At 42.2% G+C, this 72,089-nt stretch overlaps 2 protein-coding genes and 2 pseudogenes across 2 annotated transcripts; all 4 read left to right on the top strand.

Moving 5' to 3' along the window:
* The first annotated feature begins 12,985 nt into the window (after window positions 1–12,985).
* LOC123398167 (noroxomaritidine synthase 2-like) lies at window positions 12,986–14,638 on the top strand. Its single transcript, XM_045092665.1, has one exon. The coding sequence runs from the start codon at window positions 13,018–13,020 to the stop codon at window positions 14,581–14,583; it is 1,566 nt and encodes a 521-aa protein (XP_044948600.1). The 5' UTR covers window positions 12,986–13,017; the 3' UTR covers window positions 14,584–14,638.
* An 8,930-nt stretch (window positions 14,639–23,568) lies between these two features.
* On the top strand, window positions 23,569–25,221 carry LOC123398168 (noroxomaritidine synthase 2-like). The gene has a single exon (XM_045092666.1). It carries the CDS (start codon window positions 23,601–23,603, stop codon window positions 25,164–25,166), a length of 1,566 nt encoding a protein of 521 aa, XP_044948601.1. The 5' UTR covers window positions 23,569–23,600; the 3' UTR covers window positions 25,167–25,221.
* Window positions 25,222–34,225: 9,004 nt separating this feature from the next.
* LOC123397101 lies at window positions 34,226–46,784 on the top strand (annotated as a pseudogene).
* An 18,036-nt stretch (window positions 46,785–64,820) lies between these two features.
* On the top strand, window positions 64,821–66,386 carry LOC123397100 (annotated as a pseudogene).
* The last annotated feature ends 5,703 nt before the right edge of the window (window positions 66,387–72,089 follow it).

Here is a 72,089-nt window from a genome sequence, read left to right as displayed (position 1 = left end):
CTGTTTACCCAAGCTCAGTTGAGTTCGAGCTCACAGAAACCACGTCCTCCCACTACACTCATGATAATAATGTCAACCTGTTTCTCCCATGAGCTGCTCATCTGCACTCTCCTGTTACTTGTCCCTTTGTACTTCTAATGATCAAAGAATCCAGCAGCGCTTCCCACAAAGTGGCCAATAATGCACATGTTACTTTCCTTCCTGGGTAACGCCCACAACTTGCATGACTATATCACCATGGTCCTTGCCGAATAAGGCCACAACATCAGGGCACATGGCCTGTCTGGAACTGGGATGCGGTTATTCATCATGTGCGACCCTACGAACGTCCGGCACATCTTCATGATAAATTACACCAACTTCCCCAAGGGAGAAGAGTTTGCCGTCATCTTTGACATCATGGCTGGCAGCCTCTTCATCATCGATGGTGCACCGTCTGTTCGTTCGTGTGCAAAAATCCAGAGCGCGCTCAGCAGCCCACGGTTGGTTGCTAGTAAGGAGACTTGCTGTCATGACAAGGTGGAGAATGGCCTTCTCCCATTGTTTGCCCACCTAGCAAGCACCGACACTCCGTTTGACACGCAAGAAGTGATTTCAAGGTTTATGTTTGACCTGGCTGCCACACCTCTCTTTGGCGTGGACCCGGGCCTCCCGTCCTTCTCCTCGGACATGTTGATGCCACCCATGGATGCCATGGTCGCCATGGACACGGTCATGGAGGTGGGATTTATCCGACACTTAATTCCAGGTTCTTGCTAGAAGGCAATGAGGGGCCTAAACATCGGCCCCGAGAGAAAGCTTCATGGGGCCCACAAGGTTGCACCCATCGGCACCTATCGAGCGCAGGACAGTGGCTGTTGATGAAATCATGCCGAGTGGCCACGTGGTGCAGGCCGGGGACGCAATCCTTATTTCTCTCCACTCTATCGAGCGCAAGACAGTGGCTGCTAATGGTCTATGATTACGATGGATATAAATAAATATCACTATACTGATAATAATATCGACCACGATGGAAATAAATAAGGAGTACAGTGAATAGGCCCTAATAACTTCAACAAAATCAGCTTCCATCACTGGTAATGTGACCGATCCCGGTAGCTTGGGGGAAGCAAACTCACTTTGTTTATATCCATCGTGATGGAAGATCATTGCCTAAATTCAACTTTTTAAGTTCCATGAAAAAGATACCGGTATTAGTACCATTAAGGTTTATTAGCTGTCACGTTTTGAATTTCATAGTGAGACAAAGGATATACTGTATACAGCTAACCATCAGGATAGATGCCCACCACCAGATAATCAAAAGGAGTGTTTCCTAGTCGGTAAGTGATCGGCTACTGACCAACTGCTAATTAAGTACAGTTTGGAGACTTTTCTCGAGCGCACAACTCTTTTCCTAGAGCTAAAAATATATCATATAATAGCTAGCTAATTGTTAGTTAGTCTACTTTACGAGGCAAAAGCGTGTGCACATCAATGGACTTAGATCGAGGGAATCTGTCTATAAGTGAAGACATCGCCATGTTGATTGCAGGATGCATAAATGTAAGTAACACTTTAGTAGCGTCTTGAAATGAATTATGTATTTTTTCTGTCAATTGCTAAAATTGTCTTGATATCTGATTAACTAGACTAACATATGATGATTTCAGTTGTTAGCAGTTAAGTAAAACCCCAAAGTAACATGCCCACATTTAGGTATTATTCCCGGCTTAGGTAGATATTCCTTGCATGATGCAGGAGCTGCGTGACTGCTAGTTCTATGAGAAAATATTTCTATTATATTAGAGCATCTACACCCGGACTTGGAAACTCCGAACCCTCAAACGTCCGCGGGCGTGTCCATTTTAAGGCCGTATTTTTTCGCGCGTGCAGCCATATTTCTCATATTTTTTTCTCATATGTCCAGTCACCTGCAAATGATTGATGGAAAAGAAAAAAGAGAAAGAAAAGAATGACTAAAGAAAGAGAAAAGGTTGTCCGATGTGGGGTCGCGTCCTACGTGGCGGACTGATGGGGCATGCCCGGACAGGTCCGCCAGCCCTTGTATCGTATTTATATTTAAGATGGATTTGAAGCATACCGGTGAGTCCGAACGTTTAAGACGGGTATGAGGGGTCCGGTTGGATCGTGTTTTTATGACCGATGACTGACCGGACGGTCTATCCGACATTTAAGACGGATATAAAGGATTTAGTTATAGATGCTCTTACCAAATTATTTCCGTTTGGTGTATGCCCACCCGAATCAACTGGTTTCCATATAGGAACCCTAGCTAGCGAAAAAACGTTGCAGAGGCCGGTCTGCAGGCGGCGCGGAATCCACCCGCCCAACCAGCATCGAGATATGCGTGGTCAGCCGTATTGCAGTTTCCAGCAATCCGTATATCATTGTATTCCACTGTTCGCCATCAGTTGAAGGGACATGTTCGAACCTAGGCGAGCCAGCATCCATAATGAAAATCTAAGCAATCGTCGGTGGAAAGACAAGTTATTAAATGGCCATCACATCACTATTTTCTGCAGGTCGCCACTGTTGAGAAAGTTGATGATGGTTTGATTTTTAGAGTGGGAGGGCGCTGCATGATCCAGCAGATTAGCACAATAATAATAGCCCACATTGAATATAGTTTTGTTCAGTATGAGGGATTAGCAATGTGAAGATGGAGGAACAGTAAGACGCGAATTTTTGTTTGCTTGTTAGTATAGTAAATATATGATTTTGGTAAGTACTAAAAAGTTGTAGGGCTGAAACAACGAAAAAACAATTTAGGGTGCTTAACCATAACTTGACACTAATCATGGGACTTTAATCATAACGAAAGAGGCAAGCGGACTGCACAGGTTAAAACGAGCAGGAGGAGTAAGCCCGTCGTTGTAACAGATAGCGGACGTGGGTGACGTAAGGTAGATTAGAATATTGATACTTTCTTTATGCAGTAGCCAATTGCGCACTAGTTTGAAGGTTAGTTTGTAGAAACAGAGAAATCCACCATGAGTGTGTGTTATTAGCACCCGAATGCACAACATTTCTTTTAAGAAAAGAGGCACATTTAGCTAAATATTTGTTCAAAAAATAGTAGATAATTGCACAATAATTGGAGATTTAGTTTTACGGAAACAGAGAAATTGGCGATGAATATGTGTCATTAGCAGCCGGACGGTGGCATAACATTTTTTAGAGAAATTTCAAGGTGGTCCAAAGCAATATAGACCGTTAAATTTTAATTATCTAATGGCTGGTATAACTATTACACCCTCTGATTTTATTTACTCCATATATTAAATTTGTCTAACGTCAAACCTTATAAACTTTCAACAAGTTTGTAGAAAAATATAATAATATGTACACCACCGAATTAACACCATTGTATTCATAATTGAATATATTTTCACATCATGTAGATTTGTTACTGTAAATGTTCTTATTTTTTAGACAACAGTCAAAGCTAATATGCAGAGTACATAAAAATGGGGGAAGTACCTCTTAGTAGGTAATATGAGGTAATATACCATAAATGAAGGCGTGGGGTTTAGTATGGACATTGTTGTGGTATAGTTAAGAAAAGAAATCATTATAATTTATTCCTATCCTTTTAAACTGTGAGTATATAAGAAAATAAAATAAATAGAGCTAATTAATTCCATATTTTGTTTCCAACTTTGTTTTTCTTAACGTACCTTATCACTATGTCTAACAAATGAAATAAGAAGTTTGTCATGTTCTGTCATATATATCTATGCTTGTTTTATATTGTAAGTTGGGAGATAATTAAACAAAAGAAAATGCACTGCATATGTTTTTAGAAATCACCATAAATGAATATTGCTTGACCAAATCATAGCAAAAAAAGTCAAAATACCATCCGATTTTTTCTGGAACAAAGCAACCATGTGTACCAGTGTTATCGCACATCTTTTTTGAGGGGTAACCCATTTTTTGTCAGAGCAGATAATATATAACGAAGAGCATTTTGTATATTTCTCACACAAGAAAGAGTCACACGGTCCTATCATGTGTGTACATTTATTTTGTTTACTCACTCTCTTAGAATGATGGAATACATGTACTGATGATTATTACGTTGCAATCTAGATGAATTATAATAATGTCTTTTATAGTGTGTATATAATTCATTAGGATCACATGGATATTTATCATATTATACAACATGAGAATTATTCATCTTCATATGGTAGATACAACACATATGTACAGGGGTCAAATATGAACTATTATTATCTTAAAAGGAGATGTGGGAAATATTTTAATCATTAATTTTTGACAAGTAATTGCCATATTACAATTTGTGTGGTCAAATATATCCTTGATGAATGGACAAATCAAATATTTCTCTTGCCCCTTAAAAGGTAAGAGGGACCATCTTAAGAGAGCTCTTTTTAAAGAAGAAGAAGAAGAAGAGAAAATTTAGTTAATTTTATGCTAAAAAATAACTAATTCCACACTAATTTGAAGATTAGTTTATATAAAAAAAAGAGAAATGCTCTGACGGTACATATACAGAAAAACGGCTGAATAGAAAATTGATACCTTCTGAAGTTGCTTTTTTGTTGGGCCAGTGTAACAATAATTGCTGCTGCAACTTTGCTGACGGGGCATGGCCTATCCTGTGCTATTTCAAAAACCCGGACATGCCCTGTTCGTCTCACCCGGTACGAGCAGGCCTGACAATGTGCCACTTTCATACGGCTGTACTATTCATGCATATGTATATTAGCCCGTATACCTCGAAAACGCCTAATAAAAACGCTCGGCCTCTGCAACGCCGCTCTCCCCTAGCTAGCAGTTAATTATTCCTAGCTTAGCATTCATCGCAGGTTGGATCGACATTGCATAGAGGATCGCAATGGATATAAAATACTTGTCATTTCATTCTTCGCTTCCTGCCGGCTTATGATTATGATGGATATAAATAAATATTACTATACTGATAATAATATCGACCACGATGCAAATAAATATGGACCACAATGGATAGGCCCTTATAACTTCAACAAAATCAGCTTCCATCACTGTTAATGTGACCGATCCCAGTAGCTTGGTGGAAGCAAACTCACTATGTTTATAACCATCGTGATCAAAGATCGTTGCCTAAATTGAACTTTTAAGTTCCATGAAAAAGATACCAGTATTAGTAGCATTAAGGTCTATTAGCTGTCACGTTTTAATTTGATAGTGACACAAAGGATATACTGTATACAGCTAACCATCAGGATAGATGTCCACCACCAAATAACCAAAAAGAGTGTTTCCTAGTCGGTGAGTGATCGGCTACTGAACAACTGCTAATTAAGTATAGTTTGAAGACTTTTCTCGACCGCACAACTCTTTACTGGAGCTAGAAATATATCTTATCATAGCTAGCTAATTGTTAGTTAGTCTACTTTACGTGCCAAAAGCGTGTGCACGTCAATGGACTTAGATCGAGGGAACCTGTCTAGAAATGAAGAGATCGCCATGTTGATTGCAGAATGCATAAATGTAAGTAACACTGTGGTAGCATACACTGATGATAATATAATGTCAACCTGTTTCTCCCAAGAGCTGCTCATCTCCACTCTCCTGCTACTTGTCCCTCTGTACTTCTACTGATCAAAGAATCCAACAGCGCTTCCCCCAAACTCGTCAATAATGCACATGTTACTTTCCTTCTTGGGTAACGCCCACCACTTGCATGACTATATCACCAGGGCACATGGCCTGTCTGGGACTGGGATGCGGTAATTCATTATATGCGACCCCGCGGACGTCTGGCACATCTTCACGACAAACTACACCAACTTCCCCAAGGGAGCAGAGTTTGCCGTTATCTGTGTCATCATGGCTTGCAGCCTCTTCATCATAGATGGTGCACCGTCTCTTCGTCCGTGTGCAAAAATCCAGAGCGCGCTCAGCAGCCCATGGTTGGTTGCTAGTAAGGCGACTTGCTGTCGTGACAAGGTGGAGAATGGCCTTCTTCCATTGTTTTCCCACCTAGGAAGCATCGACACTCCGTTTGACATGCAAGAAGTGATTTCAAGTTTTATGTTTGACCTGGCTGCCACACCTCTCTTTGGCGTGGACCCTGGCCTCCCGTCCTTCTCCTCGGACATGTTGATGCCATCCATGGATGCCGCGGTCTCCATGGACACGGTCATGGATGTGGGATTTATCCGACACTTAATTCCAGGTTCTTGCTAGAAGGCAATGATGTGCCTAAACATCGACCCCGAGAGAAAGCTTCCTGCGGCCCACAAGGTTGCACCCATCGGCACCTATCGAGCGCAGGACAGTGGCTGCTGATGAAATCATGCCGAGTGGCCACGAGTTGCGTGCCGGGGATGCAATCCTTATTTCTCTCCACTCTATGGAGCGCAAGACAGTGGCGGCTAACGGTCTATGATTATGATGGATATAAATAAATATCACTATACTGATAATAATATCGACCATGATGGAAATAAGTACATACCACAATGAATAGGCCCTAATAACTTCAACAAAATCAGCTTCCATCACTGCTAATGTGACCGATCCCGGTAGCTTGGGGGAAGCAAACTCACTTTGTTTATATCCATCGTGATCAAAGATCGTTGCCTAAATTCAACTTTTAAGTTCCATGAAAAAGATACCAATATTAGTAGCATTAAGGTTTATTAGTTGTCACGTTTTGAATTAGATAGTGACACAAAGGATATACTGTATACAGCTAACCATCAGGATAGATGCCCACCACCAAATAACCAAAAAGAGTGTTTCCTAGTCGGTAAGTGATCGGCTACTGACCAACTGCTAATTAAGTATAGTTTGGAGACTTTTCTCGAGCGCACAACTCTTTTGCTAGAGCTAAAAATATATCCTATAATAGCTAGCTAATTGTTAGTTAGTCTACTTTACGAGGCAAAAGCGTGTGCACAGCAATGGACTTAGATCGAGGGAGCCTGTCTATAAATGAAGACATGGCCAAGTTGATTCCAGGATGCATAAATGTAAGTAACATTGTAGTAGCATATCCCTTGGAATGTCATGTTCTTCGCCCGAGCTCATTTAAGCTCGTGATGAACAGTGAAATCGATCACAAATGAAAAACTTCTGAATTTTTTTGGGTGTGAACATTGACAAATATATTCAGTTCTTGCAAAATTTCATCAGAAAATGACATTTATAGAAGTCATGAAATAAAATATAAATACTCCAAAGTGTTGTCGAAAATAACATTTTTGGATCCTTCAGTTTTTTTTTGCGAGAGTGGATTTTCAGCACCCACGTGCCAAGGCCCCATGTATGTACAGTAAGACCGAAATAAAAAGAAAAAAAATCGAAAAAATCTGAAACTTTGCAAGATCAAAGATGACCAAACATTCTAGGTGCTTGCAAGTTTTCATGCCAAAACGACATTTGAGGAGCTCTACACAGGAAAAACATTTTAGTACTTCAAATTTTGAGCACTTTTAACACTGAAATCTGAAACTTGTTTGTACATCTTTCTCTACATGATATTTTGGCATGCAAACTTGTAAGAACCTACAAAATTTGATCATCTTATATGTTGCAAAGTTTTAGATTTGTTTCAAACTTGTTTCTATTTATTTATTCTACTGTTTATAGTGGGTGCCTAGGCACCCGGGTGCTGCTACACCTTTCTCTTTTTTTCTACGACTTTCACAAATGTTATTTTGTGATGAAATTTTATGAGCAACGAGAACTTTTGCCAATGCGTACACCAAAAAAGTAATATTTGTTTTAAAATTTTTAACTTTTTAATGTACTGTTCACCCAAGCTCATCTCCACTCTCCTGCTACCTGTCCCTCCGTAGTTCTACTGATCAAAGAATCCAGCAGCGCTTCCCACAAACTGGCCAATAATGCACATGTTACTATCCTTCCTGGGTAACGCCCACAACTTGCATGACTATATCACTATGGTCCTTGCCGAATAAGGCCACAACTTCAGGGCACATGACCTGTGTAAGACTGGGATGCGGTTATTCATCATGTGCGACCCTGCGAACGTCCGGCACATCTTCACGACAAATTACACCAACTTCTCCAAGGGAGCAGAGTTTGCTGTCATCTTTGACATCATGGCTGGCAGCCTCTTCATCATCGATGGTGCACCGTCTCTTCATCTGTGTGCAAAAATCCATATTTTCAAAAACCATTTGAAATTCCAAATCTTGTTCATGTTTTCAAATTTATTCACGTTTAAAAATGCCATAATTTGAAAATTGAATACAAGTTCAAAATTCCAATTGTGTACATTTTCCAAAAAGATCATGTAAAAAAATGTTTACCGTATTAAATATTTTTTTCACTATATACAAATACTTGTTCATCGTGTATAAAAGTTGTGTTAAGCGTACAGTTGAAAAGAGTTCATCGTATATTTTGAAAAGTGTTCAATGTGTATTTGAATAAAGTTCACCGTATACTTAGAAAATGTTAAGTGTTTATTTTAAATTACATTTTAAAATTTTGTGCAGATTTTGAAAAAAATCACAATTTTAAAAATTATTCATATTTAAGAATTGTATATTCATTTTTTTATTATGATTTCAAAACATTATCCACATTTTCAAGAAATTTTGTTCATATTTGTTTCCAAGAAGTATTGTAAAAGTAAAAAAAGAAAATAGCCGCTTTTAGTACTTTAAGAACAGCCACCTCGCAGGTTAGCATAGCTAACATGCGTGTGCGAGGTTGGGAGTTCTACACCCGTTGCAACGTGATGGAAATAAATATGGACCATAATGAATAGGCCCTAATAACTTCAACAAAATCAGCTTCCATCACTGCTAAAGTGACCGGTCACGGTTTCTTGGGGCAAGCAAACTTTCTATGTTTATATCCATCATGATCAAGGATTGTTGCCTAAATTCAACTTTAAGTTTCATGAATAAGATACCATATTTGTAATAGTAGCATTAGAGTTTACTAGCTAGCACGTTTTGAATTTGATAGTGACACAATGGATATATACAGCTAACCATCAGGATAGATATCCACCACCATATAATCCAAAAATTATTTCCTAATCGGTGAGTGCTTGGCGACTGACCAACTGCTAATTAAGTGCAATTTGGAGACTTTTCTCGAGCATACAACTCCTTTGCTGGAGCTACAAATATATCTTACATTTTTTACAAATGCGGTGAATCAGGCCGGCCCATACTGATAATAATATCATTCATGATGGAAATAAATATGGATCATAATGAATAGGACCTAATAACTTCAACAAAATCAGCTTCCATCACTGTTAATGTGACCGATCCCGGTAGCTTGGGGTAAGCAAACTCTCTATGTTTATATTCGTCGTTCAACTTTTAAGTTTCATGAAAAAGACACCATGTTTGTAATAGTAGCATTACAGTTTATTAGCTGGCACGTTTCAAATTTAGTATTGACACAAAGGATATATACAGCTAACCATCACGATAGATATCGACCACCAAATAACCAAAAAGACTATTTCCTAATCAGTGTATGCTTGGCTACTGACCAACTGCTAATTAAGTGTAATTTGGAGACTTTTCCGGAGCAACAAATATATCTTATAGCGGCTGTTAGAATAAATCCGAGGTGCACCGTCGATCATCCAAGGACCAAGCAATCACACGAGTACGAGATCGGGATTTGTTAACGAGGTTCATCGATATGGCCGCAGCTCCAGGGCGTGACTACGGACAGTCCTTCCCATGACACTATGCGTCTGTACTATTATGTTGGCATATCTTACATTGTGTGACTAGCCCCGTTATATATGATATGACTAGGATACAAGTGTTCTATTAGGACACAACGCCATTCCTACTAAACACAATAGAAGTACAAGTCCAGCTGTAATCTATCTTGTACACAATATTCAACAGAACTCTAACAAACTCCATCTGTCGAATATTCTCCACCAGCTTAAATTCGTTTGTATGTCAAACTTCCATGTCCATTGGACTTGTGCTTATCCATGAGCATTGCTGCTACTCCAAACACTCCATATGACTCCACCTGCAACTTGTAGTCCCTTTTTTTCTTGACCACAATCAACGCTCGAGTGAAATTAAGTTTCACATTACTCTAGTTTGCGCTCCAAACTTCCAAAGTATCTGTTTAATGGCATCACACGTCGATCACTGGCATGCATGAAAGGGAACAAATCACATATTGCGTGTCACAAATAAGAGTTACCTGAACTCAACATCACCGCTTTTTCTTGACCGCCTGTGTGAAACTTGAAGAAATTTCACCATTGCTTGTCGTCATCTCGAGTCAAATTTGCAGTTGTCTGATCACATGTATGACCACCAGAGCCTTGGCCCGTCTCCATGTCCTGTGTGTACCGCTCGCCTCGCTGCTATTACCGCGTCGAGCCTGCGCTGTGTCGATCGAGTCTCAAGGGTCGCGAAATCCTCACCACTCAAGCTCCACTGCAGAGTATCACCGATCATCGTCGATCAATGATGAGTATCATGTTTATATCGGGCTCGGTCCCGAACCACGTGTCACTTACTTTTCCCGCTGAATAGGCTTCGACTCTGCGACGTCTTACGCCGTAGCCCCTCAATCCAGCTCCACCTTCACCATGACTCCTTGCTAGATGTGCACCGTCTTGAATCAACCCTGCGCCATAGTCTTGTCGAAGCCACACAAGCCGTCAGGCCTGCGTGACATATTTTCACGTCCAGAAGTCAGTCACCATTAGCATCACGCTCCTATATCGTCATCGCCGATCCCACCACCGTCTTTTGTACCAATCGATTTGCACCGGTCCATCAGACTGTCTAGTCCGACCCAACCAGACTTGTTCGATTAGATGACACACTCGAGCCTCGCAAATCATATTCCGTAAATTTCCATTCATCACATTATAATTTCATCATGGCTGACATGACTTCCCGTAATGTCTTCAAGCATACATGTTGTGCCAATAACTTTTTCACCCTTGTCAGTCATAACCTAAGGTTTTCACTTCCGTCAAACTTCTTCGTCTTAAACCTGATATCCATTGACGTCATGTTTCTTCGTATGGCTGATCCGAGAAAAAATATCCGAGCTAACAACGTCATGCCCAAGTACACGAACAGTCTCGACGTACTAACAGCAATTCCAACCAAAACAACCTTCTGGTCTTCACGTCTGTAGCTCCATGACACAATCAACCCTAATACTAGCAATTGCCTTATTAATGCCTTTTGCTAATTCCGATGGATGCCAACATAATGGATTTTTGCTTCACCAACTTGATCTGCCTTCTGCCTCGCTCTGTCACATGAGGACTCGGTCTTTTTTTTTCCAAACATATCTCAGGTCCGGATTGCTCTTGTCGTACGCGACTAGGGCTGGAAGAGAAGCTCGAGGCTTGTGAGCCATTCGTGGTCGATTCGTCTTTTAGCTCGACTCGAGATCGACTGGAAAATAAACGAATTGAGCTTCAACACTTTATACAGCTCGAACGAAAAACGAATCGATCTTGAGCCAAGACTAGCTCACTCGATTTTAGCTCGATAGCTTGAAAAATATCTTTATACTAAGTGATAATATCATGTATTCAATGGAATTAAAATAATTTATTACCATATATGTTGTCCATGGTTTTCTCCACTTTTTATTTACTAACAAACGTAGAGGCTTAATTAAATGCAATGAAGATTTAGGCCTTGTTATGGTATTTGGCCCATAATTCTTCTTCCAAATTATATGTCTGAATCATTATCTTATTTTGAGACTACTTTTGGTTGTGAGAAAATAAGTCAAACTACTTTGATTTTTGAAAAATTATCATCGTCTTGATATAGAATGTTATTTTTAGTGTTTTCTATAATGCGTTGAGCCTTATCTAATTAGAATAATCATCATAGATTTATAAGTTTTGCATACTCAGCTCAAAACTAGCTCGAGATCGAATCGAGATCGTTACAAGCTGAGCACGAGTCATGTTCTACAATTCGACCTTGAGTTTCACTTAGTCTGAGCTCGCTCGACTTTTAATATGAGTTGAGTTTAGTCAACTCTAACTCGCTCGAACTTGACTCGTTTGCAGCGTTATACGGGACTTGATCCGACACACGTCTTGGTCTTCCGCAGCCAGCGCCCATAGATCAATCCGACCGGCACAAGTCTTGGTCTTCCGCAGCCAGCGCCCATCGATCAATCCGACCAACCTGATGTCATGTCTGCCCCGTGTAATGCGCCGCTACCGCTGCTTCACACACTCACTTCGTCACGCCTCACGCTGCCATGCGCGCATGCGCCTTCCTATACGCTCGCCCAATCGATTGGCCCGATCGATCAGCAGATCGGTCGCCGCACGTCTCACCAGGTGGTGTATCACGCACACGCGCCTCCTGATCGCTCTCTTGGATCTGACGAAGTCTCCTAATCTCTTTCGTTCGCTGCTCGCTGACGATGATCATGACATCAAATCTTTCTCCTTTAGATCAATCCTCAGCAACCTGAAACAACCTAGCTCTGATATCACATATTAGAATAAATCTGAATTAACCGTCGATCATGTGAGGATCAAATAATCACACGAGGACGACACCGAGATTTGTTAACGAGGTTCATCGATATGGCTACATACCGAGGGCCTGACTACGGATGCTCCTTCCCATGACATCGTCATAATACCGCACCCTGGCCGCATTGGGCGCCGACACACGCTGCCGACTGCCCCTACGCGCATGTGCTACTATGTTGACATAGGATACATCCGTGTGTCTAGCCCCATTATACATGAAAGGCCTAGGATAGAAGTGTCCTATTAGGACACAACTTCATATCCTACAAAACACAATACAACTACAAGTTCAAATGTAACCTCCCTTATACATAATATTCGACACAACTCTAACAGTGGCTAGCGAATTGTTAGTTAGTCTACTTTACAATGCAAAAGCGTGTGCACACCAATGGAGTTAGGTCGAGGCAACTTGTCTATAAATGAAGACATCCCCATGTTGATTGCAGGATCCATAATCTAAGTAGTACTATAGTAGCATATCCCCCACTACCCTCATGATAATATTGTCAAGTTGTTTCTCGCAAGAGCTGCTCATCTCCACTCTCGTGCTACTTGTCCCTATGTACTTGTACTTCAAGTATAGTAGTAGATCGAAGAACCCATCAGTGCTTCCCACAAACTGGCCAATAATGCATATGTTACCTTCCTTCCTAGCCAACGCCCGCAACTTGCATGACTATCTCACCAAGGTCCTTGCCCAATCAGGCCACAACTTCAGGGCACATGGCCCGGTTGGGACCGGGATGCGGTTACTAATCACCTGCGATCCTGCGAATGTCCGGCACATCTTCACGACAAACTACACCAACTTCCCCAAGGGAGCAGAGTTTGCCGCCATTTTTGACATCATGGCTGGCAGTCTCTTCACCATCGATGGTGCACCGTCTCTCCGTCCACGTGCAAAAATCCAGAGCGTGCTTAGCAGCCCACTGTTGGTTTCCAGTATGGCGACTTGCTGTCGTGACAAGGTGGAGAATGGCCTTCTCCCATTGTTTGCCCACCTAGCAAGCACCGGCACTCCGTTGGACATACAAGAAGTGATTTCAAGGTTTATGTTTGACCTGGCTGCCACACCTCTCTTTGGCGTCGACCCTCGCCTCCTGTCCTTCTCCTCGGACATGTTGATGCCACCCATGGATGCCGCGGTCGCCATGGACACGGTCATGGAGGTGGGATTTTTCCGACACTTAATTCCAGCCTCTTGCTGGAAGGTAATGAGGTGCCTAAACATCGGCCCCGAGAGAAAGCTTCGTGCAGCGCACAAGGTGCTAAGAAGATTTGCTGGGGAGATGATCAAGGAGAGGAATAAGATCACTCTCAATGGAGGAAGACGTGCATTGAGTAATGATGAGGAACACGAGGATATTCTATCTTCCTACATCAATGACCCAGACTACATCAACACTGACTTGCTGCATGCGGTGCTCCTCAGCTTCATGCTTGCTGGTAGGGACACGGTTGGTACCACTCTACCATGGGTCTTCTACAACCTCATCCTAAACCCTGACATTGTGTCAATTATTCGTAGTCAACTCTCACCCATTGCATCACGCAAAGCACCCATGGGCCCGGGTGCTATGATGATCTTTGAGCCGGAGGATACAAAACCTCTGGTCTATCTCAGAGCTGCCTTGTACGAGACTCTTAGGTTGTATCCATCGGCACCTATCGAGCGCAAGACAGTGGCTGCTGATGATATCATGCCGAGTGGCCACGAGGTGCAGGCCGGGGACACCATCCTTATTTCTCTCTACTCCATGGGGAGAATGGAAGACCTGTGGGGTAGCGATTGCCTTGAGTATAACCCAAATAGGTGGTTGTCGGAGGATGGCAACACCCTGAGGTACGTCCCATCTCACAAGTTCTTGGCCTTCAACTCGGGCTCGAGGATCTGCCCAGGCAAGGAAATTGCGGTTATGCATATGAAGACTATAGTCGCAACCGTGTTGTGGAACTTTGATGTGGAGGTGGTGGCAGGGCAGATCATCCAGCCTAAGCCGTCTTGTATTCTACAGATGAAAAATGGATTTATAGTAAAATTGAAGAAGCGAGAATTGTAACTTTATGCTCTCCTTATATTTAAATTACTTTAGGGTCATTCGTGGTTCTTTCAAGGCCTGGAATCTCAGTATTGTATTTATATACATGGCTTGCTATTTATATGATAAAATAACTGGGATATATATTTATATTTATATCTATTATTTGCACACATTTTCCATTGAGTCGGGAAGATGGATGGCTTGTCTCTCAAGCATTTTCTGTTTGTCTTGGACGAGAAGTGGGCATAGTTGGCCAGGATGTGGCTGTGACTTGTGTTTTGTGTTGTTGACTCACTCATGGTTTTTTACTTAAAATCAATCGAGAGGCCATACCTAGATCATTAACATTTTTGGTTGATTGAGCGGTATGTAATCGGATGAGTTTACGTCGTTATTGAAGTTGAGTGAATGACTGTGCACCACCTCCATGACCATTCGCCATCATTGAGTCCACCTGTCTACTCTAGTGGTACCACTTTATAGACATCATTGACAAGAAAGAGGTAGAGACGAAGCCATCAAATGTATGGTAAGCGTAAATGTTATATAGTTGGCTTTGATATATGGTATTCGTTAGATAATTTTTTTTACTAACGCTTTTCGATTATCAATTATTTTTTACGGAAATGTTTATCACATGTGGGCTCAACATCCATGTGCAAGGAGAGTCATAAAGGATGTACATTTCTTTCTTCTGTTGCTACCAGCGTACGACCGCGAATGTCCTAAATATACACCACGGTCAAAGTTTTAAAAAACGGGTTATTGCAAATAACATCATAAGTGTTAACGGGTATATTTGACGCGCTAAAGCGCATTAAATGATCCTAAATGGCTTAGCGTGATCCCCTCCGAACAGTGTAGCACCACGGAGCGTGATATTTAAAACTCAGAGCACTATACATAATAGTATGGATTATTTTGGATATAGATATGAATTAGAACATATAAGAACTAATAATAACTTCAACAAAAATAGCTTCCTTTGTTGCTTCTGTGGCAGGTTTACAAGCGAGAACCAATCACTCCATATATTTAACCATCACGATCATAGATCCTTGTGTCAAAACGTGAATGTTGATGTAAGTTATCTTCAAATACATACGTTTGTAATAATAGTATGGATTATCTTGGATATAAATATGAATTAGAACATAAAAGAACTAATAATAATTTGAACAAAAATAGCATCCTTTCTTGCTTCTGTGGCAGGTTTACAAGCGAGAACCAATCACTCCATATTTTTAACCATCACGATCATAGATCCTTGTGTCAAAACGTGAATGTTGATGTAAGTTATCTTCAAATACACACGTTTGTAATAGTAGTATTAGTGTCCATTACTAACTAGACACTAGATTAACAAAGAATTGGTTCTTTTCGTTTGAACACCAATGTCCTTTTTCACGGTTTCTATGCCCACCCTTTTATGTAGGGATGGGAATAAAAAACAAACACTGATATCGTACCACATGAATTCTGTATTTTTTCAGTCAATACCTAAAATAATTGTTTTGATATCTGATTAACTAGACTAACATGTGATGATCTCAGTTGTTAGCAGTTAAGTAAAACCCCAAAGTAACATGCCCACATTTATCTATTATTCCCGACTCAGATAGATATTCCTTGCATGATGGAGGAGCTGCGTGACTGCTACTTCTATAAGAAAATATTTCTATTATATATTAGAGCATCTAGAGTCGGACTTAAAAAAATCCGACCCCTCAAACACCCGCGGGTGCGTCCATTCTGTGTCCGGCGTGTCGGTTTTGAGGCCTTACTTTTTCTCCCATGCAGCCGCACTTCTCATATTGTTTCTCATATGTTAGGTCACCTGCACATGATTGATGCACAAGAAGAGATAGAAAGAAAAGAATGAATGAAGAAAGAGAAAAGGTTGTCCGATGTGGGGCCGCGTCTTACGTGACGGACTGATGGGGCATGCCCGAACGCGTCCGTCAGCCAGCCCTCAAATCGTCTTTATATTTAAGATGGATTTGAGGTATGTTGGTGAGTCTGAGCGCTTAAGACGGGTATGAGGGATCCGGTTGGATCGTGCTTTTATGATCGGCCACTGACCGGACGGTCTACCCGGACGTTTGAAACGGATATAAGGGGTTTAGTTGTAGATGTTGTTTGGTGTATGCCCACTCGAATCAACTAGTTTCCATATAGGGACCCTAGCTATCAGTTAATTATTCCTAGCTTAGCATTCACCGCAGGTTCGATCGACATTGGATAGAGGATCGCCATGGATATAAGATACTTGTCATTTCATTCTTCGCTTGCTGTCGGCCTATGATTATGATGGATATAAATAAATATCACTATACTGATAATAATATCTACCACGATGGAAATAAATATGGACCACAATGGATAGGCCCTAATAACTTCAACAAAATCAGCTTCCATCACTGCTAATGTGACCGATCCCGGTAGCTTGGGGGAAGCAAACTCACTTTGTTTATATCCATCATGATCAAAGATCGTTGCCTAAATTCAACTTTTAAGTTCCATGAAAAAGATACCGGTATTAGTAGCATTAAGGTTTATTAGTTGTCACGTTTTGAATTTGATAGTGACACAAAGGATATACTGTATACAGGTAACCATGAGGATAGATGCCCACCACCAAATAACCAAAAAGAGTGTTTCCTAGTCGGTGAGTGATCGGCTACTGACCAACTGCTAATTAAGTACAGTTTGTAGACTTTTCTCGAGCGCACAACTCTTTTGCTGGAGCTGAAAATATATCTTACTTTACGAGGCAAAAGCGTGTGCACAGCAATGGACTTAGATCGAGGGAGCCTGTCTATAAATGAAGACATGGCCAAGTTGATTGCAGGATGCATAAATGTAAGTAACATTGTAGTAGCATATCCCTTGGAATGTCATGTTCTTCGCCCGAGCTCATTTAAGCTCGTGATGAACAGTGAAATCGATCACAAATGAAAAACTCCTGAATTTTTTTGGGTGTGAACATTGACAAACATATTCAGTTCTTGCAAAATTTCATTAGAAAATGACATTATAGAAGTCATGAAATAAAATATAAATACTCCAAAGTGTTGTCCAAAATAACATTTTTGGATCCTTAAGTTTTTTTTTGCGAGTGTGGACTTTCAGCACCCACATGCCAAGGCCCCATGTATGAACAGTAAGACCAAAATAAAAAGAAAAAAATCGAAAAAATCTGAAACTTTGCAAGATCAAAGATGACCAAACATTCTAGGTGCTTGCAAGTTTTCATGCCAAAACAACATTTGAGGAGCTCTACACAGGAAAAACATTTTAGTACTTCAAATTTTGAGCACTTTTAACACTGAAATCTGAAACTTGTTTGTACACCTTTCTCTACATGATATTTTGGCATGCAAACTTGTAAGAACCTACAAAGTTTGATCATCTTATATGTTGCAAAGTTTTAGATTTGTTTCAAACTTGTTTCTATTTATTTATTCTACTGTTTATAGTGGGTGCCTAGGCACCCGGGTGCTGCTACACCTTTCTCTTTTTTTCTACGACTTTCACAAATGTTATTTTGTGATGAAATTTTATGAGCAACGAGAACTTTTGCCAATGCGTACACCAAAAAAATAATATTTGTTTTAATTTTTTTAACTTTTTAATGTACTGTTCATCCAAGCTCATCTCCACTCTCCTGCTACATGTCCCTCCGTAGTTCTACTGATCAAAGAATCCAGCAGCGCTTCCCACAAACTGGCCAATAATGCACATGTTACTATCCTTCCTGGGTAACGCCCACAACTTGCATGGCTATATCACTATGGTCCTTGCCGAATAAGGCCACAACTTCAGGGCATATGACCTGTGTAGGACTGGGATGCGGTTATTCATCATGTGCGACCCTGCGAACGTCCGGCACATCTTCACGACAAATTACACCAACTTCTCCAAGGGAGCAGAGTTTGCTGTCATCTTTGACATCATGGCTGACAGCCTCTTCATCATCGATGGTGCACCGTCTCTTCATCTGTGTGCAAAAATCCATATTTTCAAAAACCATTTGAAATTCCAAATCTTGTTCATGTTTTCAAATTTATTCACGATTAAAAATGTCAGAATTTGAAAATTGAATACAAGTTCAAAATTCCAATTGTGTACATTTTCCAAAAAGATCATGTAAAAAAATGTTTACCGTATTAAATAATTTTTTCACTATATACAAATACATGTTCATCGTGTATAAAAGTTTTGTTCAGCGTACAGTTGAAAAGAGTTCATAGTATATTTTGAAAAGTGTTCAATGTGTATTTGAATAAAGTTCACCGTATACTTAGAAAATGTTAAGTGTTTATTTTAAATTACATTTTAAAATTTTGTGCAGATTTTGAAAAAAATCACAATTTTAAAAATTATTCATATTTAAGAATTGTATATTCATTTTTTTATTATGATTTCAAAACATTATCCGCATTTTCAAGAAATTTTGTTCATATTTGTTTCCAAGAAGTATTGTAAAAGTAAAAAAAAATAGCCGCTTTTAGTACTTTAAGAACAGCCGCTTGGCAGGTTAGCATAGCTAACATGCGTGTGGGAGGTTGGGAGTTCTACACCCGTTGCATTTTTTTTTCACCAATGCCGCGTATTGGGCCAGCCCATACTGATAATAATATCGATCGTGATGGAAATAAATATGAATCATGATGAATAGGCCCTAATAACTTCAACAAAATCAGCTTCCATCACTGCTAAAGTGACTGGTCACGGTTTCTTGGGGCAAGCAAACTTTCTATGTTTATATCCATCATGATCAAGGATTGTTGCCTAAATTCAACTTTAAGTTTCATGAATAAGATACCATATTTGTAATAGTAGCATTAGAGTTTACTAGCAAGCACGTTTTGAATTTGATAGTGACACAAGGGATATATACAGCTAACCATCAGGATAGATATCCACCACCATATAATCCAAAAATTATTTCCTAATCGGTGAGTGCTTGGCGACTGACCAACTGCTAATTAAGTGCAATTTGGAGACTTTTCTCGAGCGTACAACTCCTTTGCTGGAGCTACAAATATATCTTATATTTTTTACAAATGCGGTGAATCAGGCCGGCCCATACTGATAATAATATCATTCATGATGGAAATAAATACGGACCATAATGAATAGGACCTAATAACTTCAACAAAATCAGCTTCCATCACTGTTAATGTGACCGATCCCGGTAGCTTGGGGTAAGCAAACTCTCTATGTTTATATCCGTCGTTCAACTTTTAAGTTTCATGAAAAAGATACCATGTTTGTAATAGTAGCATTACAATTTATTAGCTGGCACATTTTGAATTTAGTATTGACACAAAGGATACATACAGCTAACCATCAGGATAGATATCGACCACCAAATAACCAAAAAGACTATTTCCTAATCAGTGTATGCTTGGCTACTGACCAACTGCTAATTAAGTGTAATTTGGAGACTTTTCCGGAGCAACAAATATATCTTATAGCGGCTGTTAGAATAAATCGGAGGTGCACCGTCGATCATCCGAGGACCAAACAATCACACGAGTACAAGATCGGGATTTGTTAACGAGGTTCATCGATATGGCCCCAGCTCTAGGGCGTGACTACGGACAGTCCTTCCAATGACACTATGGCAATACCCCACCCTGGCCGTCCTGGGCGACGGCACACGCCGCCGGCTGCCCCTATGCGTTTGTACTATTATGTTGGCATATCTTACATTGTGTGACTAGCCCCGTTATATATGACAGGACTAGGATACAAGTGTTCTATTAGGACACAACGCCATTCCTACTAAACACAATAGAAGTACAAGTCCAGCTGTAACCTATCTTGTACACAATATTCAACAGAACTCTAACAAACTCTACCCTGTCGAATATTCTCCACCAGCTTAAATTCGTTTGTATGTCAAACTTCCATGTCCATTGGACTTGTGCTTATCCATGAGCATTGCTGCTACTCCAAACACTCCATATGACTCCACCTGCAACTGGTAGTCCCTTTTTTTCTTGACCACAGTCAACGCTCGAGTGAAATTAAGTTTCACATTACTCTAGTTTGCGCTCCAAACTTCCAAAGTACCCGTTTAATGGCATCACACGTCGATCACTGGCATGCATGAAAGTGAAAAACTCACATATTACTTGTCACAAATAAGAGTTACCTGAACTCAACATCACCGCTTTTTCTTGACCGCCTGTGTGAAACTAGAAGAAATTTCACCATTGCTTGTCGTCATTTCGAGTCAAATTCGCAGTTGTCTGATCACATGTATGACCACCAGAGCCTTGGCCCGTCTCCATGTCCTGTGTGTACCGCACGCCTCGCTGCTATTACCGCGTCGAGCCTGCGCTGTGTCGATCGAGTCTCAAGGGTCGCGAAATCCCCACCACTCAAGCCCCACTGCAGAGTATCACCGATCATCGTCGATCAATGATGAGTATCATGTTTATATCGGGCTCGGTCCCGAACCATGTGTCACTTTCTTTTCCCACTGAATAGGCTTCGACTCTGCGACGTCTTACCCCGTAGCCCCTCAATCCAGCTCCACCTTCACCATGACTCCTTGCTAGATGACCAGTCCATCCTCGCGCCCCGTCGATTTCAAGCTCTCATGTGCACCGTCTTGAATCAACCCTGCGCCATAGTCTTGTCGAAGCCACACAAGCCGTCAGGCCTGCGTGACATATTTTCACGTCCAGAAGTCGGTCACCATTAGCATCACGCTCCTATATCGTCATCGCCGATCCCACCACCGTCTTTTGTACCAATCGATTTGCACCGATCCATCAGACTGTCTAGTCCGACCCAACCAGGCTTGTTCGACTAGATGACACACTCGAGCCTCGCAAATCATATTCCGTAAATTTCCATTCATCAAATAATAATTTCATCATGGCTGACATGACTTCCCGTAATGTCTTCAAGCATACATGTTGTGCCAATAACTTTTTCACCCTTGTCAGTCATAACCTAAGGTTTTCACTTCCGTCGAACTTCTTCGTCTTAAACCTGATATCCATTGACGTCATGTTTCTTCGTATGGCTGATCCGTGAAAAAATATCCGAGCTAACAACGTCATGCCCAAGTACACGAACAGTCTCGACGTACTAATAGCAATTCCAACCAAAACAACCTTCTGGTCTTCACGTCTGTAGCTCCATGACACAATCAACCCTAATACTAGCAATTGCCTTATTAATGCCTTTTGCTAATTCCGATGGATGCCAACATAATGGATTTTTGCTTCACCAACTTGATCTGCCTACTGCCTCGCTCTGTCACATGAGGACTCGGTCTTTTTTTTCCAAACATATCTCAGGTCCGAATTGCTCTTGTCGTACGCGACTAGGGCTGGAAGAGAAGCTCGAGGCTTGTGAGCCATTCATGGTCGATTCGTCTTTTAGCTCGACTCGAGATCGACTCGAAAATAAACGAATTGAGCTTCAACACTTTATACAGCTCGAACGAAAAACGAATCGATCTTGAGCCAAGACTAGCTCGCTCGATTTTAGCTCGATAGCTTGAAAAATATCTTTATGCTAAGTGATAATATCATGTATTAAATGGAATTAAAATAATTTATTACCATATATGTTGTCCATGGTTTTCTCCACTTTTTATTTACTAACAAAAGTAGAGGCTTAATTAAATGCAATGAAGATTTAGGCCTTGTTATGGTATTTGGCCCATAATTCTTCTTCCAAATTATATGTCTGAATCATTATCTTATTTTGAGACTACTTTTGGTTGTGAGAAAATAAGTCAAACTACTTTGATTTTTGAAAAATTATCATCGTCTTGATATAGAATGTTATTTTTAGTGTTTTCTATAATGCGTTGAGCCTTATCTAATTAGAATAATCATCATAGATTTATAAGTTTTGCATACTCAGCTCAAAACTAGCTCGAGATCGAATCGAGATCGTTACAAGCTGAGCACAAGTCATGTTTTACAATTCGACCTTGAGTTTCACTTAGTCTGAGCTCGCTCGACTTTTAATATGAGTTGAGTTTAGTCAACTCTAACTCGCTCGAACTTGACTCGTTTGCAGCGTTATACGGGACTTGATCCGACACACGTCTTGGTCTTCCGCAGCCAGCGCCCATAGATCAATCCGACCGGCACAAGTCTTGGTCTTCCGCAGCCAGCGCCCATCGATCAATCCGACCAACCTGATGTCATGTCTGCCCCGTGTAATGCGCCGCTACCGCTGCTTCACACACTCACTTCGTCACGCCTCACGCTGCCATGCGCGCATGCGCCTTCCTATACGCTCGCCCAATCGATTGGCCCGATCGATCAGCAGATTGGTCGCCGCACGTCTCACCAGGTGGTGTATCACGCACACGCGCCTCCTGATCCCTCTCTTGGATCTAACGACGTCTCCTAATCTCTTTCGTTCGCTGCTCGCTGACGATGATCATGACATCAAATCTTTCTCCTTTAGATCAATCCTCAGCAACCTGAAATAACCTAGCTCTGATATCACATATTAGAATAAATCTGAATTAACCGTCGATCATGTGAGGATCAAATAATCACACGAGGACGACACCGAGATTTGTTAACGAGGTTCATCGATATGGCTACATAACGAGGGCCTGACTACGGATGCTCCTTCCCATGACATCGTCATAATACCGCACCATGGCCGCCTTGGGCGCCGGCACACGCTGCCGGCTCCGCCTGCGCGCATGTGCTACTATGTTGCTATAGGATACATCCGTGTGTCTAGCCCCATTATACATGAAAGGCCTAGGATAGAAGTGTCCTATTAGGACACAACTTCATATCCTACAAAACACAATACAACTACAAGTTCAAATGTAACCTCCCTTATACATAATATTCGACACAACTCTAACAGTGGCTAGCGAATTGTTAGTTAGTCTACTTTACAATGCAAAAGCGTGTGCACACCAATGGAGTTAGGTCGAGGCAACTTGTCTATAAATGAAGACATCCCCATGTTGATTGCAGGATCCATAATCTAAGTAGTACTATAGTAGCATATCCCCCACTACCCTCATGATAATATTGTCAAGTTGTTTCTCGCAAGAGCTGCTCATCTCCACTCTCGTGCTACTTGTCCCTATGTACTTGTACTTCAAGTATAGTAGTAGATCGAAGAACCCATCAGTGCTTCCCACAAACTGGCCAATAATGCATATGTTACCTTCCTTCCTAGCCAACGCCCGCAACTTGCATGACTATCTCACCAAGGTCCTTGCCCAATCAGGCCACAACTTCAGGGCACATGGCCCGGTTGGGACCGGGATGCGGTTACTAATCACCTGCGATCCTGCGAATGTCCGGCACATCTTCACGACAAACTACACCAACTTCCCCAAGGGAGCAGAGTTTGCCGCCATTTTTGACATCATGGCTGGCAGTCTCTTCACCATCGATGGTGCACCGTCTCTCCGTCCACGTGCAAAAATCCAGAGCATGCTTAGCAGCCCACTGTTGGTTTCCAGTATGGCGACTTGCTGTCGTGACAAGGTGGAGAATGGCCTTCTCCCATTGTTTGCCCACCTAGCAAGCACCGACACTCCGTTTGACATGCAAGAAGTGATTTCAAGGTTTATGTTTGACCTGGCTGCCACACCTCTCTTTGGCGTCGACCCTCGCCTCCTGTCCTTCTCCTCGGACATGTTGATGCCTCCCATGGATGCCGCGGTCGCCATGGACACGGTCATGGAGGTGGGATTTATCCGACACTTAATTCCAGCCTCTTGCTGGAAGGTAATGAGGTGCCTAAACATCGGCCCCGAGAGAAAGCTTCGTGCAGCGCACAAGGTGCTAAGAAGATTTGCTGCAGAGATGATCAAGGAGAGGAATAAGATCACTCTCAATGGAGGAAGACGTGCATTGAGTAATGATGAGGAACACGAGGATATTCTATCTTCCTACATCAATGACCCAGACTACATCAACACTGACTTGCTGCATGCGGTGCTCCTCAGCTTCATGCTTGCTGGTCGGGACACGGTTGGTACCACTCTACCATGGGTCTTCTACAACCTCATCCTAAACCCTGACATTGTGTCAATTATTCGTAGTCAACTCTCACCCATTGCATCACGCAAAGCACCCATGGGCCCGGGTGCTATGATGATCTTTGAGACGGAGGATACAAAACCTCTGGTCTATCTCAGAGCTGCCTTGTACGAGACTCTTAGGTTGTATCCATCGGCACCTATCGAGCGCAAGACAGTGGCTGCTGATGATATCATGCCGAGTGGCCGCGAGGTGCAGGCCAGGGACACCATCCTTATTTCTCTCTACTCCATGGGGAGAATGGAAGACCTGTGGGGTAGCGATTGCCTTGAGTATAACCCAAATAGGTGGTTGTCGGAGGATGGCAACACCCTGAGGTACGTCCCATCTCACAAGTTCTTGGCCTTCAACTCGGGCTCGAGGATCTGCCCAGGCAAGGAAATTGCGGTTATGCATATGAAGACTATAGTCGCAACCGTGTTGTGGAACTTTGATGTGGAGGTGGTGGCAGGGCAGATCATCCAGCCTAAGCCGTCTTGTATTCTACAGATGAAAAATGGATTTATAGTAAAATTGAAGAAGCGAGAATTGTAACTTTATGCTCTCCTTATATTTAAATTACTTTAGGGTCATTCGTGGTTCTTTCAAGGCCTGGAATCTCAGTATTGTGTTTATATACATGGCTTGCTATTTATATGATAAAATAACTGAGATATATATTTATATTTATATCTATCATTTGCACACATTTTCCATTGAGTCGGGAAGATGGATGGCTTGTCTCTCAAGCATTTTCTGTTTGTCTTGGACGAGAAGTGGGCATAGTTGCCAAGGATGTGGCTGTGACTTGTGTTTTGTGTTGTTGACTCACTCATGGTTTTTTACTTAAAATCAATCAAGAGGCCATACCTAGATCGTTAACATTTTTGGTTGATTGAGCGGTATGTAATCGGATGATTTTACGTCGTTATTGAAGTTGAGTGAATGACTATGCACCACCTCCATGACCATTCGCCATCATTGAGTCCACCTGTCTACTCTAGTGGTACCACTTTATAGACATCATTGACAAGAAAGAGGTAGAGACGAAGCCATCAAATGTATGGTAAGCGTAAATTTATATAGTTGGCTTTGATATATGGTATTCTTTAGATAATTTTTTTTACTAACGCTTTTCGATTATCAATTATTTTTTACGGAAATGTTTATCACATGTGGGCTCAACATCCATGTGCAAGGAGAGTCATAAAGGATGTACATTTCTTTCTTCTGTTGCTACCAGCGTACGACCGCGATTGTCCTAAATATACACCACAGTCAAAGTTTTAAAAAACGGGTTATTGCAAATAACATCATAAGTGTTAACGGGTATATTTGACGCGCTAAAGCGCATTAAATGATCCTAAATGGCTTAGCGTGATCCCCTCCGAACAGTGCAGCACCACGGAGCGTGATATTTAAAACTCAGAGCACTATACATAATAGTATGGATTATTTTGGATATAGATATGAATTAGAACATATAAGAACTAATAATAACTTCAACAAAAATAGCTTCCTTTGTTGCTTCTGTGGCAGGTTTACAAGCGAGAACCAATCACTCCATATTTTTAACCATCACGATCATAGATCCTTGTGTCAAAACGTGAATGTTGATGTAAGTTATCTTCAAATACACACGTTTTAATAATAGTATGGATTATTTTGGATATAAATATGAATTAGAACATATAAGAACTAATAATAACTTAAACAAAAATAGCTTCCTTTCTTGCTTCTGTGGCAGGTTTACAAGCGAGAACCAATCACTCCATATTTTTAACCATCACGATCATAGATCCTTGTGTCAAAACGTGAATGTTGATGTAAGTTATCTTCAAATACACACGTTTGTAATAGTAGTATTAGTGTCCATTACTAACTAGACACTAGATTAACAAAGAATTTGGTTCTTTTCGTTTGAAGACCAATGTCCTTTTTCACGGTTTCTATGCCCACCCTTTTATGTAGGGATGGGAATAAAAAACAAACACTGATATCGTACCACATGAATTCTGTATTTTTCAGTCAATACCTAAAATAATTGTTTTGATATCTGATTAACTAGACTAACATATGATGATCTCAGTTGTTAGCAGTTAAGTAAAACCCCAAAGTAACATGCCCATATTTATCTATTATTCCCGACTCAGATAGATATTCCTTGCATGATGGAGGAGCTGCGTGACTGCTAGTTCTATAAGAAAATATTTCTATTATATACTAGAGCATCTACGGCCGGACTTAAAAAAATACGACCCCTCAAACGCCCGTGGGTGCGTCCATTCTGTGTCCGGGCGTGTCGGTTTTGAGGCCTTACTTTTTCTCCCATGCAGCCGCACTTCTCATATTGTTTCTCATATGTTAGGTCACCTGCACATGATTGATGCACAAGAAGAGATAGAAAGAAAAGAATGAATGAAGAAAGAGAAAAGGTTGTCTGATGTGGGGCTGCGTCCTACGTGGCGGACTGATGGGGCATGCCCGAACGCGTCCGTCAGCCAGCCCTCAAATCGTCTTTATATTTAAGATGGATTTGAGGGATGCTGGTGAGTCTGAGCGCTTAAGACGGGTATGAGGGATCCGGTTGGATCGTGCTTTTATGATCAGCCACTGACCGGACGGTCTACCCGGACGTTTGAAACGGATATAAGGAGTTTAGTTGTAGATGTTGTTTGGTGTATGCCCACTCGAATCAACTAGTTTCCATATAGGGACCCTAGCTATCAGTTAATTATTCCTAGCTTAGCATTCATCGCAGGTTCGATCGACATTGGATAGAGGATCGCAATGGATATAAGATACTTGTCATTTCATTCTTCGCTTGTTGTCGGCCTATGATTGTGATGGATATAAATAAATATCACTATACTGATAATAATATCTACCACGATGGAAATAAATATGGACCACAATGGATAGGCCCTAATAACTTCAACAAAATCAGTTTCCATCACTGCTAATGTGACCGATCCCGGTAGCTTGGGGGAAGCAAACTCACTATGTTTATATCCATCGTGATCAAAGATCGTTGCCTAAATTCAACTTTAAGTTTCATGAAAAAGATACCGGTATTAGTAGCATTAAGGTTTATTAGCTGGCACATTTTGAATTTGATAGTGACACAAAGGATATACTGTATACAGCTAACCATCAGGATAGATGCCCACCACCAAATAACCAAAAATAGTGTTTCCTAGTCGGCGAGTGATCGGCTACTGAACAACTGCTAATTAAGTACAGTTTGAAGACTTTTCTCGAGCGCACAACTCTTTTGCTGGAGCTAAAAAGATATCTTATAATAGCTAGCTAATTGTTAATTAGCCTACTTTACGAGACAAAAGCGTGTGCACATCAATGGACTTAGATCGAGGGAATCTGTTTATAAATGAAGACATTGCCATGTTGATTAGAGGATGCATAAATGTAAGTAACACTTTAGTAGCATATCCTTTGGAAAGTCATGTTCTGCTCCCGAGCTCATCTGAGCTCGTGATGAACAGTGAAATCGATCACAAATGAAAAACTTTTGAAAAAATTCTGATTTATTTTTGGGTGCGAACATTGACAAATGTACTCAGTTCTTGCAAAATTTCATCAGAAAATGACATTTGTAGAAGTCATGATAAAAATATAAATACTCCAAAGTGTTGTTGCAATTAACATTTTTGGAGCCTTAATATTTTTTTTGCGAGAGTGGATTTTCAGCACCTGGATGCCAAGGCACCCTCTATGTACAGTAACGTCAATAGAAATAGAAAAAAATCAAAAATATCTGAAACTTTGCAAGATCAAAGATGACCAAACATTCTAGGTGCTTGCATGTTTTCATACCAAAACAAAATTTGAGGAGCTCTAGACAGGAAAAACATTTTAGTACTTCAAATTTTGAGCATTTTTAACACTGAAATCTGAAACTTGTTTGTACACCTTTCTCTATATGATATTTTGGCATGAAAACTTGTATGAACCTACAAAGTTTGATCATCTTATATGTCGCAAAGTTTCAGATTTTCTAAACTTGTTTCTATTTTTTAATATACTGTTCATATAGGGCGCCTAGGCACCCGGGTGTTGTTACACTTTCTCTTTTTTTGCTACGACTTTCACGAATGTTATTTAGTAATGAAATTTTGTGAGCACTGAGAACTTTTGCCAATGTGTACACCAAAAAAATAAGATTTGTTTTATTTTTTTAACTTTTTAATGCACTATTTACCCAAGCTCATTTGAGCTCTGAGCTCACAAAAACCACGTCCCCCCACTACATTCATGATAATAATGTCAACCTGTTTCTCCCATGAGCTGGTCATCTCCACTCTCCTGTTACTTGTCCCTCTGTACTTCTAATGATCAAAGAATGCAGCAGCGCTTCCCACTGGCCAATAATGCAGATGTTACTTTCCTTCCTGGGTAACGCCCACAACTTGCATGACTATATCACCATGGTCCTTGCCGAATAAGGCCACAACATCAGGGCACATGGCCTGTCTGGGACTCGGATGCGGTTATTCATCATGTGCGACCCTGCGAACGTCCGACACATCTTCACGATAAACTACACCAACTTCCCGAAGGGAGCAGAGTTTGCCGTCATCTTAGACATCATGGCTGGCAGCCTCTTCATCATCGATGGTGCACCGTCTGTTCGTTCGTGTGCAAAAATCCAGAGCGCGCTCAGCAGCCCATGGTTGGTTGCTAGTAAGGAGACATGCTGTCATGACAAGGTGGAGAATGGCCTTCTCCCATTGTTTGCCCACCTAGCAAGCACCGACACTCCATTTGACATGCAAGAAGTGATTTCAAGGTTTATGTTTGACCTGGCTCCCACACCTCTCTTTGGCGTGGACCCTGGCCTCCCGTCCTTCTCCTCGGACATGTTGATGCCACCCATGGATGCCACGGTCGCCATGGACACGGTCATGGAGGTGGGATTTATCCGACACTTAATTCCAGGTTCTTGCTAGAAGGCAATGAGGTGCCTAAACATCGGCCCCGAGAGAAAGCTTCGTGGGGCCCACAAGGTTGCACCCATCGGCACCTATCGAGCGCAGGACAGTGGCTGCTGATGAAATCATGCCGAGTGGCCACGTGGTGCAGGCCGGGGACGCAATCCTTATTTCTCTCCACTCTATCGAGCGCAAGAGAGTGGCTGCTAATGATATATGATTATGATGGATATAAATAAATATCACTATACTGATAATAATATCGACCACGATGGAAATAAATAAGGACTACAATGAATAGGCCCTAATAACTTCAACAAAATCAGCTTCCATCACTGCTAATGTGACCGATCCCGGTAGCTTGGGGGAAGCAAACTCACTTTGTTTATATCCATCGTGATCAAAGATCGTTGCCTAAATTCAACTTTTAAGTTCCATGAAAAAGATACCGTTATTAGTAGCATTAAGGTTTTGAATTTCATAGTGAGACAAAGGATATACTGTATACAGCTAACCATCAGGATAGATGCCCACCACCAAATAACCAAAAAGAGTGTTTCCTAGTCTGTAAGTGATCGGCTACTGACCAACTGCTAATTAAGTACAGTTTGGAGACTTTTCTGGAGCGCACAACTCTTTTCCTGGGGCTTAAAATATATCTTATATTTTTTAGAAATGCGGTGAATCGGGCCGGCCCATACTGATGATAATATCATTCATGATGGAAATAAATATGGACCATAATGAATAGGACCTAATAACTTCAACAAAATCAGCTTCTATCACTGTTAATGTGACCGATCCTGGTAGCTTGGGGTAAGAAAACTCTCTATATTTATATCCATAGTTCAACTTTTAAGTTTCATAAAAAAGATACCATGTTTGCAATAGTAGCATAGATATCGACCACCAAATAACCAAAAAGACTATTTCCTAATCAGTGAATGCTTGGCTACTGACCAACTGCTAATTAAGTGTAATTTGGAGTCTTTTCCGGAGCAACAAATATATCTTATAGTGGATGTTAGAATAAATCCGAGGTGCACCGTCGATCATCCGAGGACCAAGCAATCACACGAGTACGAGATCGGGATTTGCTAACGAGGTTCATCGATATGGCCGCATCTCCAGGGCCTGACTACGGACAGTCCTTCCCATGACACTATGACAATACAGCACCCTGGTCGTCCTGGGCGGTGGCATACGCCGCCGGCTGCCCCTATGCGTCTGTACTATTATGTTGGCATATCTGACATTGTGTGACTAGCCCCGTTATATATGAGAGGCCTAGGATACAAGTGTTCTATTAGGACACAACGCCATTCCTACTAAACACAATACAACTACAAGTCCAACTGTAACCTATCTTGTACACAATATTCATCAGAACTCTAACAAACTCCACCTTGTCGAATATTCTCCACCAGCTTAAATTCATTTGTATGTCAAACTTCCATATCCATTGGACTTGTGCTTATTCATGAGAATTGCTGCTACTCCAAAGACTCCATGTGACTTCACCTCCAACTTGTAGTCCCTTTTTTTTCTTGACTACAGTCAACGCTCGAGTGAAATTAAGTTTCACATTACTCTAGTTTGCGCTCCGAACTTCCAAAGAATCCGTTTGATGCCATCACACATCGATCACTGGCCTGCATGAAAGTGAACAACTCACATATTGCGTGTCACAAATAAGAATTACCTAAACTCAACATCACCGCTCTTCCTTGACCGCCTATTTGAAACTTGAAGAAATTTCACCATTGCTGGTCGTCATCTCGAGTCAAATTCGCAGTTGTCTGATCACATGTATGACCACGAGAGCCTTGGCCAGTCTCCATGTCCTGTGTGTACCGCATGCCTCGTCGCTATTACCACGTCGAGCCTGCGTTGTGTCGATCGAGTCTCAAGGGTCGCGAAATCCTCACCACTCAAGCCCCACTGCAGAGTATCACCGATCATCGCCGATCGATGATGAGTATCATGTTTCCATCAGACCATCAGGCTCGGTCCCGAACCACGTGTCACTTGCTTTTCCCGCTGAATAGGCTTCGACTCTGTGACGTCTTACGCCGTAGCTCCTCAATCCAACTCCACCTTCAACATGACTCCTTGCTAGATGATCAGTCCATCCTCACGCCCCGACGATTTCAAGCTCTCATGTGCACCGTCTTGAATCAACCCTGCGCCATAGTCTTGTCGAAGCCACACAAGCCGTCAGGCCTGCGTGACATATTTCCACGTTCCTATATCGTCATCGCCGATCCCACCACCGTCTTTTGTACCAATCGATTTGCGCCGGTCCATCAGACTGTCCAGTCCGACCCAACCAGACTTGTTCGACTAGATGACACACTCTAGCCTCGCAAATCATATTTCGTAAATTTCCATCCATCACATAATAATTCCATCATGGCTGAAATGACTTCCCGTAATGTCTTCAAGTATCCATGTTGTGCCAATGACTTTTTCACCCTTGTCAGTCATAACCTAAGGTTTTCACTTCCGTCGAACTTCTTCGTCTTAAACCTGATATACATTGACGTCATGTTTCTTCGTATGGCTGATCCGTGAAAAAATATCCAAGCTAACAACGTGATACCCAAGTACACGAACAGTCTCAACGTACTAATAGCAATTCCAACCAAAACAACTTTCTGGTCTTCACGTCTGTAGCTCCATGACACAATCAACCCTAATACTAGCAATTGCCTTATCAATGCCTTTTGCTAATTCCCATGGATGCCAACATAATGGATTTTTGCTTCACCAACTTGATCTGCGTACTGCCTCGCTCTGTCACATGAGGACTCGGTCCTCTTTTTTTTTTCCTCAAACATATCTCAGGTCCGGATTGCTCTTGTCCACTAGGGCTGCAAGAGAAGCTCGAGGCTCGTGTGCCATTCGTGGTCGATTCGTCTTTTAGCTCGACTCGAGATCGACTCAAAAACAAACGAATTGAGCTTCAACACTTTATGGAGCTCGACCGAAAAATGAATCTATCTTGAGCCAAGACTAGCTCGCTCGATTTTAGCTCGATAGCTTGAAAAAATATTTGTATGTTAAATGATAATATCATATATTAAATGGAATTAAAATAATTTATTATTTACTGACAAACGTAGAGGTTAATTAAATGCAATGAAGATTTAGGCCTTGTTATGGTATTTGGCCCATAATTATTCTTCCAAATTATATGTCTAAATCATTATCTTATTTTGAGACTACTTTTGGTTGTGAAAAAATAAGTCAAACTACTTTGATTTTTCAAAAATTATCATCGTCTTGATATAGAATGTTATTTTTTAGTGTTTTTTTATAACGTTTTGAGCCTTATCTAATTAGAATAATCATCATAGATTTATAAGTTTTGCATACTCAGCTCAAAACTAGCTCGAGATCGTTACAAGTTGAGCACAAATCATGTTCTACAACTCAACCATGAGTTTCACTTAGTCTGAGCTCGCTTGACTTTTAATATGAGTTGAGTTTAGTCAACTCTAACTCGCTCGAACTTGACTCGTTTGTAGCGCTATACGGGACTTGATCCGGCACACGCCTTGGTCTTCCGCAACCAACGCCCATCGATCAATCCGACCAACCTGATGTCATATCTGCCCCGTGTAATGCGCCGCCACCGCTGCTTCACACACTCGCTTCGTCACGGCTCACGCTACCATGCGCGCATGCGCCTGCCTATACGCCCGATTTGGGTGCGAACATTGACAAATGTACTCAGTTCTTGCAAAATTTCATCAGAAAATGACATTTGTAGAAGTCATGAAAAAAATATAAATACTCCAAAGTGTTGTCGAAATTAACATTTTTGGAGCCTTAAATATTTTTTTGCAAGAGTGGATTTTCAGCACCCGGGTGCCCTGGTACCCTCTATGCACAGTAACATCGAAACAAATAGAAAAAAATCAAAAAAATTCTGAAACTTTGCAAGATCAAAGATGACCAAACATTCTAGGTGCTTGCATGTTTTCATACCAAACCAAAATTTGAGGAGCTCTACACAGGAAAAACATTTTAGTACTTCAAATTTTGAGCACTTTTAACACTGAAATCTGAAACTTGTTTGTACACCTTTGTCTACATGACATTTTGGCATGAAAACTAGTAAGAAGCTACAAAGTTTGATCATCTTATATGTTGCAAAGTTTCAGATTTTTTAAACTTGTTTTCTATTTTTTTATTCTGCTGTTCATAGAGGGTGCCTAGGCACCCGGGTGCTATTACACCTTTCCCTTTTTTTGCTACGACTTTCACGAATGTTATTTTGTAATGAAATTTTGTGAGCACTGAGAACTTTTGCCAATGTGTACACCAAAAAAATAAGATTTGGCTTTTTTTTAACTTGTTAATGCACTGTTTACCCAAGCTCAGTTGAGTTCGAGCTCACAGAAACCACGTCCTCCCACTACACTCATGATAATAATGTCAACCTGTTTCTCCCATGAGCTGCTCATCTCCACTCTCCTGTTACTTGTCCCTTTGTACTTCTAATGATCAAAGAATTCAGCGGCGCTTCCCACAAACTGGCCAATAATGCACATGTTACTTTCCTTCCTGGGTAACGCCCACAACTTGCATGACTATATCACCATGGTCCTTGCCGAATAAGGCCACAACATCAGGGAACATGGCCTGTCTGGGACTGGGATGCGGTTATTCATCATGTGCGACCCTACGAACGTCCGGCACATCTTCACGATAAATTACACCAACTTCCCCAAGGGAGCAGAGTTTGTCGTCATCTTTGACATCATGGCTGGCAGCCTCTTCATAATCGATGGTGCACCGTCTGTTCGTTCGTGTGCAAAAATCCAGAGCGCGCTCAGCAGCCCACGGTTGGTTGCTAGTAAGGAGACTTGCTGTCATGACAAGGTGGAGAATGGCCTTCTCCCATTGTTTGCCCACCTAGCAAGCACCGACATTCCGTTTGACATGCAAGAAGTGATTTCAAGGTTTATGTTTGACCTGGCTGCCACACCTCTCTTTGGCGTGGACCCTGGCCTCCCTACCTTCTCCCCGGACATGTTGATGCCACCCATGGATGCCATGGTCGCCATGGACACCGTCATGGAGGTGGGATTTATCCGACACTTAATTCCAGGTTCTTGCTAGATGGCAATGAGGTGCCTAAACATCGGCCCCGAGAGAAAGCTTCGTGGGGCCCGCAAGGTTGCACACATCGGCACCTATCGAGCGCAGGACAGTGGCTGCTGATGAAATCATGCCGAGTGGCCACGTGGTGCAGGCCGGGGACGCAATCCTTATTTCTCTCCACTCTATCGAGCGCAAGACAGTGGCTGCAAATGGTCTATGATTATGATCGATATAAATAAATATCACTATACTAATAATAATATCGACCACGATGGAAATAAATAAGGAGTACAATGAATAGGCCCTAATAACTTCAACAAAATCAGCTTCCATCACTGCTAATGTGACCGATCCCGGTAGCTTGGGGGAAGCAAACTCACTTTGTTTATATCCATCGTGATCGAAGATCATTGCCTAAATTCAACTTTTAAGTTCCATGAAAAAGATACTGGTATTAGTAGCATTAAGGTTTATTAGCTGTCACGTTTTGAATTTCATAGTGAGACAAAGGATATACTGTATACAGCTAACCATCAGGATAGATGCCCACCACCAAATAACCAAAAAGAGTGTTTCCTAGTCGGTAAGTGATCGGCTACTGACCAACTGCTAATTAAGTACAGTTTGGAGACTTTTCTCGAGCGCACAACTCTTTTGCCAGAGCTAAAAATATATCTTATAATAGCTAGCTAATTGTTAGTTAGTCTACTTTACGAGGCAAAAGCGTGTGCACATCAATGGACTTAGATCGAGGGAATATGTCTATAAATGAAGACATCGCCATGTTGATTGCAGGATGCATAAATGTAAGTAACACTTTAGTAGCGTCTTGAAATGAATTATGTATTTTTTCTGTCAATTGCTAAAATTGTCTTCATATCTGATTAACTAGACTAACATATGATGATTTCAGTTGTTAGCAGTTAAGTAAAACCCCAAAGTAACATGCCCACATTTAGGTATTATTCCCGGGTTAGGTAGATATTCCTTGCATGATGCAGGAGCTGCGTGACTGCTAGTTCTATAAGAAAATATTTCTATTATATTAGAGCATTTCCACCCGGACTTGGAAACTCCGAACCCTCAAACGTCCGCGGGCGTGTCCATTTTAAGGCGGTATTTTTTCGCGCGTGCAGCCATATTTCTCATATTTTTTTCTCATACGTCCAGTCACCTGCAAATGATTGATGGAAAAGAAAAAAGAGAAAGAAAAGAATGACTAAAGAAAGAGAAAAGGTTGTCCGATGTGGGGTCGCGTCCTACGTGGCGGACTGATGGGGCATGCTCGGACAAGTCCGCCAGCCCTCGTATTGTATTTATATTTAAGATGGATTTGAAGCATACCGGTGAGTCCGAACGTTTAAGACGGGTATGAGGGGTCCGATTGGATCGTGTTTTTATGACCGATGACTGACCGGACGGTCTATCCGACACACGGATATAAAGGATTTAGTTATAGATGCTCTTACCAAATTATTTCCGTTTGGTGTATGCCCACCCGAATCAACTGGTTTCCATATAGGAACCCTAGCTAGCGAAAAAATGTTGCAGAGGCCGGTCTGCAGGCGGCGCGGAATCCACCCGCCCAACCAGCATCGAGATATGCGTGGTCAGCAATCCGTATATCATTGCATTCCACTGTTCGCCATCATCCATAATGAAAATCTAAGCAATCGTCGGTGGAAAGACAAGTTATTAAATGGCCATCACATCACTATTTTCTGCAGGTCGCCACTGTTGAGAAAATTGATGATGGTTTGATTTTTAGAGTGGGAGGGCGCTGCATGATCCAGCAGATTAGCACAATAATAATAGCCCACATTGAATATAGTTTTGTTCAGTATGAGGGATTAGCAATGTGAAGATGGAGGAACAGTAAGACGCGAATTTTTGTTTGCTTGTTAGTATAGTAAATATATGATTTTGGTAAGTACTAAAAATTTGTAGGGCTGAAACAACGAAAAAATGATTTAGGGTGCTTAACCATAACTTGACACTAATCGTGGGACTTTAATCATAACGAAAGAGGCAAGCGGACTGCACAGGTTAAAACGAGCAGGAGGAGTAAGCCCGTCGTTGTAACAGATAGCGGACGTGTGTGACGTAAGGTAGATTAGAATATTGATACTTTCTTTATGCAGTAGCCAATTGCGCACTAGTTTGAAGGTTAGTTTGTAGAAACAGAGAAATCCACCATGAGTGTGTGTTATTAGCACCCGAATGCACAACATTTCTTTTAAGAAAAGAGGCACATTTAGCTAAATATTTGTTCAAAAAATAGTAGATAATTGCACAATAATTGGAGATTTAGTTTTACGGAAACAGAGAAATTGGCGATGAATATGTGTCATTAGCAGCCGGACGGTGGCATAACATTTTTTAGAGAAATTTCAAGGTGGTCCAAAGCAATATAGACCGTTAAATTTTAATTATCTAATGGCTGATATAACTATTACACCCTCTGATTTTATTTACTCCATATATTAAATTTGTCTTAACGTCAAACCTTATAAAATTTCAACAAGTTTGTAGAAAAATATAATAATATGTACACCACCGAATTAACACCATTGTATTCATAATTGAATATATTTTCACATCATGTATATTTTTTACTGTAAATGTTCTTATTTTTTAGACAACAGCCAAAGTTAATATGCAGAGTACATAAAAATGGGGGGAGTACCTCTTAGTAGGTAATATGAGGTAATATACCATAAATGACGGCGTGGGGTTTAGTATGGACATTGTTGTGGTATAGTTAAGAAAAGAAATCATTATAATTTATTCCTATCCTTTTAAACTGTGAGTATATAAGAAAATAAAATAAATAGAGCTAATTAATTCCATATTTTGTTTCCAACTTTGTTTTTCTTAACGTACCTTATCACCATGTCTAACAAATGAAATAAGAAGTTTGTCATGTTCTGTCATATATATCTATGCTTGTTTTATATTGTAAGTTGGGAGATAACTAAACAAAAGAAAATGCACTGCATATGTTTTTATAAATCACCATAAATGAATATTGCTTGACCAGATCATAGCAAAAAACAGTCAAAATACCATCCGATTTTTTCTGGAACAAAGCAACCATGTGTACCAGTGTTATCGCACATCTTTTTTGAGGGGTAACCCATTTTTTGTCAGAGCAGATAATATATAACGGAGAGCATTTTGTATATTTCTCACACAAGAAAGAGTCACACGGTCCTATCATGTGTGTACATTTATTTTGTTTACTCACTATCTTAGAATGATGGAATACATGTACTGATGATTATTACGTTGCAATCTAGATGAATTATAATAATGTCTTTTATAGTGTGTATAAAATTCATTAGGATCACATGGATATTTATCATATTATACAACATGAGAATTATTCATCTTCATATGGTAGATACAACACATGTACAGGGGTCAAATATGAACTATTATTATCTTAAAAGGAGATGTGGGAAATATTTTAATCATTAATTTTTGACAAGTAATTGCCATATTACAATTTGTGTGGTCAAATATATCCTTGATGAATGGACAAATCAAATATTTCTCTTGCCCCTTAAAAGGTAAGAGGGACCATCTTAAGAGAGCTCTTTTTAAAAAAGAAGAAGAAGAAGAGAACATTTAGTTTATTTTATGCTAAAAAAATAACTAATTCCACACTAATTTGAAGATTAGTTTATATAAAAAAAAGAGAAATGCTCTGACGGTACATATACAGAAAAACGGCCGAATAGAAAATTGATACCTTTTGAAGTTGCTTTTTTGTTAGGCCAGTGTAACAATAATTGCTGCTGCAACTTTGCTGACGGGGCATGGCCTATCCTGTGCTATTTCAAAAACCCGGACATGCCCTGTTCGTTTCACCCGGTACGAGCAGGCCTGACAATGTGCCACTTTCATACGGCTGTACTATTCATGCATATGTATATTAGCCCGTATACCTCGAAAACGCCTGATAAAAACGCTCGGCCTCTGCAACGCCGCTCTCCCCTAGCTAGCAGTTAATTATTCCTAGCTTAGCATTCATCGCAGGTTGGATCGACATTGCATAGAGGATCGCAATGGATATAAAATACTTGTCATTTCATTCTTCGCTTCCTGCCGGCTTATGATTATGATGGATATAAATAAATATTACTATACTGATAATAATATCGACCACGATGCAAATAAATATGGACCACAATGGATAGGCCCTTATAACTTCAACAAAATCAGCTTCCATCATTGTTAATGTGACCGATCCCAGTAGCTTGGTGGAAGCAAACTCACTATGTTTATAACCATCGTGATCAAAGATCGTTGCCTAAATTGAACTTTTAAGTTCCATGAAAAAGATACCAGTATTAGTAGCATTAAGGTTTATTAGCTGTCACGTTTTAATTTGATAGTGACACAAAGGATATACTGTATACAGCTAACCATCAGGATAGATGTCCACCACCAAATAACCAAAAAGAGTGTTTCCTAGTCGGTGAATGATCGGCTACTGAACAACTGCTAATTAAGTACTGTTTGAAGACTTTTCTCGAACGCACAACTCTTTTACTGGAGCTAGAAATATATCTTATCATAGCTAGCTAATTGTTAGTTAGTCTACTTTACGTGCCAAAACCGTGTGCACCTCAATGGACTTAGATCGAGGGAACCTGTCTAGAAATGAAGAGATCGCCATGTTGATTGCAGAATGCATAAATGTAAGTAACACTGTAGTAGCATACACTGATCATAATATAATGTCAACCTGTTTCTCCCAAGAGCTGCTCATCTCCACTCTTCTGCTACTTGTCCCTCTGTACTTCTACAGATCAAAGAATCCAACAGTGCTTCCCACAAACTCGTTAATAATGCACATGTTACTTTCCTTCTTGGGTAACGCCCACAACTTGCATGACTATATCACCCGAGCACATGGCCTGTCTGGGACTGGGATGCGGTAATTCATTATATGCGACCCCGCGGACGTCTGGCACATCTTCACGACAAACTACACCAACTTCCCCAAGGGAGCAGAGTTTGCCGTTATCTGTGTCATCATGGCTTGCAGCCTCTTCATCATAGATGGTGCACCGTCTCTTCGTCCGTGTGCAAAAATCCAGAGCGCGCTCAGCAGCCCACGGTTGGTTGCTAGTAAGGCGACTTGCTGTCGTGACAAGGTGGAGAATGGCCTTCTTCCATTGTTTTCCCACCTAGGAAGCACCGACACTCCGTTTGACATGCAAGAAGTGATTTCAAGTTTTATGTTTGACCTGGCTGCCACACCTCTCTTTGGCGTGGACCCTGGCCTCCCGTCCTTCTCCTCGGACATGTTGATGCCATCCATGGATGTCGCGGTCTCCATGGACACGGTCATGGAGGTGGGATTTATCCGACACTTAATTCCAGGTTCTTGCTAGAACGCAATGATGTGCCTAAACATCGGCCCCGAGAGAAAGCTTCGTGCGGCCCACAAGGTTGCACCCATCGGCACCTATCGAGCGCAGGACAGTGGTTGCTGATGAAATCATGCCGAGTGGCCACGAGGTGCGTGCCGGGGACGCAATCCTTATTTCTCTCCACTCTATCGAGCGCAAGACAGTGGCTGCTAACGGTCTATGATTATGATGGATATAAATAAATATCACTATACTGATAATAATATCGACCATGATGGAAATAAATACAGACCACAATGAATAGGCCCTAATAACTTCAACAAAATCAGCTTCCATCACTGCTAATGTGACCGATCCCGGTAGCTTGGGGGAAGCAAACTCACTTTGTTTATATCCATCGTGATCAAAGATCGTTGCCTAAATTCAACTTTTAAGTTCCATGAAAAAGATACCGGTATTAGTAGCATTAAGGTTTATTAGTTGTCACGTTATTAATTTGATAGTGACACAAAGGATATACTGTATACAGCTAACCATCAGGATAGATGCCCACCAGCAAATAACCAAAAAGAGTGTTTCCTAGTCGGTAAGTGATCGGCTACTGACCAGCTGCTAATTAAGTACAGTTAGAAGACTTTTCTCGAGCGCACAACTCTTTTGCTGGAGCTAAAAATATATCTTATAATAGCTAGCTAATTGCTAGTTAGTCTACTTTACGAGGCAAAAGGGTGTGCATAGCAATGGACTTAGATCGAGGGAGCCTGTCTATAAATGAAGACATGGCCAAGTTGATTGCAGGATGCATAAATGTAAGTAACATTGTAGTAGCATATCCCTTGGAATGTCATGTTCTTCGCTCGAGCTCATTTAAGCTCGTGATGAACAGTGAAATCAATCACAAATGAAAAACTTCTGAATTTTTTTGGGTGTGAACATTGACAAATATATTCAGTTATTGCAAAATTTCATTAGAAAATGACATTTATAGAAGTCATGAAATAAAATATAAATACTCCAAAGTGTTGTCGAAAATAACTTTTTTGGATCCTTAAGTTTTTTTTTGAGAGAGTGGATTTTCAGCACCCACGTGCCAAGGCCCCATGTATGAACAGTAAGACCGAAATAAAAAGAAAAAAAATCGAAAAAATCTGAAACTTTGCAAGATCAAAGATGACCAAACATTCTAGGTGCTTGCAAGTTTTCATGCCAAAACAACATTTGAGGAGCTCTACACCGGAAAAACATTTTAGTACTTCAAATTTTGAGCACTTTTAACACTGAAATCTGAAACTTGTTCGTACACCTTTCTCTACATGATATTTTGGCATGCAAACTTGTAAGAACCTACAAAGTTTGATCATCTTATATGTTGCAAAGTTTTAGATTTGTTTCAGTTTACATGATATACAGTTTATTAGCTGGCACGTTTTGAATTTAGTATTGACACAAAGGATACATACAGCTAACCATCATGATAGATATCGACCACCAAATAACCAAAAAGACTATTTCCTAATCAGTCTATGCTTGGCTACTGACCAACTGCTAATTAAGTGTAATTTGGAGACTTTTCCGGAGCAACAAATATATCTTATAGCGGCTGTTAGAATAAATCCGAGGTGCACCGTCGATCATCCGAGGACCAAGCAATCACACGAATACGAGATCGGGATTTGTTAACGAGGTTCATCGATATGGCCGCAACTCCAGGGCGTGACTACGGACAGTCCTTCCCATGACACTATGGCAATACCCCACCCTGGCCGTCCTGGGCGACGGCACACGCCGCCGGCTGCCCCTATGCGTCTGTACTATTATGTTGGCATATCTTACATTGTGTGACTAGCCCCGTTATATATGACAGGACTAGGATACAAGTGTTCTATTAGGACACAATGCCATTCCTACTAAACACAATAGAAGCACAAGTCCAGCTGTAACCTATCTTGTATACAATATTCAACATAACTCTAACAAACTCCACCCTGTCGAATATTCTCCACCAGCTTAAATTCGTTTGTATGTCAAACTTCCATGTCCATTGGACTTGTGCTTATCCATGAGCATTGCTGCTACTCCAAACACTCCATATGACTCCACCTGCAACTTGTAGTCCCTTTTTTTCTTGACCACAGTCAACGCTCGAGTGAAATTAAGTTTCACATTACTCTAGTTTGCGCTCCAAACTTCCAAAGTATCCGTTTAATGGCATCACACGTCGATCACTGGCATGCATGAAAGTGAACAACTCACATATTGCGTGTCACAAATAAGAGTTACCTGAACTCAACATCACCGTTTTTCTTGACCGCCTGTGTGAAACTTGAAGAAATTTCACCATTGCTTGTAGTCATCTCGAGTCAAATTCGCAGTTGTCTGATCACATGTATGACGACTAGAGCCTTGGCCCGTCTCCATGTCCTGTGTGTACCGCACGCCTTGCTGCTATTACCGCGTCGAGCCTGCGTTGTGTCGATCGAGTCTCAAGGGTCGCGAAATCCTCACAACTCAAGCCCCGCTGCAGAGTATCACCGATCATCGTCGATCAATGATGAGTATCATGTTTATATCGGGCTCGGTCCCGAACCACGTGTGACTTTCTTTTTCCGTTGAATAGGCTTCGACTCTGCGACGTCTTACGCCGTAGCCCCTCAATCCAGCTCCACCTTCACCATGACTCCTTGCTAGATTATCAGTCCATCCTCGCGCCCCGTCGATTTCAAGCTCTCATGTGCACCGTCTTGAATCAACCCTGCGCCATAGTCTTGTCGAAGCCACACAAGCCGTCAGGCCTGCGTGACATATTTCCACGTCCAGAAGTTGGTCACCATTAACATCACGCTCCTATATCGTCATCGCCGATCCCACCACCGTATTTTGTACCAATAGATTTGCACCTGTCCATCAGGCTGTCTAGCCCGACCCAACCAGACTTGTTCGACTAGATGACAGACTCGAGCCTCGCAAATCATATTCCGTAAATTTCCATTCATCACATAATAATTTCATCATGGCTGACATGACTTCCCGTAATGTCTTCAAGCATACATGTTGTGCCAATAACTTTTTCACCCTTGTCAGTCATAACCTAAGGTTTTCACTTTCGTCGAACTTCTTCGTCTTAAACCTGATATCCATTGACGTCATGTTTCTTCGTATGGCTGATCCGTGAAAAAATATCCGAGCTAACAACGTGATGCCCAAGTACACGAACAGTCTCGACGTACTAATAGCAATTCCAACCAAAACAACCTTATGGTCTTCACGTCTGTAGCTCCATGACACAATCAACCCTAATACTAGCAATTGCCTTATTAATGCCTTTTGCTAATTCCGATGGATGCCAACATAATGGATTTTTGCTTCACCAACTTGATCTGCCTACTGCCTCGCTCTGTCACATGAGGACTCGGTCTTTTTTTTTTCAAACATATCTCAGGTCCGGATTGCTCTTCTCGTACGCGACTAGGGCTGGAAGAGAAGCTCGAGGCTTGTGAGCCATTCGTGGTTGATTCGTCTTTTAGCTCGACTTGAGATCGACTCGAAAATAAACGAATTGAGCTTCAACACTTTATACAGCTCGAACGAAAAACGAATCGATCTTGTGCCAAGACTAGCTCGCTCGATTCTAGCTCGATAGCTTGAAAAATATCTTTATGCTAAGTGATAATATCATGTATTAAATGGAATTAAAATAATTTATTACCATATATGTTGTCCATGGTTTTCTCCACTTTTTATTTACTAACAAACCTAGAGGCTTAATTAAATGCAATGAAGATTTAGGCCTTGTTATGGTATTTGGCCCATAATTCTTCTTCCAAATTATATGTCTGAATCATTATCTTATTTTGAGACTACTTTTGGTTGTGAGAAAATAAGTCAAACTACTTTGATTTTTGAAAAATTATCATCTTCTTGATATAGAATGTTATTTTTAGTGTTTTCTATAATGTGTTGAGCCTTATCTAATTAGAATAATCATCATAGATTTATAAGTTTTGCATACTCAGCTCAAAACTAGCTCGAGATCGAATCGAGATCGTTACAAGCTGAGCACGAGTCATGTTCTACAATTCGACCTTGAGTTTCACTTGGTCTAAGCTCGCTCGACTTTTAATATGAGTTGAGTTTAGTCAACTCTAACTCGCTCGAACTTGACTCATTTGCAGCGTTATACAGGACTTGATCCGGCACACGTCTTGGTCTTCCGCAACCAGCGTCCATACATCAATCCGATCGGCACAAGTCTTGGTCTTCCGCAGCCAGCACCCATCAATCAATCCGACCAACCTGATGTCATGTCTGCCCCGTGTAATGCGCCGCCACCGCTGCTTCACACACTCACTTCGCCACGCCTCACGCTGCCAAGCGCACATGCGCCTTCCTATATGCTCGCCCAATCGATCAGCAGATCGATTGGCCCGATCGATCAGCAGATCGGTCGCCGCACGTCTCACCAGGTGGTGTATCACGCACACGCGCCTCCTGATCGCTCTCTTGGATCTGACGACGTCTCCTAATCTCTTTTGTTCGCTGCTCGCTGACGATGATCATGACATCAAATCTTTCTCCTTTAGATCAATCCTCAGCAACCTTAAACAACCTAGCTCTGATATCACTTATTAGAATAAAGCTGAATGCACCGTCGATCATGTGAGGATCAAATAATCACGTGAGGACGACATCGAGATTTGTTAACGAGGTTCATCGATATGGCTTCATACCGAGGGCCTGACTACGGATGCTCCTTCCCATGACATCATCATAATACCGCACCCTGGCCGCCTTGGGCGCCGGCACACGCTGTCGGCTCCCCCTGCGCGCATGTGCTACTATGTTGCCATAGGATACATCCGTGTGTCTAGCCCCATTATACATGAAAGGCCTAGGATAGAAGTGTCCTATTAGGACATGACTTCATATCCTACAAAACACAATACAACTACAAGTTCAAATGTAACCTCCCTTATACATAATATTCGACACAACTCTAACAGTGGCTAGCGAATTGTTAGTTAGTCTACTTTACAATGCAAAAACGTGTGCACACCAATGAAGTTAGGTGGAGGCAACTTGTCTATAAATGAAGACATCCCCATGTTGACTGCAGGATCCATAAATCTAAGTAGTACTATAGTAGCATATCCCCCACTACCCTCACGATAATATTGTCAAGTTGTTTCTCGCAAGAGCTGCTCATCTCCACTCTCGTGCTACTTGTCCCGATGTACTTGTACTTCAAGTATAGTAGTAGATCGAAGAACCCATCAGTGCTTCCCACAAACTGGCCAATAATGCATATGTTACCTTCCTTCCTAGCCAACGCCCGCAACTTGCATGACTATCTCACCAAGGTCCTTGCCGAATCAGGCCACAACTTCAGGGCACATGGCCCGGTTGGGACCGGGATGCGGTTACTAATCACCTGCGATCCTGTGAATGTCCGGCACATCTTCACGACAAACTACACCAACTCCCCCTAGGGAGCAGAGTTTGCCGCCATTTTTGACAACATGGCTGGCAGTCTCTTCACCATCGATGGTGCACCGTCTCTCCGTCCACGTGCAAAAATCTAGAGCGTGCTTAGCAGCCCACTGTTGGCTTCCAGTATGGCGACTTGCTGTCGTGACAAGGTGGAGAATGGCCTTCTCCCATTGTTTGCCCACCTAGCAAGCACCGACACTCCGTTTGATATGCAAGAAGTGATTTCAAGGTTTATGTTTGATCTGGCTGCCACACCTCTCTTTGGCGTCGACCCTCGCCTCCTGTCCTTCTCCTCGGACATGTTGATGCCACCCATGGATGCCGCGGTCGCCATGGACACGGTCATGGAGGTGGGATTTATCCGACACTTAATTCCAGCCTCTTGGTGGAAGGTAATGAGGTGCCTAAACATCGGCCCCGAGAGAAAGCTTCGTGCAGCGCACAAGGTGCTAAGAAGATTTGCTGCGAAGATGATCAAGGAGAGGAATAAGATCACTCTCAATGGAGGAAGACGTGCATTGAGTAATGATGAGGAACACGAGGATATTCTATCTTCCTACATCAATGACCCAGACTACATCAACACTGACTTGCTGCATGCGGTGCTCCTCAGCTTCATGCTTGCTGGTCGGGACACGGTTGGTACCACTCTACCATGGGTCTTCTACAACCTCATCCTAAACCCTGACATTGTGTCAATTATTCGTAGTCAACTCTCACCCATTGCATCACGCAAAGCACCCATGGGCCCGGGTGCTATGATGATCTTTGAGCCGGAGGACACAAAACCTCTGGTCTATCTCAAAGCTGCCTTGTACGAGACTCTTAGGTTGTATCCATCGGCACCTATCGAGCGCAAGACAGTGGCTGCTGACGATATCATGCCGAGTGGCCACAAGGTGCAGGCCGGGGACACCATCCTTATTTTTCTCTACTCCATGGGGAGAATGGAAGACCTGTGGGGTAGCGATTGCCCTGAGTATAACCCAAATAGGTGGTTGTCGGAGGATGGCAACACCCTGAGGTACGTCCCATCTCACAAGTTCTTGGCCTTCAACTCGGGCTCGAGGATCTGCCCAGGCAAGGAAATTGCGGTTATGCATATGAAGACTATAGTCGCAACCGTGTTGTGGAACTTTGATGTGGAGGTGGTGGCAGGGCAGATCATCCAGCCTAAGCCGTCTTGTATTCTACAGATGAAAAATGGATTTATAGTAAAATTGAAGAAGCGAGAATTTTAACTTTATGCTCTCCTTATATTTAAATTACTTTAGGGTCATTCGTGGTTCTTTCAAGGCCTGGAATCTCAGTATTGTATTTATATACATGGCTTGCTATTTATATGATAAAATAACTGGGATATATATTTATATTTATATCTATTATTTGCACACATTTTCCATTGAGTCGGGAAGATGGATGGCTTGTCTCTTAAGCATTTTCTGTTTGTCTTGGACGAGAAGTGGGCATAGTTGGCCAGGATGTGGCTGTGACTTGTGTTTTGTGTTGTTGACTCACTCATGGTTTTTTACTTAAAATCAATCAAGAGGCCATACCTAGATCATTAACATTTTTGGTTGATTGAGCGGTATGTAATCGGATGAGTTTACGTCGTTATTGAAGTTGAGTGAATGACTGTGCACCACCTCCAAGACCATTCGCCATCATTGAGCCCACCTGTCTACTCTAGTGGTATCACTTTATAGACATCATTGACAAGAAAGAGGTAGAGACGAAGCCATCAAATGTATGGTAAGCGTAAATGTTATATAGTTGGCTTTGATATATGGTATTCGTTAGATAAACTTTTTACTAACGCTTTTCGATTATCAATTATTTTTTACGGAAATGTTTATCACATGTGGGCTCAACATCCATGTGCAAGGAGAGTCACAAAGGATGTACATTTCTTTCTTCTGTTGCTACCAGCGTACGACCGCGATAGTCCTAAATATACACCACGGTCAAAGTTTTAAAAAACGGGTTATTGCAAATAACATCATAAGTGTTAACGGCTATATTTGACGCGCTAAAGCGCATTAAATGATCCTAAATGGCTTAGGGTGATCCCCTCCGAACAGTGTAGCACCACGGACCGTCGAAGTAGCGTGATATTTAAAACTCAGACCACTATACATAATAGTATGGATTATTTTGGATATAGATATGAATTGGAACATATAAGAACTAATAATAACTTCAACAAAAATAGCTTCCTTTGTTGCTTCTGTGGCAGGTTTACAAGCGAGAACCAATCACTCCATATTTTTAACCATCACGATCATAGATCCTTGTGTCAAAACGTGAATGTTGATGTAAGTTATCTTCAAATACACACGTTTGTAATAATAGTATGGATTATTTTGGATATAAATATGAATTAGAACATATAAGAACTAATAATAACTTCAACAAAAATAGCTTCCGTTGTTGCTTCTGTGGCAGGTTTACAAGCGAGAACCAATCACTCCATATTTTTAACCATCACGATCATAGATCCTTATGTCAAAACGTGAATGTTGATGTAAGTTATCTTCAAATACACACGTTTGTAATAGTAGTATTAGTATCCATTACAAACTAGACACTAGATTAGCAAAGAATTTGGTTCTTTTCGTTTGAAGACCAATGTCCTTTTTCACGGTTTCTATGCCCACCCTTTTATGTAGGGATGGGAATAAAAAACAAACACTGATATCGTACCACATGAATTCTGTATTTTTTCATTCAATACCTAAAATAATTGTTTTGATATCTGATTAACTAGACTAACATATGATGATCTCAGTTGTTAGCAGTTAAGTAAAACCCCAAAGTAACATGCCCACATTTATCTATTATTCCCGACTCAGATAGATATTCCTTGCATGATGGAGGAGCTGCGTGACTGCTAGTTCTATAAGAAAATATTTCTATTATATATTAGAGCATCTATAGTCGGACTTAAAAAAATCCGACCCCTCAAACGCCCGCGGATGCGTCCATTCTGTGTTCGGGCGTGTCGGTTTTGAGGCCTTACTTTTTCTCCCATGCAGCCATACTTCTCATATTGTTTCTCATATGTTAGGTCACCTGCACATGATTGATGCACAAGAAGAGATAGAAAGAAAAGAATGGATGAAGAAAGAGAAAAGGTTGTCTGATGTGGGGTCGCGTCCTACGTGGCGGACTGATGGGGCATGCCCGAACGCGTCCGTCAGCCAGCCCTCAAATCGTCTTTATATTTAAGATGGACTTGAGGGATGCTGGTGAGTCTGAGCGCTTAAGACGGGTATGAGGGATCCGGTTGGATCGTGCTTTTATGATCGGCCACTGACCGGACGGTCTACCCGGACGTTTGAAACGGATATAAGGGGTTTAGTTGTAGATGTTGTTTGGTGTATGCCCACTCGAATCAACTAGTTTCCATATAGGGACCCTAGCTATCAGTTAATTATTCCTAGCTTAGCATTCATCGCAGGTTCGATCGACATTGGATAGAGGATCGCAATGGATATAACATACTTGTTATTTCATTCTTCGCTTGCTGTCGGCCTATGATTATGATGGATATAAATAAATGTCACTATACTGATAATAATATCTACCACGATGGAAATAAATATGAACCACAATGGATAGGCCCTAATAACTTCAACAAAATCAGTTTCCATCACTGCTAATGTGACCGATCCCGATAGCTTGGGGGAAGCAAACTCACTATGTTTATATCCATCGTGATCAAAGATGGTTGCCTAAATTCAACTTTAAGTTCCATGAAAAAGATACCGGTATTAGTAGCATTAAGGTTTATTAGCTGACACGTTTTGAAATTGATAGTGACACAAAGGATATACTGTATACAGCTAACCATCAGGATAGATGCCCACCACCAAATTGTTGGGGAACGTCGCATGGGAAACAAAAATTTTCCTACGCACACGAAGACCTATCATGGTGATGTCCATCTACAAGAGGGGATGAGTGATCTATGTACCCTTGTAGACCGTACAGCAGAAGCGTTAGTGAACGCGGTTGATGTAGTGGAACGTCCTCACGTCCCTCGATCCGCCCCGCGAACAATCCCGCGATCAGTCCCACGATCTAGTACCGAACGGACGGCACCTCCGCGTTCAGCACACGTACAGCTCGACGATGATCTCGGCCTTCTTGATCCAGCAAGTGATACGGAGAGGTAGAAGAGTTCTCCGGCAGCGTGACGGCACTCCGGAGGTTGGTGATGACCTTTTCTCAGCAGGGCTCCGCCCGAGCTCCGCAGAAACGCGATCTAGAGGAAAAACCGTGGAGGTATGTGGTCGGGCTGCCGTGGAAAAGTCGTCTCAAAACAGCCCTAATACCTCCGTATATATAGGTGGGAGGGAGGGGACCTTGCCTTGGGGCTCAAGGGGGTCGGCCGAGTCCAAGGGGGGAAGGCTCCCCCCCCAAACCGAGTTGGACTTGGTTTGGTGGGTGGGAGTCCTTCCTTCCCTTTTTTTTCTTTCTCTTTTATTTTCCTTTGTATGGTGCATAGGGCCCTTTTGGGCTGTCCCACCAGCCCACTAAGGGCTGGTGCACCACCCTCATGGCCAATGGGCTTCCCCGGGGTGGGTTGCCCCCCCCCCCCCCCCCGGTGAACTCCCGGAACCCATTCGTCATTCCCGGTACATTCCTGGTAACTCCGAAAACCTTCCGGTAATCAAATGTGGTCATCCTATATATCAATCTTCGTTTCCGGACCATTCCGGAAACCCTCGTGACGTCTGTGATCTCATCCGGGACTCCGAACAAAATTCGGTAACCAACCATATAACTCAAATACGCATAAAACAACGTCGAACCTTAAGTGTGCAGACCCTGCGGGTTCGAGAACTATGTAGACATGACCCGAGAGACTCCTCGGTCAATATCCAATAGCGGGACCTGGATGCCCATATTTGATCCTACATATTCTACGAAGATCTTATCTTTTGAACCTCAGTGCCAAGGATTCATATAATCCCGTATGTCATTCCCTTTGTCCTTCGGTATGTTACTTGCCCGAGATTCGATCGTCAGTATCCGCATACCTATTTCAATCTCGTTCATCGGCAAGTCTCTTTACTCGTTCCGTAATACAAGATCCCGCAACTTACACTAAGTCACATTGCTTGCAAGGCTTGTGTGTGATGTTGTATTACCGAGTGGGCCCCGAGATACCTCTCCGTCACACGGAGTGACAAATCCCAGTCTTGATCCATACTAACTCAACTAACACCTTCGGAGATACCTGTAGAGCATCTTTATAGTCACCCAGTTACGTTGCGACGTTTGATACACACAAAGCATTCCTCCGGTGTCAGTGAGTTATATGATCTCATGGTCATAGGAATAAATACTTGACACGCAGAAAACAGTAGCAACAAAATGACACGATCAACATGCTACGTCTATTAGTTTGGGTCTAGTCCATCACGTGATTCTCCTAATGACGTGATCCAGTTATCAAGCAACAACACTTTGTTCATAATCAGAAGACACTGACTATCTTTGATCAACTGGCTAGCCAACTAGAGGCTTGCTACGGACGGTGTTTTGTCTATGTATCCACACATGTAAATGAGTCTTAATTCAATACAATTATAGCATGGATAATAAACGATTATCTTGATACAAGAATTATAATAATAACTATATTTATTATTGCCTCTAGGGCATAATTCCAACAGTCTCCCACTTGCACTAGAGTCAATAATCTAGCCCTCACATCATCATGTGAATTACATTGTAATAAATCTAACACCCATACAGTTCTGGTGTTGATCATGCTTTGGCCGTGGAAGAGGTTTAGTCAGCGGGTCTGCTACATTCAGATCCGTGTGCACTTTGCATATATTTACGTCCTCTCCCTCGACGTAGTCGCGGATGAGGTTGAAGCGTCGTTTGATGTGTCTGGATTTCTTGTGAAACCGTGGTTCCTTTGCTAAGGCAATGGCACCCGTGTTGTCACAGAACAAGGTTATTGGATTCAGTGCGCTTGGCACCACTCCAAGATCCGTCATGAATTGCTTCATCCAGACACCCTCCTTAGCCGCCTTCGAGGCAGCCATGTACTCTGCTTCACATGTAGAATCTGCTACGACGCTTTGCTTGGAACTGCACCAGCTTACCGCACCCCCATTAAGAATAAATACGTATCTGGTGTGTGACTTAGAGTCGTCCGGATCTGTGTCAAAGCTTGCATCGACGTAACCGTTTACGGCGAGCTCTTCGTCACCTCCATACACGAGAAACATCTCCTTAGTCCTTTTCAGGTACTTCAGGATATTCTTGACCGCTGTCCAGTGATCCACTCCTGGATTACTCTGGAACCTACCTGCCATACTTATGGCCAGGCTAACATCCGGTCTAGTGCACAGCATTGCATACATGATAGAACCTATGGCTGAAGCATAGGGGACGGAGCGCATATGCTCTCTATCTTCATCAGTTGCTGGGCACTGAGTCTTACTCAATCTCGTACCTTGTAAAACTGGCAAGAACCCTTTCTTGGACTGTTCCATTTTGAACCTCTTCAAAACTTTATCAAGGTATGTGCTTTGTGAAAGTCCTATCAGGCGTTTTGATCTATCCCTATAGATCTTAATGCCTAGAATGTAAGCAGCTTCTCCTAGGTCCTTCATAGAGAAACTTTTATTCAAGTAATCTTTTATGCTCTCCAAAAACTCTACGTTGTTTCCAATCAGTAATATGTCATCCACATATAATATTAGAAACGCCACAGAGCTCCCACTCACTTTCTTGTAAATACAAGATTCTCCAACCACTTGTATAAACCCAAATGCTTTGATCACCTCATCAAAGCGTTTGTTCCAACTCCGAGATGCTTGCACCAGCCCATAAATGGATCGCTGGAGCTTGCACACTTTGTTAGCATTCTTAGGATCGAAAAAACCTTCGGGTTGTATCATATACAACTCTTCCTTAAGGAAACCGTTAAGGAACGCCGTTTTGACATCCATCTGCCAGATTTCATAATCGAAAAATGCAGCTATTGCTAACATGATTCTGACGGACTTAAGCATCGCTACGGGTGAGAATGTCTCATCGTAGTCAACTCCTTGAACTTGTGAGAAACCCTTTGCCACAAGTCGAGCTTTATAAACGGTCACATTGCCGTCAGCGTCCGTCTTCCTCTTAAAGATCCATTTGTTTTGAATAGCCTTGCGGCCCTCAGGTAGTACCTCCAAAGTCCACACTTTGTTCTCATACATGGATCCTATCTCGGATTTTATGGCTTCTAGCCATTTGTTGGAATCTGGGCCCACCATCGCTTCCTCATAATTTGCAGGTTCATTGTTGTCTAACAACATGATTGATAAGACGGGATTACCTTACCACTCTGGAGCAGCACGTGGTCTCGTCGACCTGCGTGGTTCGACAGAAACTTGAACCGGAGTTTCATGATCATCATCATTAACTTCCTCCTCAACCAGCGTCGCAACAATAGAGGTTTCCCCTTGCCCTGTGCCACCATCCAGAGGGATGAGAGGTTCGACAACCTCGTCAAGTTCTATCTTCCTCCCACTCAATTCTCTCGAGAGAAACTCCTTCTCGAGAAAAGCACCATTTTTAGCAACAAACACTTTGCCCTCGGATTTGAGATAGAAGGTGTACCCAACTGTCTCTTTTGGGTAACCTATGAAGACGCACTTTTTCGCTTTGGGTTCCAGCTTTTCAGGCTGAAGCTTTTTGACATAAGCATCACATCCCCAAACTTTAAGAAACGACAACTTTGGCCTCTTGCCATACCATAGTTCGTATGGTGTCGTCTCAACGGATTTTGATGCTGCCCTATTTAAAGTGAATGCACTTGTTTCTAATGCATAACCCCAAAATGATAACGGCAAATCAGTAAGAGACATCATAGATCGCACCATCTCTAATAGAGTACGATTACGACGTTCGGACACACCATTACGCTGTGGTGTTCCAGGCGGTGTTAACTGTGAAACAATTCCACATTGTCTTAAGTGAGCACCAAACTCGAAACTCAGATATTCACCCCCACGATCAGACCGTAGGAACTTGATCTTCTTGTTACGATGATTTTCCACTTCACTCTGAAATTGCTTGAACTTTTCAAATGTTTCAGACTTGTGCTTCATCAAGTAGACATAACCATATGTACTCAAATCGTCAGTGAAGGTGAGAAAATAACGATATCCGCCGCGTGCCTCCACGCTCATCGGACCACACACATCGGTATGTATGATTTCCAACAAGTCACTTGCACGCTCCATTGTTCCGGAGAACGGAGTCTTAGTCATTTTTCCCATGAGGCATGGTTCGCACGTGTCAAGTGAATCAAAGTCAAGTGACTCCAAAAGTCCATCAGCTTGGAGTTTCTTCATGCGCTTTACACCAATATGACCTAAGCGGCAGTGCCACAAAAATATGACGCTATCATTGTTAACTCTAACTCTTTTGGTCTCAATGTTATGTATATGTGTATCGCTATCACGATTCAATATGAACAATCCTCTCACATTAGGTGCATGACCATAAAAGATGTTACTCATAGAAATAGAACAACCATTATTCTCTGACTTAAAAGAGTAACCGTCTCGCAATAAACAAGATCCAGATATAATGTTCATGCTCAACGCAGGCACTAAATAACAATGATTTAAGTTCATCACTAATCCTGATGGTAACTGAAGTGAAACTGTGCCGACGGCGATTGCATCAACCTTGGAACCATTTCCTACGCGCATCGTCACTTCATCTTTCGCCAGCCTTCGTCTATTCCACAGTTCCTGTTTCGAGTTGCAAATATGAGCAACATAACCGGTATCGAATACCCAGGCACTACTACGAGAGCCGGTTAAGTACACATCAATAACATGTATATTAAATATACCTGATTTTTCTTTGGCCGCCTTCTTATCTGCCAGATACTTGGGGCAATTGCGCTTCCAGTGACCCATACCCTTGCAATAGTAACACTCCGTTTCAGGCTTAGGTCCAGCTTTGGGTTTCTTCGTCGGATTGGCAACAGGCTTGCCTCTCTTCTTCGAATTACCCTTCTTGCCTTTGCCGTTTCTCTTGAAACTAGTGGTCTTATTCACCATCAACACTTGATGCTCTTTACGGAGTTCAGACTCTGCGACTTTCAGCATCGCAAACAACTCGCCGGGAGACTTGTTCATCCCTTGCATGTTGTAGTTCAACACAAAGCCTTTATAGCTTGGCGGAAGTGATTGAAGGATTCTGTGAGTGATAGCCTCTTGCGGGAGTTCAATCCCGAGCTCAGCTAGACGGTTTGAGTACCCAGACATTTTGAGCACATGTTCACTGACATATGAGTTTTCCTCCATCTTGCAAGCATAGAATTTATCGGAGGTCTCATACCTCTCGATCCGGGCGTTCTTCTGAAAGATAAATTTCAACTCCTGGAACATCTCAAATGCTCCATGACGCTCAAAGCGACGTTGAAGTCCCGGTTCTAAGCCATACAAGGCTGCACATTGAACTATTGAGTAGTCCTCCTTACGTGCTAACCAAGCGTTCTTAACATCCTGCTCAGCCGTAGTGGGTGGTTCATCTCCTAGCGTAGCATTAAGGACATAATCCTTCTTCCCGGCTTGTAAGATTAGCTTAAGATTACGAGCGCAGTCTACAAAGTTGCTTCCATCATCTTTCAACTTAGCTTTCTCTAGGAACGTATTAAAATTCAGGATGACTGTAGCGTGAGCCATGATCTACAACACAAATATATTCAAAGTGGACTTAGACTATGTTCAAGATAATTAGAGTTTAACTTAATCAAAGTATTCGCTAAACTCCCACTCAAAAAGTTCATCTCTCTTAGTCATTTGAGTGGTTCATGATCCACTTACACTAGCTCAAGTCCGATCATCACGTGAGTTGAGTGTAGTTTCAGTGGTAAGCATCCCTATGCTAATCATATCATCTATATGATTCATGATCGACCTTTCGGTCTCATGTGTTCCGAGGCCATGTCTGCACATGCTAGGCTCGTCAAGCTTAACGCGAGTGTTCCACGTGCGCAACTGTTTTGCACCCGTTGTATGTGAACGTTGAGTCTATCACACCCGATCATCACGTGGTGTCTCGAAACGACGAACTGTAGCAACGGTGCACAGTCGGGGAGAACACAATTTCGTCTTGAAATTTTAGTGAGAGATCACCTCATAATGCTACCGTCGTTCTAAGCAAAATAAAGTGCATAAAAGGATTAACATCACATGCAATTCATAAGTGACATGATATGGCCATCATCACGTGCTTCTTGATCTCCATCACCAAAGCACCGGCACGATCTTCTTGTCACCGGCGCCACACCATGATCTCCATCAACGTGTTGCCATCGGGGTTGTCGTGCTACTCATGCTATTACTACTAAAGCTACATCCTAGCAAAATAGTAAACGCATCTGCAAGCACAATCGTTAGTTATAAAGACAACCCTATGGCTCCTGCCGGTTGCCGTACCATCGACGTGCAAGTCGATATTTTCTATTACAACATGATTATCTCATACATCCAATATATCACATCACATCGTTGGCCATATCACATCACAAGCATACCCTGCAAAAACAAGTTAGACGTCCTCTAATTTTGTTGTTGCATGTTTTACGTGGTGACCACGGGTATCTAGTAGGATCGTATCTTACTTACGCAAACACCACAACGGAGATATATGAGTTGCTATTTAACCTCATCCAAGGACCTCCTCGGTCAAATCCGATTCAACTAAAGTTGGAGAAACTAACACTTGCCAGTCATCTTTGAGCAACGGGGTTACTCGTAGCGATGAAACCAGTCTCTCGTAAGCGTACGAGTAATGTCGGTCCAAGCCGCTTCAATCCAACAATACCGCGGAATCAAGAAAAGACTAAGGAGGGCAGAAAAACGCACATCACCGCCCACAAAAACTTTTGTGTTCTACTCGAGAAGACATCTACGCATGAACCTAGCTCATGATGCCACTGTTGGGGAACGTCGCATGGGAAAAAAAAAATTCCTACGCACACGAAGACCTATCATGGTGATGTCCATCTACGAGAGGGGATGAGTGATCTACGTACCCTTGTAGACCGTACAGCAGAAGCGTTAGTGAACGCGGTTGATGTAGTGGAACGTCCTCACGTCCCTCGATCCGCCCCGCGAACAATCCCGCGATCAGTCCCACGATCTAGTACCGAACGGACGGCACCTCCGCGTTCAGCACACGTACAGCTCGACGATGATCTCGGCCTTCTTGATCCAGCAAGAGAGACGGAGAGGTAGAAGAGTTCTCCGGCAGCGTGACGGTGCTCCGGAAGTTGGTGATGACCTTGTGTCAGCAGGGCTCCGCCCGAGCTCCGCAGAAACGCGATCTAGAGGAAAAACCGTGGAGGTATGTGGTCGGGCTGCCGTGGAAAAGTCGTCTCAAAACAGCCCTAATACCTCCGTATATATAGGTGGGCGGGAGGGGACCTTGCCTTGGGGCTCAAGGAGCCCCAAGGGGGTCGGCCGAGTCCAAGGGGGGAAGGCCCCCCCCCCCAAACCGAGTTGGACTTGGTTTGGTGGGTGGGAGTCCTTCCTTCCCTTCCCACCTCCCTTTTTTTTCTTTCTCTTTGATTTTCCTTTGTATGGCGCATATGGCCTTTTGGGCTGTCCCACCAGCCCACTAAGGGCTGGTGCGCCACCCTCATGGCCTATGGGCTTCCCCGGGGTGGGTTGCCCCCCCGCCCCCCCGGTGAACTCCCGGAACCCATTCGTCATTCCCGGTACATTCCCGGTAACTCCGAAAACCTTCCGGTAATCAAATGATGTCATCCTATATATCAATCTTCGTTTCCGGACCATTCCGGAAACCCTCGTGATGTCCGTGTCTCATCCGGGACTCCGAACAACATTTGGTAACCAACCATATAACTCAAATACGCATAAAACAACGTCGAACCTTAGTGTGCAGACCCTGCGGGTTCGAGAACTATGTAGACATGACCCAAGAGACTCCTCGGTCAATATCCAATAGCGGGACCTGGATGCCCATATTTGATCCTACATATTCTACGAAGATCTTATCTTTTGAACCTCAGTGCCAAGGATTCATATAATCCCGTATGTCATTCCCTTTGTCCTTCGGTATGTTACTTGCCCGAGATTCGATCGTCAGTATCCGCATACCTATTTCAATCTCGTTCATCGGCAAGTCTCTTTACTCGTTCCGTAATACAAGATCCCGCAACTTACACTAAGTCACATTGCTTGCAAGGCTTGTGTGTGATGTTGTATTACCGAGTGGGCCCCGAGATACCTCTCCGTCACACGGAGTGACAAATCCCAGTCTTGATCCATACTAACTCAACTAACACCTTCGGAGATACCTGTAGAGCATCTTTATAGTCACCCAGTTACGTTGCGACGTTTGATACACACAAAGCATTCCTCCGATGTCAGTGAGTTATATGATCTCATGGTCATTGGAATAAATACTTGACACGCAGAAACAGTAGCAACAAAATGACACGATCAACATGCTACGTCTATTAGTTTGGGTCTAGTCCATCACGTGATTCTCCTAATGACGTGATCCAGTTATCAAGCAACAACACTTTGTTCATAATCAGAAGACACTGACTATCTTTGATCGACTGGCTAGCCAACTAGAGACTTGCTAGGGACGGTGTTTTGTCTATGTATCCACACATGTAAATGAGTCTTCATTCAATACAATTATAGCATGGATAATAAACGATTATCTTGATACAGGAATTGTAATAATAACTATATTTATTATTGCCTCTAGGGCATAATTCCAACACAAATAACCAAAAAGAGTGTTTCCTATTCGGTGAGTGATCGGCTACTGAACAACTGCTAATTAAGTACAGTTTGAAGACTTTTCTCGAGCGCACAACTCTTTTGCTGGAGCTAAAAAGATATCTTATAATAGCTAGCTAATTGTTAATTAGCCTACTTTACGAGACAAAAGCGTGTGCACATCAATGGATTTAGATCGAGGGAATCTGTTTATAAAGGAAGACATTGCCATGTTGATTGCAGCATGCACAAATGTAAGTAACACTTTAGTAGCATATCCTTTGGAAAGTCATGTTCTGCTCCCGAGCTCATCTGAGCTCGTGATGAACAGTGAAATTGATCACAAATGAAAAACTTTTGAAAATATTCTGATTTATTTTTGGGTGCGAACATTGACAAATGTACTCAGTTCTTGCAAAATTTCATCAGAAAATGACATTTGTAGAAGTCATGATAAAAATATAAATACTCCAAAGTATTGTTGAAATTAACATTTTTGGAGCCTTAATAATTTTTTTGCGAGAGTGGATTTTCAGCACCCGGATGCCAAGGCACCCTCTATGTACAGTAACGTCAATAGAAATAGAAAAAAATCGAAAATATCTGAAACTTTGCAAGATCAAAGATGACCAAACATTCTAGGTGCTTGCATGTTTTCATACCAAAACAAAATTTGAGGAGCTCTACACAGGAAAAACATTTTAGTACTTCAAATTTTGAGCATTTTTAACACTGAAATCTGAAAGTTGTTTGTACACCTTTCTCTACATGATATTTTGGCATGAAAACTTGTATGAACCTACAAAGTTTGATCATCTTATATGTTGCAAAGTTTCAGATTTTTTAAACTTGTTTCTATTTTTTAATATACTGTTCATAGAGGGTGCCTAGGCACCCGGGTGCTGTTACACCTTTCTCTTTTTTTTGCTACGACTTTCACGAATGTTATTTTGTAATGAAATTTTGTGAGCACTGAGAACTTTTGCCAATGCGTACACCAAAAAAATAAGATTTGTTTTATTTTTTTAACTTTTTAAAGCACTGTTTACCCAAGCTCATTTGAGCTCTGAGCTCACAAAAACCACGTCCCCCCACTACACTCATGATAATAATGTCAACCTGTTTCTCCCATGAGCTTCTCATCTCCACTCTCTTGTTACTTGTCCCTCTGTACTTCTAATGATCAAAGAATCCAGCGGCGCTCCCCACAAACTGGCCAATAATGCACATGTTACTTTCCTTCCTGGGTAACGCCCACAACTTGCATGACTATATCACCATGGTCCTTGCCGAATAAAAGGCCATAACATCAGGGCACATGGCCTGTCTGGGACTGGGATGCAGTTATTCATCATGTGCGACCCTGCGAATGTCCGGCACATCTTCACGATAAACTACACCAACTTCCCCAAGGGAGCAGAGTTTGCCATCATCTTTGACATCATGGCTGGCAGCCTCTTCATCATCGATGGTGCACCGTCTGTTCGTTCGTGTGCAAAAATCCAGAGCGCGCTCAGCAGCCCATGGTTGGTTGCTAGTAGGGAGACTTGCTGTCATGACAAGATGGAGAATGTCCTTCTCCCATTGTTTGCCCACCTAGCAAGCACCGACACTCCGTTTGACATGGAAGAAGTGATTTCAAGGTTTATGTTTGACCTGGCTGCCACACCTCTCTTTGGCGTGGACCCTGGCCTCCCGTCCTTATCCTCGGACATGTTGATGCCACCCATGGATGCCATGGTCGCCATGGACACGGTCATGGAGGTGGGATTTATCCGACACTTAATTCCAGGTTCTTGCTAGAAGGCAATGAGGTGCCTAAACATCGGCCCCGAGAGAAAGCTTCGTGGGGCCCACAAGGTTGCACCCATCGGCACCTATCGAGCGCAGGACAGTGGCTGCTGATGAAATCATGCCGAGTGGCCACGTGGTGCAGGTCGAGAACACAATCCTTATTTCTCTCCACTCTATCGACCGCAAGAGAGTGGCTGCTAATGATCTATGATTATGATGGATATAAATAAATATCACTATACTGATAATAATATCGACCACGATGGAAATAAATAAGGACTACAATGAATAGGCCCTAATAACTTCAACAAAATCAGCTTCCATCACTGCTAATGTGACCGATCCCGGTAGCTTGGGGGAAGCAAACTCACTTTGTTTATATCCATCGTGATCAAAGATCGTTGCCTAAATTCAACTTTTAAGTTCCATGAAAAAGATACCGGTATTAGTAGCATTAAGGTTTATTAGCTGTCACATTTTGAATTTCATAGGGAGACAAAGGAGATACTGTATACAGCTAACCATCAGGATAGATGCCCACCACCAAATAACCGAAAAGCGTGTTTCCTAGTCGGTAAGTGATCGGCTACTGACCAACTGCTAATTAAGTACAGTTTGGAGACTTTTCTCGAGCGCACAACTCATTTGCTGGAGCTATTAATATATCTTATATTTTTGACAAATGCGGTGAATCGGGCCAGCCCATACTGATCATAATATCATTCATGATGGAAATAAATATGGACCATAATGAATAGGACCTAATAACTTCAACAAAATCAGCTTCCATCACTGTTAATGTGATCGATCCTGGTAGCTTGGGGTAAGAAAACTCTCTATATTTATATCTGTAGTTCAACTTTTAAGTTTCATAAAAAAGATACCTTGTTTGTAATAGTAGCATTACAGTTTATTAGCTGGCACGTTTTGAATTTAGTATTGACATAAAGGATACATACAGCTAACCATCAGGATAGATATCGACCACCGAATAACCAAAAAGACTATTTCCTAATCAGTGAATGCTCGGCTACTGACCAACTGCTAATTAAGTGTAATTTGGAGTCTTTTCCGGAGCAACAAATATATCTTATAGCGGCTGTTAGAATAAATCCGAGGTGCACCGTCGATGATCCGAGGACCAAGCAATCACACGAGTACGAGATCGGGATTTGTTAACGAGGTTCATCGGTATGGCCGCATCTCCAGGGCCTGACTACGGACAGTCCTTCCCATGACACTATGGCAATACCGCACCCTGGTCGTCCTGGGCGCTGGCATACGGCGCCGGCTGCCCCTATGCGTCTGTACTATTATGTTGGCATATCTTACATTGTGTGACTAGCCGCGTTATATATGAGAGGCCTAGGATACAAGTGTTCTATTAGGACACAACGCCATTCCTACTAAACAAAATACAACTACAAGTCCAGTTGTAACCTATCTTGTACACAATATTCAAGAGAACTCTAACAAACTCCACCTTGTCGAATATTCTCCACCAGCTTAAATTCGTTTGTATGTCAAACTTCCATATCCATTGGACTTGTGCTTATCCATGAGCATTGCTGCGACTCCAAAGACTCCATGTGACTCCACCTGCAACTTGTAGTCCCTTTTTTTCTTGACCACAGTCACCGCTCGAGTGAAATTAAGTTTCACATACTCTTGTTTGCGCTCCCAACTTCCAAAGAATCCGTTTAATGTCATCACACATCGATCACTTGCCTGCATGAAAGTGAACAACTCACATATTGCATGTCACAAATAAAAGTTACCTGAACTCAACATCACCGCTCTTCCTTGACCGCCTGTCTAAAAGTTGAAGAAATTTCACCATTGCTTGTCGTCATCTCGAATCAAATTCGCAGTTGTCTGATCACATGTATGACCACCAGAGCCTGGGCCCGTCTCCATGTCTTGTGTGTACCGCACGCCTCGCCGCTATTACCACATCGAGCCTGCGCTGTGTCGATCGAGGCTCAAGGGTCGCGAAATCCTCACCACTCAAGCCCCACTGCAGAGTATCACCGATAATCGTCGATCGATGATGAGTATGATGTTTCCATCAGACCATCGGGCTCGGTCCCGAACCACGTGTCACTTGCTTTTCCCGCTGAATAGGCTTTGACTCTGCGACGTCTTACGCCGTAGCCCCTCAATCCAGCTCCACCTTCACCATGACTCCTTGCTAGATGATCAGTCCATCCTCGCGCCCCGTCGATTTCAAGCTCTCATGTGCACCGTCTTGAATCAACCCTGCACCATAGTCTTGTCGAAGCCACACAAGCCGTCAGGCATGCGTGACATATTTCCACGTCCAGAAGTCGGTCACCATTAGCATCACGCTCCTATATCGTCATCGCCGATCCCACCACCGTCTTTTGTAACAATCGATTTGCGCCGGTCCATCAGACTGTCCAGTCCAACCCAACCAGACTTGTTCGACTAGATGACACACTCGAGCCTCGCAAATCATATTCCGTAAATTTCCGTCCATCACATAATAATTCCATCATGGCTGACATGACTTCCCGTAATGTCTTCAAGCATCCATGTTGTGCCAATAACTTTTTCACCCTTGTCAGTCATAACCTAAGGTTTTCTCTTCCGTCGAACTTCTTCGCCTTAAACCTGATATCCATTGACGTCATGTTTCTTCGTATGGCTGATCCGTGAAAAAATATCCGAGCTAACAACGTGATGCCCAAGTACACCAAAAGTCTCGACGTACTAATAGCAATTCCAACCAAAACAACCTTCTGCTCTTCACGTCTGTAGCTCCATGACACAATCAACCCTAATACTAGCAATTGCCTTGTCAATGCCTTTTGCTAATTTCGATGGATGCCAACATAATGGATTTTTGCTTCACCAACTTGATCTGCCTACTGCCTCGCTCTGTCACATGAGGACTCGGTAAAAAAAAATTGTTTTTCTCAAACATATCTCAGGTCCGGATTACTCTTGTCGACTACGGCTGCAAGAGAAGCTCGAGCCTCGTGTGCCATTCGTGGTCGATTTGTCTTTTAGCTCGACTCGAGATCGACTCGAAAACAAACAGATTAAGTTTCAACACTTTATGGAGCTCGACCGAAAAATGAATCGATCTTGAGCCAAGACTAGCTCGCTCGATTTTAGCTCGATAGCTTGAAAACATATCTTTATGTTAAGTGATAATATCATATATTAAATGGAATCAAAATAATTTATTACCATATATGTTGTCCATGGTTTTCTCCACTTTATTTAGTGACAAATGTAGAGGCTTAATTAAATGCAATGAAGATTTAGGCCTTGTTATGGTATTTGGCCCATAATTCTTCTTCCAAATTATATGTCTGAATCATTATTTTATTTTGTGATTACGTTTGGTTGTGAGAAAATAAATCAAACTACTTTGATTTTTCAATAATTATCATCGTCTTGATATAGAATGTTATTTTTTAGTGTTTTTTATAACGTGTTGAGCCTTATCTAATTAGAATAATCATCATAGATTTATAAGTTTTGCATACTCAGCTCGAAACTAGCTCGAGATCGAATTGAGATCGTTACAAGCTGAACACGAGTCATGTTCTACGACTCGATCTTGAGTTTCACTTAGTCTGAGCTCGCTCGACTTTTAATATGAGTTGAGTTTAGTCAACTCTAACTCGCTCGAACTTGACTCGTTTGCAGCGCTATACGGGACTTGATCCGGCACACGCCTTGGTCTTCCGCAGCCAATGCCCATCGATCAATCCGACCAACCTGATGTCATATCTGCCCCGTGTAATGCGCCGCCACCGCTGCTTCACACACCCGCTTCGTCACGCCTCATGCTGCCATGCACGCATGCGCCTGGCTATACGCTCGCCCAATCGATCAGCAGATCTATCGGCCCGATCGATCAGCAGATCGGTCGCCGCACGTCTCACCAGGTGGTGTATCACGCACACGCGCCTCCTGATCATTCTCTTGGATCTGACAACGTCTCCCAATCGCTTTCGTCTGTTGCTCGCTGACGATGATCGTGACATCAAATCTTTCTCTTTTAGATCAACCCTCAGCAACCTGAAACAACCTAGCTCTGATATCACTTGTTAGAATAAATCTGAATGCACTGTCGATCATGAGAGGATCAAATAATCACACGAGGACGACACCGAGATTTGTTAACAAGGTTCATCGATATGGCTACAAACCGAGGGCCTGACTACGGACGCTCCTTCCGGTGACATCGTCATAATACCGCACCCTGCCGCCTTGGGCGTCGGCACACGCTGCCGGCTCCCCATGCGTGCATGTGTTATTATGTTGCCTTAGGATACATCGTGTGTCTCGCCACATTATATATGAGAGGCCTAGGATAGAAGTGTCCTATTAGGACACGACTTCATATCCTACTAAACACAATACAACTACAATTAGTTCAACTGTAACCTACCTTGTACATAATATTCGACACAACTCTAACAGTGGCTAGCCAATTGTTAGTTAGTCTACTTTACAATGCAAAAGCGTGTGCACACCAATGGAGTTAGATCGAGGCAACTTGTCTATAAATGAAGACATCCCCATGTCGATTGCAGGATCCATAAATCTAAGTAGTACTATAGTAGCATATCCCCCACTACCCTCATGATAATATTGTCAATTTGTTTCTCGCAAGAGCTGCTGATCTCCACTCTCGTGCTACTTGTCCCTATGTACTTGTACTTCAAGTATAGTAGTAGATCAAAGAACCCATCAATGCTTCCCACAAACTGGCCAATAATGCATATGTTACCTTCCTTCCTGGCCAACGCCCGCAACTTGCATGACTATCTCACCAAGGTCCTTGCCGAATCAAGCCACAACTTCAGGGCACGTGGCCCGGTTGGGACTAGGATGCGGTTACTAATCACCTGCGCGACCCTGCAAATGTCCGACACATCTTCACGACAAACTACACCAACTTCCCCAAGGGAGCAGAGTTTGCCGCCATTTTTGACATCATGGCTGGCAGTCTCTTCACCATCGATGGTGCACCGTCTATCCGTCCACGTGCAAAAATCCAAAGCGTGCTTAGCAGCCCATGGTTGGTTTCCAGTATGGCGACTTGCTGTCATGACAAGGTGGAGAATGGCCTTCTCCCATTGTTTTCCCACCTAGCAAGCACCAACACTCCCTTTGAAATGCAAGAAGTGATTTCAAGGTTTATCTTTGACCTGGCTGCCACACCTCTCTTCGGCGTGGACCCTGGCCTCCTGTCCTTCTCCTCGGACATGTTGATGCCACCCATGGATGCCGCGGTCGCCATGGACACGGTCATGGAGGTGGGATTTATCCGACACTTAATTCCAGCCTCTTGCTGGAAGGTAATGAGGTGCCTAAACATCGGCCCCGAGAGAAAGCTTCGTGCAACGCACAAGGTGCTAAGAAGATTTGCTGCAGAGATGATCAAGGAGAGGAATAAGATCACTCACAATGGAGGAAGACGTGCATTAAGTAATAATGAGGAACACGAGGATATTCTATCTTCCTACATCAATGACCCAGACTACATCAACACTGACTTGCTGCATGCGGTGCTCCTCAGCTTCATGCTTGCTGGTCGGGACACGGTTGGTATCACTCTACCATGGGTATTCTACAACCTCATCCTAAACCCTGACATTGTGTCAATTATCCGTAGTCAACTCTCACCCATTGCATCACGCAAAGAACCCATGGGCCCGGGTGCTATGATGATCTTTGAGCCGGAGGATACAAAATCTCTGGTCTATCTCAGAGCTGCCTTGTACGAGACTCTTAGGTTGTACCCATCGGCACCTATCGAGCGCAAGACAGTGGCTGCTGATGATATCATGCAGAGTGGCCACGAGGTGCAGGGCGGGGACACCATCCTTATTTCTCTCCACTCCATGGGGAGACCATCCTTATTTCTCTCCACTCCATGGGGAGACCATCCTTATTTCTCTCCACTCCATGGGGAGAATGGAAGACCTGTGGGGTAAAGATTGCCTTGAGTATAACCCAAATAGGTGGTTGTCGGAGGATGGAAACACCCTGAGGTACGTCCCATCTCACAAGTTCTTGGCCTTCAACTCGGGCTCAAGGATCTGCCCAGGCAAGGAAATTGCGGTTATGCATATGAAGACTATAGTCGCAACCGTGGTGTGGAACTTTGACACGGAGGTGGTGGCAGGGCAGATCATCCAGCCTAAGCCGTCTTGTATTCTACAGATGAAAAGTGGATTTATAGTAAAATTGAAGAAGCGGGAATTGTAACATTATGCTCTCCTTATATTTAAATTACTTTAGGGTCATTCGTGGTTCTTTCAAGGCCTGGAATCTCGGTATTGTATTTATATACACGGCTTGTTATTTATATGATAAAATAATCGGAATATATATTTATATTTATATCTATTATTTGCACACATTTTCTATTGAATCGGGAAGATGGATGATTTGTCTCTGAAGCATTTTCTGTTTGTCTTGGACGAGAAGTGGGCATAGTTGGCCAGGATGTGGCTGTGCTGTTTTGTGTTGTTGACTCACTCATGGTTTTTACTTAAAATCAATCGAGAGGCCATACCTAGATCATTAACATTTTTGGTTGATTGAGCAGTATGTAATCGGATAATTTTACGTTGTTATTGAAGTTTAGTGAATGACTCTACACCACCTCCATGACCATTCGCCATCATTGAGCCCACCTGTCTTCTCTGGTGTTACCACTTTATAGGCATCATTGACAAGAGAGAGCGAAAGACAAAGCCATCTAATATATGGTAAGCGTAAATGTTATATAGTTGGCTTTTCGATTGTCAATTATTATTTTTACTATCGCTTTTCGACTGTCAATTATTTTCTACAGATATGTTTATCACATGTGGGCTCAACATCCATGTGCAAGGAGAGTCACAAAGGATGTACATTTCTTTCTTCTGTTGCTACCAGCGTATGACCGCGATTGTCCTAAATATACACCACGGTCAAAGTTTTAAAAAACGGGTTATTGCAAATAACATCATAAGTGTTAATGGGTAAATTTGGCGCGCTAAAGCGCATTAAATGATCCTAAATGGCTTAGCGTGATCCCCTCCGAACAGTGTAGCACCACGGACCGTCGAAGTAGCGTGATATTTAAAACTCAGACCACTATACATAATAGTATGAATTATTTTGGATATAAATATGAATCAAAACATATAAGAACTAATAATAACTTCAACAAAAATAGCTTCCTTTGTTGCTTCTGTGGCAGGTTTACAAGCGAGAACCAATCACTCCATATTTTTAACCATCACGATCATAGATCCTTGTGTCAAAACGTGAATGTTGGTGTAAGTTAGCTTCAAATACACACGTTTGTAATAGTGGTATTAGTGTCCATTACTAACTAGACACTAGATTAACAAAGAATTTGGTTCTTTTCGTTTGAAGTCCAATGTCCTTTTTCACGGTTTCTATGCCCACCCTTTTATGTAGGGGTGGGAATAAATAACAAACACTGATACCGTACCACATGAATTCTGTATTTTTTCAGTCAATACCTAAAATAATTGTTTTGATATCTGATTAACTAGACTAACATATGGTGATCTCAGTTGTTAGCAGTTAAGTAAAACCCCAAAGTAACATGCCCACATTTATGTATTATTCCCGACTCAGCTAGATATTCCTTGCATGATGGAGGAGCTGTGTGACTGCTAGTTCTATAAGAAAATATTTCTATTATATATTAGAGCATCTATAGTCGGACTTGAAAAATCCTATCCCTCATACACCCGCGGGAGCTTCCGTTCTGTGTCCGGGCGTGTCGGTTTTGAGGCCTTACTTTTCGCCCATGCAGCCGCACTTCTCATATTGTTTCTCATATGTTAGGCCACCTGCACATGACTGATGCACAAGAAAAGAAGAAAGAAAAGAATGAATAAAGAAAGCGAACATGTTGTCTGTTGTGGTGCCGCGTCCTACGTGGCGGACTGATGGGGCATGCCCAATGCGTCCGTCAGCCCTCAAATCGTCTTTATATTTAAGATGGATCACTAGTAAAAAACACAGGGCTACCGTTCGGCCCTGGCCAGCCTATTAGTCCCGGTTCTTCAAGAACCGGGACCAATGTGTGGTATTAGACCCGGTTCGTGAGCCCAGGGGGCCGGCCGGGGCCTCGTGGGCATTGGTCCCGGTTCATGTGGAACCATTTGTCCCGGTTCGAGCCACGAACCGGAACCAATGGTCCTCGCTGCTGGCCCACAACCTTTAGTCCCGGTTCATGCCACGATCCGGGACAAATAACTTGCCTACATATATACCCACCGCCGCGGCAGAGCACTCCACAGTGCTCTGTTTTTGTCGAGCCGGCGAGGGGAGGGCATTTGGGTGCTCTAGTTCACCTCCTATGCACATGAGGTGTTCGATGAAATGCCCGAGCCACACTAGTTAAGCTTTCTCCTCTCGAAACTCGACCTCCGAGCTCCATTTTCAACGAGACTTGTCTAGATTTAGCAGTCCGTCACGCCCCGTCCTCGCCCCGTCTTCACCGCCGTCGATCGCCCGCGCCGATCTCGTCACCGGCACCACCGTGGTGAGCCTCTTGTTCTTATCTTCTTACTGAAAGAAAAAAATTATGACTTCAGATAGATACTTGTCTAATTTTCTTACTTTTATTATTCCTTGTTATTATATAGTGCGATGGTTTTGGTATCCGCCCCCGTCGGCCCTCGTCCTGTCTATGATTCAGATGTGGTATATATTATCTTTTCATAACTATTTGATTCATTTATTGTTTATGACAATTATGATGACCAACGTGACATATATTTTTAATCTAGGAGGTATGTGAACCGGAAATTCCAACCCACCTAGAAGTGCTTCTCGAGAAGTTAACTTTGGTTGAAAAATAAAACAAACACTTGAAGGAAAAATTGAATATAATTGAGGATCAGAATATGGAAATAGAGTTGCATGTTGCCGAGGTCATTGACGATCGCAAGATGAAGATCGATGCGATGCGGTTGAAGATGGATGCAATGCGCTTGAAGATGGACGAAATGCGCTTGAAGATTAGGAATATTAGAAAATATGCCATTGATAAAGAGGCTTGGTATCATTATGCTGTTGGGTCAATTGTTACCTTACTTGCGATTTTGATCGCGTTTGTTGTTGCATTTAAATATTTTATATAGTTGTATGTTGTTTTATGAGAGAACTTTATGTATTTATTTTTCAATAATAACATTTGATCACTATTGTGCTTTGGTTTTAATGTGATGATGAACTTGTATTAATTTGGTCATTTCTCTATTCATTTTGTTCTGCAATGGTTTTTTGATATATACTTAATTTCATAATAGAGATGAACCGCCAATGGATGTATGGTGACCGACGCACTTTGGAGTAAATTACGAGCCGAGACTAATGCCCGACTCAAAAAGGGTTGTAAATTGATGATGTGGCTTTGAATGGTGCATTTTGAACACAGAAAAACTATGGAGTTCAAATAAGTTCAAAAAAATGAAATCCCTTTGTAACATAAGTATTTTGTTGTAAGTAGAAACAAAACAAAATAAACTAACTAGCACTTTGAATTTAAGTAGAAACAAAACAAAATAAACAAAATAAAAAATAAAAGAAATAATAATGAGTAAATGAAACTAAAATTATCAAAGTATTTTCTGTTAAAAATCATTAAAAGCAAAAAGAATTTTCATAAAGAACTTTTTTTGTTAGAAACTTCATTGGCAAAAAAATTATCATATATAAAATAAATAAGTAATTAGAAACAAAAAAAATAAAAAATAAGTATTTTGTTGTAAGGAGAAACAAAACAAAATAAGCTAACTAAAAAAATAAACAAAACAAAAATAATGGAAAAAAAATAAAAAATAGATGTGAATTTATAGAGAAAATTCAACCTAAATTCAAAGTATTAGTTAGCGCTAACTAATAACTAATACTTTGAATTTAGGTTGAATTTTCTCTATAAAATCATTCCTCTCCACGTTGCAGCCGCGACGGAGCTTATAAACAAGCTCGGAAGCCCTTCGCTTGGCGAGGTGGGACTAAACATTCAACCGCACCACGGCTGTGGCAGGCAACCGGTCTCAATGCAAAAAAGAAATAAAATAAATAAAGCAAAAAAGAAAACAAAAAAACTGGGAAAAAATAAAAAATTGCCACCAACTGGGCCACCACGGCCTGAATACGACTAGAAACCCATCCATGGGCCGCAGTAGGCTGAGAAGGCCCATCAAGCAAAGCAGTAGCAAGTAGGCCCGTAAGCCTGAAGTGGAGAGGAGCTCGAGAGGGGTGCGGCAGTGGGGCTTATAAACCACCCGCGCCCCTCTCAACTAGGGAGGTGGGACTAAACTTTGGCTGCAACGCGGGCAGCACAGGGGGCATTGGTACCGGTTCGTGGCATCAACCGGTACCAATGCCGGTTGGTGGCACCAACCGGGACTAAAGGGGGGATTGGTACCGGTTGGTGCCACGAACCGGTACCAATGGCTTTGATATATAAGTCCGCGCTTCTGAAATTTTCGTCAATTTCTTCGATCCCTCCGACGACGCCGGCAGGCTGCCCGAGATCCCGACCACGCCTCTGCCCCCCGACCACGCCACCGTTGCCCCGTCCCCGCCCACGTCGCTGTCGCCGCCGTCGTCGTGCCTCTGCCCCCCAACCACGCCGCCGTTGCCGCCGTCGCCGTGCTTCTGCCGCGCCCCTGACCCACCCCGTCGACGCCGTCGCCGCCCTCTGCCCCGACCACGCCGTCGTCGCCGCCCTCTACACCGACGTCGATGCCATGCCTCTGCCCCTGCCCCGACCAACCTCTCCCTCCTTGGTCAGGCCGGCGGCGCCGCCCCCCTGTCCTCTCCTCTGTTTTTTTCATTATATGATGTTTTTTCCACATTATTTGTATATGTGTGAGTATATGTATGTATATGTTTTTTTCATTATTAGACTTTTTTTCATATATATGATGATTTGTTTTTTACATTTTTATAAAAATTGATGTACGTATATGTTCTCTGTGCATATAAAAGTTAGATTTTTAATACATTTGGGTACATTTTAGGTTAGTTTAATCTATATATGTTCTCTGATTTAGTATATTTTAGGTTAGTTTTGTCTATATATATTTAGGAAGAAGGAACAAGGAAGAAGAAGAAAAAGTTTTATATAGGCAAAAGTTACATTTTTAGAAAAGTATTATATATCTAGCTAGGAAGATAAGGAAGAAGAAGAAAATGAATGAGAGGAAAAAGGAAAATAAGAAGAGGAAGAAAGAAGAAGAAGAGGAGAGCAAGAAGAGGAGAAATAAATAAGAAGAGGAAAAAAGAAGAAAAAGAAGAGGAGAAGAAGAAAGGAATAGAGGAGAAAGAAGAAAAAAATAGAAATTTTGTATTTTTTTCTTCTTTCTCCTGTATTCTTTCTATTTTTTTTCTCTTTTCTCCTCTGTTCCTTTCTTCTTCTCCTTTTTTTCTTTTTTTTCTTCGATTGCTTCTTTTCTATTCCTTTCTTCTTCTCCTCTTTTTTATTTCTTGTTTTGTCTTCTTATTTTTTATCCGCTATGTCGTTGTCGATATATACCCCTCCCAAATTTATCAAGTTAAAAGAGCGTTGTCGTCGAGGCCACCCCAAACCCTTGAAGCGTTGTGTCCAGGCCACCCCAAACCCTTATAGCGTTGTGTCGACGCCACCCCAAACCCTTGAAGCGTTGTCTAGGCCACCCCAAACCCTAGAGAAGCAGCGTCGAGTCCACTAACATGATTTCTTATTGTGATTAGCTAGCTAGTTTTACGTTTGCCACTAATATATATCCATCTGTACCATGTTTGAATAATAATTGACATGTTGTAAATATTTGCAGAAACTATGGATCACTCCCGAGACGAAGAGGAAGAAGCGATGTTGGGGGAGATAATCGCACAAGGAAGTGATGTCATTGCGTCGTTTCTCTACGACACCGATGGTCTGGAAGG

The sequence above is a fragment of the Hordeum vulgare genome, chromosome 5H, assembly GCF_904849725.1.
Source record: "Hordeum vulgare subsp. vulgare chromosome 5H, MorexV3_pseudomolecules_assembly, whole genome shotgun sequence".
NCBI lineage: Eukaryota > Viridiplantae > Streptophyta > Magnoliopsida > Poales > Poaceae > Hordeum > Hordeum vulgare.
The sequence above is the reverse complement of the archived record's forward strand: the minus strand, read 5'-3'. Positions and strand labels throughout refer to the sequence as shown.

Excerpts from the sequence above, each read along its gene's own strand:
- LOC123398167 (XM_045092665.1), top strand. The coding sequence starts at position 13,018 with ATGATAATATTGTCAAGTTGTTTCTCGCAAGAGCTGCTCATCTCCACT.
- LOC123398168 (XM_045092666.1), top strand. The coding sequence starts at position 23,601 with ATGATAATATTGTCAAGTTGTTTCTCGCAAGAGCTGCTCATCTCCACT.